This window comes from Myotis myotis, unplaced genomic scaffold (assembly GCF_014108235.1).
Source record: "Myotis myotis isolate mMyoMyo1 unplaced genomic scaffold, mMyoMyo1.p scaffold_m19_p_14, whole genome shotgun sequence".
Classification (NCBI taxonomy): Eukaryota; Metazoa; Chordata; class Mammalia; order Chiroptera; family Vespertilionidae; genus Myotis; species Myotis myotis.
Window position 1 is genome coordinate 36234389 of NW_023416318.1, and position 72089 is coordinate 36306477.

Below are 72089 nucleotides of genomic sequence, written 5' to 3' on the forward strand. Positions count from 1 at the left end.
TTTTCCTCAGTGGTAAAATGGAATATGAAGAGTTTCACTTGCCAGGGTGGCTGAAAAGATTACATATATGCGATAATGTCTGCCAAGTGTTTAACAAAATGCTTGGCGTATGGTATGTTCTCAACTCATTAGATGCTATTTTTATTACTGATTTCCTTTCCAGTCAGGCTGCCACTCTGCTGAGTTTAAGACACTTTGTGACGCCACCAAGAATTAGACAATGGCCCTGTAACGTGACTTGCCACGTAGATTCAGACCCTCTCCTGATTTCATCATCCTCTAAAGCAGCGATCCATACCCCCTAAGTCAGTGGTTCTCAACCTTCCTAATGCCGCGACCCTTTAATACAGTTCCTCGTGTTGTGGTGACCCGCAATTTCATTGTTACAAATTGAACATAATTAAAGCATAGTGATTAATCACAAAAACAATATGTAATTATATATGTGTTTTCCGATGGCCTTAGGCGACCCCCGTGAAAGGGTCGTTCAACCCCCAAAGGGGTCACAACCCACAGTTTGAGAACCACTGCCCTAAGTGCTTTCCTGAAAGTCTCAGGTCACAGGAGGGGCTGGCGTGGGGGCTGGGTACAGTGGAGGGGGATGTTGGGGAAAGGAAGTGTCTCTCCAGAGAGACCACAGGGCCTGCAGCAGAGCTGATGCTGGCTGGCCCCTTACCCTTTGTAGGAGCTGGGAGTCTGAGAAGGTTATGAGGGAAGTAAGTTGTTAACAGGACTGGCTGATGGCTGCCAGAGGCTCAGCAGCATTTTCCTGGTTTTAGTAGAGCCCACTTGCCATTTGAAGACTCTGGGTTTAGACTAGGAATTGTCAAATGCAGTTCATCGGGTCATGATCGTTGGAAACATAGACTGTGCTGCTGGTGACACCTGTTTCCCTAACAAAGCTTCTATCTAGCTAACTAGCAGTTGGTGTGCCCACGTGGGACTGTTGTCACCAGCATCAAAGGATATAAAATGGGTCTTGAGAAAAACAGTTCTATAAGCACATCATTCCCCCCCCAACACACACACACAGCTTTATTGACATAGAATTGATATATAACATTGTGTAAATTTAGGGTGTGCAAGGTGGTGATTTGAAACATGTATATATTGGATTGAAAAACGATTATCACAATAAGGTTAGTCAGCACCTTCATTATCAACACATAATTACCTTTTTTTTTTTTAAATTTGTGGTGAGAACATTTAAGGTCTCTCTTAGCAATGTCAAAGGATTGTATTTGTTAGGTATAGTCACTATGCTGTACATTAGGTCCCCAGAACTCGTTCATCTTATAACTGGAAGTTTGTACCCTTTGACCAGTATCTCCCCATTTACCCCTTCTCCCAGCCCCTGGCAATTGCCATTCTACTCTCTGAGTTAGCCTTCTTTAGATGACATAATTTCTTAGACAAATACTGTATAAGTGAAGTCATACAGTATTTGCCTTTCTCTGTCTGATTTATTTCACTTAGCATAATGCCTTCAAGATCCATCCATATTCTCACAAATGGTAGCACTTACTTTTTATGGCTGAATAATATTCTACTGTGTACCTATCACATATGCTTTATCCATTTATCATCCACGTGTACTTCGGTTGTTTCCATATTGAGGCTGTTGTAAATAATGTTGTAATGAGCATAGGGATACATATATCTTTTAAAATTAGTGTCTTCGAGTTCTTTGGATAAATATCCAGAAGTGAGACAGCTGGGTCATATGGTAGTTCTATTTTTAACGTTTTTGAGTAACCCCTGACTGTTTTTTATAGTGGCTGTGCCAATTTGCAATCCTGCTATCAGTGTGTACAAGGATTTCTTCTGCAACACAAGTGGGAGGTAGAATAGAGAAGCTAGGAGAAAAGAGGAAGTCAGGAGATCCATTCATTCACTTAACTATTTATTTAGCCCTACTATATTCCAGATGCTGTTCTTGGAACTGTTGATAGAAACAAATCAAAGATCCCTGTGTTTGGAGCTTGAGTTCTCAAAGGATAGAGTTGAATAAGTTTTCATCACAGCATGTACTGGATATGAGTATGGGAGTTGTGAACACAAGGACAAGTTCTCATTTAAATCTATAGTATGCTTCCTGTCGCCACATTTGAAACTTGTCCTAGATGTTACTTACATTCACCTATGAGGATTCTGATAGCGATTGTGGAAGAGCTGTTCTTGATGCTATTGGTGAGCCACCATTCACCATATGTGTAAGGTGGGCAGAAATCTAACTCAAGTTAGAAGGAAGAAATAAGGCTGGGAAATGTTATATACATTTATTGTTTTAGCCTCAAGTATCCGTGGCACTGTGGATTTTTCCTAAACTTTGTTACAAGAAAGATAATTAAATGATGTCATCTGTAGAAAGGCTAAACTCTTCTCGTCTGGAAGAAAGACTCCATGATCTCCAGGAACATTTTTCAGGTCTTCCTTCAGACATGCTGCTACTCAAAAATCATTTATAACCTTGTAAGATGTTAGATAACAAGCACATTTCAGAAGAGCACTTTTCGATGTGAAGACTGCTAGTTATCTATTCAGTGAACATTCCCTCTTTTTTTTGTTGTTGATTTTGTTAAGGTAACAATGGCTCATTCCAGCATAGACATGAATTTTCCAGGTGCTGGTGGTGCATGTGACGTGGCTCTGGCCATTAAGATGATATTGCAGAAACAGTTATAGCTGGCACCATCCTTGAGTCCTTCCGTCCCTTTCCTGCCTTGAACAGGATGTGATGACAAAGTGCAACAGGCATCTTGGGCCATCAGGGTTACAGTGAGAAAACCACAGAAGCACCATCTCTGACTTAATTGAGAAGTCGAACCAATGCCTGCAGCTGCTACCTCCATCTTCTTCTTGTGAGAGAAAAGCAGACCACTGTAATCATGCATCATTTTGGTCAATGACAAATCACATACATTTATACTGGAGCTGAAAAATTCCTATTGCCTGGTGACGTGGTAGCCATTGCAATGCCATAGCACAATGCATACTCGTATGTTTGTGGTGATGCTGGTGTAAACAAACCTACTGCACTACCAGGTATATAAAAGTACAGCACATACATAATGGCTGGCTATGCCATCAAGGTTTGTGAAAGCCACGTCACATGCACCACCAGCACCTGGAAAATTCATGTCTATGCTGGAATGAGCCATTGTTACCTTAACAAAATCAACAACAAAAAAAAGAGGGAATGTTCACTGAATAGATAACTAGCAGTCTTCACATCGAAAAGTGCTCTTCTGAAATGTGCTTGTTATCTAACATCTTACAAGGTTTGATGTTCACACAACAACAAAATTGCCTACCGCTGCATTTCTCAGGGTCTATCATGTGATGAAGAGGCACATGGCTGTATTTTTTTAAGCCCCTGTGGTTCAGTTTTCTGTTACTTGCAACTGAATGTAATCCTAGCTGGTGTGAGACACTGAGGGCTCTGCTGATCAAACATCCTTGCAAGCATTCGACTTTACTCTTTCCAGGGTCAAGAACTTCTGGTTTCCAACACCTGAATTTCATTTTTTTTTTCCTGTTTATTTTGGGATATACCTTTCGTGTGCAGGTTTTCCTCAAATGTCTGAATTCATTGGTTGGCCATTAATTTTTAAGACTGCCTCATGAAAAAGTTCTTTGGAAGCTCTGGGTGTAAGGACAGGGATTGTTGCCTGCAAGGCTTTGCTGTAGGATGACTGGGTAGTGAACCAGCCTGATTACTACTGAGGGACCCTCTGATGTCAGTGTGTGGAGGTCTTTCCTCTGGGTCTGTCCAGTTTCTCCAGAGGAGAAATCTCTGATTGGGCGGAGGAATATGCTGGTTGCTCTCTGTGAGCAGGACAGTATATAGCTTACATAATATACCAGCTTCTTACATAATATACCAGCTTTCAACACTATGACTTGTCCTCCAGAGCCTCTTGGGTTAATTTCTCCAGAGTATGATCCTCTATTCTCCTGTGGGGTGGTGAGTAGAGAGGAGAATATTTGTTTGGCTACTTAAGCGTTGGGAAGGGGACCTGGGACTAGAGGTCCAACTATTTTCCACACATATGGCCTACCAATCCCACTAATTTTAGAGTCACACCTTCACTTCCACCTTTTGTGAGCCTTACTGCCTCCAAACACTGAGACTCTCCGTTTCTAGTTCATTAGTCATTGAAATTCCCCTCTGTTCAATTTCCTGATTCTTCTGTTCTATTACGTTATTGGTGACTTCTTCATTCACCATCTATCTTTCATGAGTTTGATGAATATTCTTTGTTTCTATTTCTCTCCATTTTGTTGTTGGAGGAGAACCCCAAAAGTCTCATTCAGGATCAATTCCAAAGAACCGGCATGTAGCCCGTTCAAATTCATAAAGAGCTTTAATAGGAGAAACTTTAAAAAAAAGTTTATTGATTGATTTTGAGAGAGAGAGAGATTGATTTGTTGTTCTTCTTATTTATGCATTCATTGGTTAATTCTTGTATGTGCCCAGACTTGGTGTATCAGGATGATGCTCTAACCAACTGAGCTACCTGGCCAGGGCCTAATAGGAGAAACTTACATACATGGACAAGGCAGCTGCTCCCAGTGGTGGCGGGCGGGGGGTGAGGGGAATCCACACCTCTCCCAGGACAGAGTCTCTTTTTCATAGGGGTTAATAGTAAAACCATATGGTGGGTAGTCACATAGTCAACCAGAAAGAACAGTGCATTCCTAGGTGAACAGATAACATCAGGCAGTTATCACACTCTATACATTCATTAACCTCCTTCCTGGGGCCTGACATTTATCTTTGGGTGGCATTCCGGTTTTCTAAGTCAGCCAAGCCTGAGGCTACAGAGACCTAAGAGTCCAGCATTTCCCAGACACCTTTGCTGCTAGAGTCATATTGCATCTCAGTGAGTTCTCCTACAGGGGCTAATACCTTTTCACTGTATTTCTTTACTGTAATTTTACTGGTGTTTTGGAGCGAGCACTGGTGTGTGGTCACTCTACCTGTTTTCCTTCCTTTCTCTAGTTAACCTGACTTTGAACCCCAGGACTTATGGTGGTGAGCATCTCAATAATTGGTTGAAGGAATGAAAACCCCTGAAAATGGTTTAATAGTTCAGCAGACTGTGGCAGGAAATTGAATCTTTTTTTTTTTTTTTTCTGTGAAAGAAACCCTGCCCAAACAGGTTAAAACAAAAGAAGAATTTGTTGTCTTAGCAAAGTTGGTAGGTTCCGAGGATTGATTGGACAATTTTGGTCTATAAGAGAAATTCAGAGAGATAATCTGTTGTGTAGGAAGAAGAAAAACTACTTACATTGGTCAGTAGAAGTAAAATAAGTTAAATTAGCAAATTCAGAGCAAAGCAAACATGTGAGTCAGTAGTTTTGGAAGGAGAAACATAACAAGGAGAGACATGGGCAGGGACTGCAGGATGTCTGTTTTTATGAACGCAAAAGCAAGGGGAACCAAGAACACAGCAGGAAGTGAACCTGCTGTGGGTCAAGCTGCACTCAAGTTGTGATGTGCTCTTTCGCCATCCTGGTTCTGGCAAGGGAACGCCCTCCCTGTGATAATGACAAAGACCACATGCGAATGAAGGATGTAACAATTAGGGGCAAAGCCACAGGTAGTCTAGCTAACCTAACCCGGGGGATTCTCTGGAGAAGAGTTTTGCACATGATTTTCAGAGAAGCTTTAGAAAGGATTTGGCCACAGAGTAGAATAATGTCATGAGGAAAATCGTGTCTGTTTGTAACAAGGATGATCTAAAATCTGTGGGGTTGAGAGAGCTAGGTACTTCCAACCTGTTGTCTCTCTCCCTGATTGGTTAACGTTAATGAAGATAATGAATCACAGGCTCATATATTCTCAGTGTCTCACTAGTTGTTTCCTTGGCATCACTGTCTGGAAGGAAACTCTAGGAACTCAGGTCTTGGACATGGTGGGTTTTTTTACTCCTGCTGAGCTGAGTAAATTATAGTGGGATTGGAGTAACTCAGCCTACTGAGTGGAAGAGAGGAGAAGAGAGGAGAGTTAGCATAGAGCCAGCTTCAGACATAACTGGATCCAGGGACTCAAATGATGTCATTAGCACTATGTTCCTGACTCTCACAGTTTCATTCCAGGCTACTTCAATTCCAGACACCTATGCTCCCAGTTTAGCAAATCCAGCAAAAAGAACAGTCTTTCCCAATAGCTCTGACAAAACACTCCTGGAGGCGATTCTGCTATGTTCTGCTATGTCACATACACACCTCTGAAACAAGCAATGACACTAAGGAAATGCGAACTCTGAGTGGCCTGGCCTGGTCACTTGCACAACCTTGTGATGATGGCTGTGTGACAGAGTGAGAGTTGAACCCCAACTAAGGCACATAGATTTGGTTTCTCACAGAAAAGAAGGGTTCCATTATAAGGGGGAGGAGCTAGACTGTTAAAAATGAGAGATGTCCATTATAGGTTCATTTACCATGGTGGACTAGAATCTTATCCTTGTGTGCCAACCTGTTCTGTAAAACATTACAAGCTTTTAGAATAAACATGTGTTGTAATGTACCCCGCGAATCACACAAGGACGCCTCAAGAAGTTGAATTAAAGAGTCACATTTATTGCAAATCCGGGACTCTGAGGGGGCATTTTGCTCTCCCAGATCTCTTAGTGCCCGCCCCAGCCCCCACACCAGATTTATATCGGCGAAGATCACAAAGGTATTGATTACATCCCAAGGTTTGGAATGAGGAACCTGGTTTGCAAAAAAGCAGTTTACAGAAGCAGAAGCAGTTTACTTAAGCATGTTATCTAAATTACAGTGTTTGGGTGGAACACTGAGTCAACAGGGACATGTTAATTGGAGCCCTCTGACCTTGGGATAATTGCGCTGTCCTTCCCAGGTAAAGGAAAATGTGACCAGTATGACCACAACCAATGGGATATTCACATTACAATCAATAGGGTATTTAATCGAATGAGGTGATTTATATAATTCAGAAAATTAAGATAACTTTTCTATTATTTTAGCAAGCAAATAAGTACAGAAACCAAACAGCAGGGTTAGAGTTAAACTACAGTTTCTACCTGAGATGATTGCTACCATACTTCACATGGGCCTGGCCAGCGTGGTTCAGTGGTTTGATTCCCGGTTGTGGGGCATGCAGAAGGTAGCCGATCAATGATTCTCTCATCATTGATGTTTCTCTCTCTCTCTCCCTTCCTGAAATAAATAAAAATATTGAAGAAAAAAAAGAATAAACATGGAACTGATTTGTTCTATATAATTTTAAGTAAACTTTAATTTGGTGACATGATCATAGAACCTGTAGAAATGATGCTATTACAGCCTGACCCTAGGCTCTATAAATCCCAGCTTAAAAGTCTGACAGCTGTGAGCATGAAAATATGGCAGTGGCTAACAGTGGAGAAATCATTTTAGAGTAGGGGATGTGCCCCCATTGGCTTATCCGACCTAGCCTGCATCTCAATGTCTTTCATTATCAGAAGTTTTTAATCCAACGTATTAGAATATTTTCCCCACTGGAAAAGAATTTAATGGTCACTGTGTATGTAAATTATACCTTAAAAATGGCTACTTATAAGAACATAGGACTCGCTTTACATTTTATTTATAGTCAACTTTTCTGAAATATTTATTTTGTAAAGTGAGGAATACATATGGATTATAAAACTGGGCACTGGTGGAGCATTTTTGCAATTTAGGTGCAGTCTGAATGTCCGTATGCCTAGTCAGTCCATGGAAAGAAAAAAGGCAGATTGATAACACATGGCTGCCTGAAAGACCTCAGTCACTTCCTCTCACAACACCTTCACCGGTTAATTTGGAAGTTGTGAGTAGAGTTCATGCTCAGCTCCCTGTGGTGGCCCAGTCTCCTGGTGGGGTTTCCTGTTCAAAGTTTGTTTGAAGGAGGCACCGACCCTGTTGCTGGGACCCGCCATGTAAATGCTACTTTTCTACTGCTCCACCCTACACAGCACTTGTATACGTGCCTTGCTCCATCCATTCAGAAGGAAATGAAGACAATGTCCCCAGCCCCTTCTGTCTTTTATGACCTGGGTCTCAAAACAGTGCTGCATGTACCCAGTCTGGCTAAGTATCCTGAGAAAATTTCTTTAACTTCTGCTTCTAACACTTATTTATTTATTTATTTTTCACAAGGATCTAAGGAGTCCACAGAACCAAGTGGGTTGGGTGGAGTTTCCAAATTCTCCCAAGCATCCAGGCATAACTAAGTCAAGCATCAAACACCCCTGTGTTTGTTTACACCTTCAAATATATGCCCCAGATCAGGAAAGGCTGTGTGTCAGCCACACAAATGCCCTTCTCCGCCAAGTCCTAGGGTCACCGGATCACCTGCTTCTCAGTCAGATGGCTTTTCAGAATAATGTCATTGAGACTTTCAAAAACAGTTTTTAATCATCTGTTCTAATGGAGCAAGGAACAGAATGGCTCTATAAATGTCGACAATGGCCTTATTCTTTCCCAATCCTCCAGTGTTCATGTAGCCTACACTTTCTTTGTTCTACATTTTATACATTTTATACTTCCCGAATTACTCAGCACATATTCACAACTGAGGCTCTATTTCCTGTATAATCATTGATCAAAAGTGAGAATGAAACACTGTATTCTGCAAATGTTGGATGCTACAATGCTTAATTCACATTTTTAAAATAAAATTGGACATTGTCAAAATATTTTCAGTTACTTTCCCATTGAAGCCAATCACATTAAGTTTGACCCAAATCCAGTGATGGGATCAGTGACAAAATAATTCAGATTTTTTTTTTAATTTGTACAAAGTTTCCTTTGAAATCGGTAGCAATTCTGAATGTGGGCTAGCTCCAAGAAGCATTCTGCAGAATAAGAATCACATCCTCTATTTAATGAATCATTCTGTCCTTCTTCCCCATTTGAGTTGCATATCAATTTGACTTTTGGGGTTTTAAAAAAATGATTTTTGCAACCATCTAAATAAAGTTTCTTTTGATGTTATGATTATAGATAGTGGTGAGATTAAATTTATCTCTAATAATGAAATGTATAGTAACCTGAAGATTAAAATTCCTTAGAAGAGTTTGTAAATCATAATAGTACTCAATTTTATTTTAACCCTCTTAATATTTTTATCATATAAATATTAAAGAGAATGTTTAAAAGTTTTAATGACTTTATCATCATATTAAAAGTACCTTTAAAATTTTTTCAAATTCTTTCCCAGCTCTGTCTACATGCGTGTGTATATATATAGGGCTACCTAGGATCTGAGGTTTAATTCTATATCTTTCCTGCTATTATGGAGTGTTCTCCCTCTCTCTCTTTCTCTCTCTCTCTCTCTCTCTCTCTCACACACACACACACACACACACACACACACTCACATACATACCTATATACACATCTAACTATTTAGTATTCTATAAATGTGTGGTACAGAACGTGTGGTCTATTTAAGCCAAACATTCAATTTTTTTAGGTGAGTGTGGAGGAGAAGGAGGATTGTACCTAATAGGCATTTCATCCCTGCTTCAAGATCCAAGTATGCTTCCTGTATTGCAGAAACCTGTAAGCCAGTCACATCTTCCTGACTCTCTTGCAGCTATGATGGAAGTGCTTAGGTTTCAACAACCAGATACTTCCATGGAAGATGTGGAGAGCTATTTCTCTGATAGGCCTGGTTGTGGAGGCATTTTATTTTTCTTGAATAGGGACCCCACTGTTCAGTCATTAGCTCTGTGAACATCATGGGATAGTGAGTGCATTCATTTTGCTGCTTCAGGTAACAGATGGTATGGTATGTTCCGGAGCTGGCTGTAGAGGTGGCAGCTTCTTGATCCTGGTGGCTTCCAGACATTGGTTGGCATGATGTAGTTGTGAACTACAGCTGACTTCTTGGGGTGAGGTGGGCCATTTCCAAGATATTTTTTATTTTGCTCAAATTAAAAAAAGACAGAAAGGATTGAGAGCTCAAACTTAGCAACAGTTATTAAGAGTTACTGATGGCTCCCAATTATTTCACATTCTATCTTAATACCTTTTTAAGTGCGAGCAACTATTTGTTTAATTTTGTTTGATCTTTATTGCCACATGCAAGATGAATTCACTTTGATAAATTCTATTTAGTCTCAACTGGGGATAGGATGCCGTGATGTGACTTTTTAAAGTAAAAATTATTTTTAAAGATTAGTTCTAAAGCGCTATCAATTCACCTGAGTCAGAGAGAAAGGTAAATTAAGTATTGTTTCTAAGACTAAGGATAAGTGGCTAAAACTGATAACAAGAATCTGAATTTTACCTGTCAGTATGTCGTATATGAGCTAGTTTTTCTACGGTCATTCTATTTAATTTTGCAGATTTATCACAAATCACTATGTTTTTTAAAGAGGCTAAACACGGTGGCAGCTCTGACCCCAAAGCAGGTGTGCATGACCATAGCACTTGAAAGAGGATACTGCTGTGGTTACACTTGGCTACTCAGTGAGCTAATAGTGTTTGAGGCACTTCCCGTGGGGTGCTTCTTGTTTGAACGGTGGCTTCTTTTCACCATAACTAACCAAATGTGCGTGGAAGTGAAGCGGCTAATTTGGGTATGAAGACCACAGTGCCACTTTCTTGGTGATCTCTGTCAAACAAGGGAAATGACATCATCACAACTAAGGTACTCCAAATGGACAAAGTTTCATAGCAACTAACTGATTAGTCTCTGAAAGGACTTTGTTCTAAGCTGGATTTATGTTAAATGTGTCTTAATTAAGACATACCTCTCTGGTTCCAGTCCTTTGGAAACGTGACTCCACGATAAGGTGTGCTTGAAGGTTTTGTTTGATTTTTTCAGGAGCTGAGGCAGGAAACAAAAGTTTTGTATTTTCAATGAAATAGCAGCAATATTGGAAATTGAGTTTTGGTATGAAGAGCTCATAGTTTGCATCTTTAGTTGCGCAAATGATGCATCCAGTAGAAAATGGTGACACGTTCCTCATAATTTCTGAGGCTTTTTTAAAAATAGAAATTACATTTTAAAAAACAAACACTAACACAGTGCATTATATTTGTAATTTCCCATGGAAGATAATTGAATTTCCTTAAACCAATAAAAATGGTGACTATGATCATTTATTTACCCCTTCCCATAATTAAAGTTGTATATGCCCTGGTAAAAATTAGTGAATGAACTAGTATCATGACAAGTGACTATAAACTAGATCTCTATGTTCATGGTAGTAAACACAATAATTAAATCATCCATCCTCTTAATGAAGAGTATTGGCTCTGGAATTAGATTGCTTGGGTTCCGATCCTGGCTCTCTAGTTTACTGTGTCTTCTAGAGCATGTCTCTCAACCTTTTCCTACATTGTTTCTTTACTTGTAAAATGGACCAGTAGTAACGCCTCTGTTGGGGGGCTTCTGTCAGCATTTATGGACATGATTCTTGTAGCAGTTAGCACAGCGCCTGACACAATGTAAAGGGCTGTTATTGTTATTGCTGCCTGTATATCCTATGTGCCTTGTAGCCTATCTTTGGGCTACAACTTGATTGCAAGCTTTCCTCAATGTGATTGCAAGCACTGAGAAGGCAGGGACCAGCTCATAATAGTTTCTAGTCCCTGCATCACTTAGTACAATGTCTTATAAATTACATAATCAGCAATGAGATTTTAAACTAAAGGGCAATTTGGGGCTAGATTACAAAGGACCTTGACTATCAGTTTCCCCAGGCCTGTTCTGGACCTGTCTCCCGCTCTAGTATAACCCCTGACTCCTCCTTGAATTATGGCATAGGGAGTTCAAGGCTGCTTCCTACCCCAATCAACAGCAGACCAACGAATTAAGCACTCAGACCGTTGGTTCTCTGGCTGAGCCTGAATGTAGTAGTACAAAAGATGCCAGATGGACATGTCATTTAGGAGCTGTTTCTGAGTCTTTTAGGCATGTCTGACTACAGGCAGTGTATAATTTCTTTATCTCATCTAAGTTAAGTTAGGCAGAATACAATTTGTGCCCTCATTCTTTTCCTTTTCTCATGGGATAAGCTAGCTAGCATTTTTCTTATCAAAGAACCTACTGTCACAGCCTGAACTACTCATCTACTGCAGGCTCAAAGGTCACCCAAGGTCAATGTGCTGACCTTTGTCTTTTAAACACGTTAAGTTTTGCTTCTTCAGTGTTTTTTTTTAACCTAACAATTTGATTTAAGCTAGTCCAAAAAAGAATTAAGTTTAATACTTGTACATATTGACTTCTACTTACAGTTCGTGAAGTAAACACCAAGTATAGCCGCAAGATTCAGCAAGCCTGGGTTTCCTTACTGCTTGGTGTGAGAGTTGCATTTTAACCTGGTAGAATCCATAGGTTGGATGAAGGCTTTGAGAATTTAAAATATTTTCATCATCACACAAACTATTTGGAACGTTTATATAAGGACTTCAGGCTCCTCTCATTCTTCCCAGTGCTCTGCCGATGACATTTCCTGGTCTGCAGCAGCTCTGCAGCTCCCTCGTTCATATTTCTTCTGTCCACTTTCACTCTATCTTAATTTACAAAATAAATTCCCAATTTTTTAGTTCCTATTTGTTAGTGATTACTTGTAGCCACACACAGATTTGATTGTAGCATTATGGTGTGAAAAAGCTTGCGATTGGATTCCAAAATGACAGGCAGTATAAATTATAAAGTACAAAACACTGTGTTAAAGTACTGTCAGCAACAAATAAAAATGGTAAAAAAGTGTTTTGGAAAGGAGAGAGAACGAGGCTGGGAGAGGAGACAATTCACACCTAGCAAAGGAAGAGCCACATTTAGGAAAGAGTGTGAGGGACAAGGACAATGGAAAAACTTAATTGACTTTATTTTTAATAACTATGGTTAACATAACAAAAATAAAATCTGATTAACATACAATATATTAGTTTCATATATGCAATATAGTCATTCAACATTTGTATATTTAACAAAGGGATCACGATGATAAATCTAGCAAGCATCTGACACCGTGCAGTTATCACATTATTGAAAACTATATTCCCTATCCTGTACATCACCATGACCGATTTATAACTGGAAATCTGTACTTCTTATTCCCCTTCATATTTTTTGCCCTTTCCCCCACCTCCTTCCCCTCTGGGAAACATCAGTTTGTTTTGTGTATCTATAAATCTGTTTCTGTTGTATCTTTAGATTCCACATATAAATAAAATCATATGGTATTTGTTCTATCAGATTTATTTCACCTAGCAAATATCCTCTAGGTCAGTGGTTCTCAACCTTCCTAATGCCGCGACCCTTTAATACAGTTCCTCATGTTGTGGTGACCCCCAATTTCATTGTTACAAATTGAACATAATTAAAGCATAGTGATTAATCACAAAAACAATATGTAATTATATATGTGTTTTCCGATGGTCTTAGGCGACCCCTGTGAAGGGGTCGTTCGCCCCCCAAGGGGGTCGCGACCCACAGGTTGAGAACCGCTGCTCTAGGTCCATCCATGTTGTCACAAATGACAAGACTTCACTTCTTTTCATGGCTCAGTAATATTCCATTGAATCTATGTACCACAACTTCTTTATCCATTCATCTATCAGTGGGCACTTAGATTGCTTTCATAGCTTGGCTATTGCAAATCATGCTGCAATGAACATAAGGGTGCATGTACTTTCAAGGCAGTGTTTTCTTTGGATAGATACCCAGAAGTGAAATTGCTGGGTATGGACCCTCAGCAGCCCTCCAAGGATTAAGTCACAAAGGGCATTAGGTTGCATTCGATTTGCCAGTGACTCTCTTGGAAGATACAATGGATCTTTCTTTCCCCAGGGCCACTCATTCGGTATCGTTGAGCCCTAACTTGTGCAGGGGACTGTCCTGGAACTAGGTTTGCAAAGATGAAAAGAGCAGTTCCTGTCTTCAAGCGCTTTTAGTCTTTTAAACAGAACATCCTAAGAGGTAAGTACAAAGGGCCCAGTTGCAAAAAGAGAAAGTAGCAACTAGAAGCTTGGAAGAGTCCTCAAGGCTCCACAGGAAACGAGCTGTGATCCAAAGGGAATTGGAATAGGCTTTCTTATCTTTCAAAAATTAATAATGTGACGTAGATCAGCTCGTCCATAAAGAAAAGGGTTGGGATGATGAAATTTTATATGGAAGGTTTAAAACATTTAATTGGATCAAGAACTTACACAGATTAGTCCCCTACAACTGTCAGGAAAGAACAAAGGCCCAGAGGACAAATGAGTGCTAACTGATCAAACTGACATTCCCGAGCACTTGCTGCATTTAGTCAATGCCCACTAAATATCTCCAATATCCAGTTAGGGCAGGGAGCCCACCATTTCTATCAGATTTTGCACACAGCATAGGAAGAAGGCTACTTTCACAGTTCCAGGCCCTTTCCTCCCCTCTCCTCCTGTAGCTGTGGGCCGTGTGAGGCAGATCTGCAGGAAGTCTAGTGGTTATCCCTTCTTTTTCATGACAAATACAAGCATTTAAATGAGGGCGGTTAACACCCGCAGCCCGAACACCTTTGTTCGCCTCCCCGCCCGTGCAGCCTCAGGTTAAGCCTAACAGCGCCAACCGCCCGGTGGCTGCAACCGCTCCCAGCAGGCGCGCGGCGAGCGTTGCGCGGTCAGGACTCCCCGGCCGGCGTCGAGTTGGGAAGGAACCGGGAAGGCGAGGGCGGGCCGTGGGGGCTTTTGACGAACAGTCCGTGTAGCCAATGGGAAGCCTGGTCGGCTTTTCCACCTGCCAATAGGGAAGGAGACAAAGGTTGTGGGGGGCGCTTCCCGCGGGCTGCGGCTGGATTCCATCCTGCGCGGCGACAGCGCAGGCGGAGGCGGGGGCGGGGGCGGAGGCTGAGCCTGGGCGGCGGGCAGCGGATCCGGGGAGGAGGGAAGACCGGAAGCCACGGTCGCGTCCCATCCTTAGATTCGCTCCCTCGGGGTGGGACGGAGACGGCGGAGTGGGGTGAGGCCGAATGTTGGCTCCTTAACACAAGGGAGCGGCCGCTCGGGAGCCTCCTCCCCGGGCGCTCTCCGTAGCCACCGGCTCCTGGGCGCGCCGCCCCAGTGGACGGCCCGGCCGCGCACACCCGGCCGCAGACGCGCTGCCCGCGCGGGGACTGACCGGCGGCCCGAGGCCCGCACCACGCCGCCACCCCCGCCCGCCTGCCCGCCGGTCCCTCCGGCCGTCGCCATGTCCTCCTCCTCCTCCTCCCCCCGGGAGACGTACGAGGAGGATCGGGAGTACGAGAGCCAGGCCAAGCGCCTCAAGACCGAGGAGGGGGAGATCGACTACTCGGCCGAGGAAGGCGAGAACCGCCGGGAAGCGACGCCCCGGGGCGGGGGCGATGGCGGCGGCCGGAGCTTCTCGCAGCCGGTAACAAAGCGCGGCGCCCCGTCCGCCCGCCGTGCCTGGCGGCTCCCCGGGAAGCAGGGCCCGGTGGCGGGGACGGGCTCTGGGCCTCCTGCGCGCTGTTTCCCTTCGCCGCTGCGATGACCGAGGCGCCGACTCGCCCCTTCGGGGGCTTTTAGGACCGGCCTTCCCCGTTTTCCGCCTCCCGATTGCGGCCCCGGCCTGGCCGCAGGCCCGGGCGCGAGGCGGCTGCCGGCCCTGAACTTGGAGAGGGTCCGGGAGGGGCGGCGGGGAGGCGTTGCTTCCGCTCGGGGAGGGGGCCTCGGTGCGCGCGGAGCTCTTTGTTAGTTGAACTCTCCCGGCTGCGGGCCAGCGGCCGAACGACCCCCTCGGTCCTTGCAGCCCCTCCGCCCGCAGCATCCGCGCGCCGGTCACGGTCGCGGGGTCGCGTGGCGTCTGCGCGCCCGGGGCCGGAGGAGAGCCGGTCCAAATGGCGAGTTAGGCTCTGGCGCTCGTACCCTCGTTCCCCTGAAGGTTTCAATCAAACATGTTGGCTCTTGGCAGGTATGGCGTGCAGGCTCGGCTCTGCCCAGTGTTATGATTATTGCCGAGTACAGTTTTTAGCTCTTCGGTTAAAAAAAAAAATGCATCGGTGGGTGTTAGGACATCCCTTTACTTTCAAGTAAAACAAATCTTAAAACCACCTCCCTCCTTCATTGACCGTTTGTACCTCAGTAGACACACGCTCCTGGATTCTTGTTTTCTCTCATCAAACATCGCTGGAGGCATAAGGAAGGTGAACACGGTTTTATCCGTAGCAAATGGTAACTCAGCTTCGGTTGGATGGAGACTTGAAGGAAACGAGCCAAGGAATGGTTTTTGCCCCCTTTTGGTGCATAAGCTATCTTAATGACCTAGATGTTCTGTAAACATTTAACACGTTTTAATGGTGATTTTATTTTTCATTGTTTCTTTTTAGTCTTTTTCCCCCTTGTTTTTGCCCTCCCCTCCCCCTTACTCTGTTCTGCTAGTGAGTAACAGGAAATTAAAGATAGTCCAAGTGGTTTGTTTGCTGATGAGATGAACATTTATTCCTCACTTTTTATTAAATAGATTTGCAAGATGGCAAAATGCCAAGATAAAAATGTAAATCCTAGGGTTTCCAAAGAAAGGAATATATATTATGTAGAGAATCTAGTTTGAATTTAAGATACATTAATACACTTTAATGATCTAAATTACAGTGATGATAGGCATATTATGGTGATTTACTGGGTGAATATGGGATGGGAGATGGATGAAGTCACTTCGTTAGCGTGGCTCCCACAGGAAAAGCTTAGAGACCGTGTCAGTGAGCATAGTAACTACACTGTGTGGAATAAAACATTCAAAGATGTGTGCTCTGGAGCAGTGAAATCTTCAGATAAACTGCTACAGTAAATGACTTTCAGGCCTAGTTTTGGGAAAGAAATGAAAAGCAGTAGGTATTACTATCTTTTGGCTTTATTTCTTCGTGGTAGTACCAAGTGAAAAGAGCTGTTAATAGAAGCGGCAGCCCAAGCAAGGCATGTGCCTTGGCTGTGGAACTCAGGTTGCTACCGATCGCACGGGATGGTTGGATTATGATCACTGTGATCTCTTAACTCATTAAGAAATGCTTGAGCCCCTACCATGTATGTGGCAGGTGCAGTTCTCAGTGACACAACACTGGCAAGTCAGTGAAATTACATCATCAGTGCTTTCCTTTTTCCTCTGTGGAATTGAATGTAACTTTCAAAGCTCGCAGTTACAGACACAGCAACTGGGATGAACTTAAGCAAAACAAAAAGAGGTCAGGGGTAGGGAATTTATTGGCCCTTGTAACTGGGAAAGCCAACTTGTGGCGCTACTTTCAGGCATGGCTGGACTCAGGGATTTAGATGATGTCATAGAGACTCGATTCTGTCTCTTTCCCTGTTTCAGCTCTATCTTATAACTAGCAAATACAGAGAACATTCTCTTTTCCCCAATGCCCATGTTTGTCTCCTGATCAACTTTTTTTTTTTAGTCTCTTACTTCATTCCCACAACTAATCATTGTGCTATTTCTGAAGTTGGGGAGGCATGACTGATTGAGAATATCAATATAATAATGTGAATTGGAAGAAGTTTTTTTCTTTTTTGTGTGTTTTACCAGAAGGGGGTGGTGGTGGGGAGTCGGGGTAGGCAAAACCAAAGGATTTGTAGTACATGAGGAAAAAAAAAAAAAGGTTATTTTAAAAAGCAATTCGAATCACATGGCTTTTCTTTTTAATTTTTAGGTGATCAAATATACCTAAAAACTTTGGATAGGAAAATTAAAGCAGTTCTCATATTTTGGGTCTGCTGTATTGTTTCTTTTTATAAAAGAAAAAGACCAAGTAAAGAGATGTGATTGTTTAAGAAAAAATATAAACTCTAAGCATAGTATGAGTTAAAAAATATTTGCAGCTGCACCTTAAAACTAGTTTGTTCTTGGTCTATATAAAGTCTTTAAAAGTCAAAGAAGGGATAATCTTGAATATCTGGAAATGCTGTACTCCTTTCTTGATACTACATTGATAAATTCCTAAGTATCCAGAGAAAGATTGCCAGAATGGAGAGGGCACTTAAAAATCACATCTTAAGCCCGGCCAGCGGGCTCAGTGGTTAGCGTCAACCTATGAACCAGGAGGTCACTGTCCGATTCCCAGTGAGGGCACATGCCCGGGTTGTGGGCTCCATCCCAGCAGGAGGCAGCTGATCAAGGATTCTCATTGATGTTTGTATCTCTCCCTCTCCTCTCCTCTCAGAAATAAAATAAAAATATATTTAAAAAAAATCACATCATAAGAGGAATGATAGGAGAAACTGGAGGGACATTTATCCTGAAGGGTAAACTTAGCGGTGTGATTTAACCATTAAAAGTAATTGAAGGCTCTCATGTAGAAGAGGGAAATGTAGATAAGGGTAAGAGTGCCAACATCTTACATGGTGAGGATACTGTTCTTTTTTTGTTTTTTTTTTAAGTCAAACTGAGAAAAATTAAGTAACTAGGCTAAGGTCACTGAGCCAGTAAGTGTCCAAAGATTCAAAAGCTGATCTGACTCCAGAAGCCATTTTGGATAGGACACTACAGGGAGACAGAAATGGATGCAATCTTATGAAGACTTTTCTGAAGTATAAGGGGTTGTCTCTCCAGGTAGTGTGTTTCCTGTCATTTAAGGAGAGGCTAGACTAGATAATCACTTGGCAGTGGGTCTGTGTGTCTGGTTGGGGGATGAATTACTGAATTTGAGGTTGGTCTTTCTTAATCCTATCATAGGCCGGAAGAGACGGTTGAGTGGCTCCTGACCAAATGTGCATGGGGATGTTGGGAAAACAAAAAGCGTAAGGACGTTGTGCCTGGCCTTTGTGAATTTACAGTTAAATTGCTGCTCTTCTGTATGAAGAGATGTTAATGCGTCCTGTTTATTCCTCTTACATGGAAGCTTCCCATCTCTATTATTTAATAGAACTTGGTCTTCAACCTCCAGTTGTCAAAATTAGCACTTAAGATTGGTGTTACTCAAGTTTGTCCTTGATAGCATAGAAAAGACTAAACTAAGCAATTCAAAAGCAATTTCAAGGATTGAATTAATATTTGCAAAGGACTGAAATTGTTTGTTGGCTGTACCAATCATATAGCATTGTCCCATGGTTACTTTACATATTTAAATCAGTTTTTTTTTTTTAACTCTGACATAATATTTGATTGGCAGGGCATAAGTCTATTTTTCTAGTCTTTATAATGAAAAAAATTGGCAAGTCTTTGAAAATAGCCATAAAGGGATTTAATTTTCTTTAAATGATTCTTAAGTTTTATAGTGCTTTTAGATTAGTCTGTTTGGAGGACAAAGAAACCTTTCATTTAATAGATGTTTGGGCTATCTCTGTACTATATATCCATATATACCTGTATATATATATGAGTGAATTGTATATGGAAATAATTTCTGAAGTGATGCAAGAGAGGTGCCCAGCGGCTACCTGTAAATATAAATCTTTGTCTTAATAAAACTTGAGTAAGTAAATGAGAACTATTTTAATTTTAAAAATAACTCTCTTACATAGTCCCTTTTAAAATAAGTTTTAAGACCATATACTTAACATTTTAAAACTTCCTGCTGGGCATACTAAAAGATGCAGAGTATTCCATAGAAGCCCCGAAGGCTGGTGATTCTGAGAACTCCTTGTTCAACAAAGATGGTACTTTGTATAAACTTAAGTTGTCACGTGTACTGCTGAGTAACTTCAAGTTGTAGTGGGATTAGGTAACCAATTAAAAATAAGGACAAAAGATTATATAAATCTATATTACAGAAAAAATAAAGTATATAATCTTTATATTAAAGAAAAGTTTTAAATTGGGACTTTTTGTTCATTTGGACTTCTTGAGAATTTGATTTTATGGGGGTAAAATTATGAAATTATGAATATAAAATATTTTCAATCTTAGTATTCTCTGTGTTATCTGCTGAAGTTTTTTTCTGAGCGTTTCTTGAAGTTGAAGTAAGTTATTAAATAACTTAATTTTTACTTCTTATTGAGAAAGAATGTTCCCTTTTAAGAAATAAAAATATTCATGCCAGACATTTCATTGGTGATTTTACTTTTAGGTCCTTTTGCAAATGTGTGTGTGTGTTTTTTTTAAATTTGTCTTTATTGAAAGTATTACACAAGTCCCCCTTTTCAAACCCTCCCATTGACCCTCTCCATCATGCTTCCTCCCCTAGGGCTTCACCGCAACTTTAAAAAAAAAATGTTTGTTTTTTAAGACAAAGTTGAATGTACTAAGAGATATAATTTGGGTTTTTTAAGTTTTTAATTACAAATTATTTTCTCTTGCTAGGAGGCAGGTGGAAGTCATCATAAAGTTTCTGTTTCACCCGTTGTCCATGTTCGAGGACTCTGTGAATCTGTGGTGGAAGCGGACCTCGTGGAGGCTCTGGAAAAATTTGGGACAATATGGTAAGGACAATAGGGACTTCATGCAGATTGAAAACAGTATGGGAGAACCAGCAGCTGGGTTGCTACTGCCTTGATGTTATCACTTAATTTCTTTGGAATCTTGTTTTTAACCTTTACGGGATGTTGCATGGATGTATTTTTGTGGCCTTGATCAGATCACCTCTTATTTCCCAACTAGGTTGTATATGTAAATTGATTATTGCTTCTTTCATCTGATTTTCAGATGAGTCCATGATTCCTTCCTTCTTAAACACTGCTTTAAACCAATGAGTTGATTACATAAATACTGATTTTTTTAAAAAAATCCTCACCCAAGGATATTTTTTCCACCAATCTTTGTCTTTTTTTATCTTTTTTTTTCCTTTCTTTTCCCCCCACCAATCTTTTTAGAGAGAGTGGAAGGGAGGGTGGGAGGGGGAGGAGGAGAGAGAAAGCAACATTGATGTGAAAGAGACACATCAATTGCTTGCCTCCCACACGCACCCTGACAAGAGCTACACCCGAACAAGAGCCAGGAATGAAACCTGCAACCCAGGTTTGTGCCCTTGACCAGGAATCGAGCCCAAGACCCTTTGGTGCGAGCGTTGATGCTCTGACCACTTAGCATCATTGGCCAGGGCTTAAATACTGATTAAAATATTATTTTGGAATATTTAGGAACTGGCAACTAAAAGTGTGTAGATGAAAGGTAGGCATTATTTGCTTAGTTACATGCTGTGGTGAGTTCTTTTGCAGGTCATGAGCAGTCAGTGTTTTATCCTAGCTTGTCTTCCATGTTCACACAGCTGGTGTGTGCTTATGAATATTGACTTAAGTGAAAACATAATTAGAAAAGTGAAACTGCTACCAAAAGTAGACACTTAAAAATTCTTCCTAAATTATTTTTGGAGTATGTTTGGTTATTGCTCTCTTCTTAGCATGGATAATCTAGAGTTGATTTTTATTATTTTTTTCCTTGATGAATATGTTTGGAGTTTTGTTGTAGGCCTCAGTGACACAGACTAAGTCAAAATAGATAAACAGGAGAGACATTTCAATATATTTGCTGAGATGGCTTGGTTGCTTCAATTTTATAAATATTTATATGGAGTTTTTGAGTATTGAAAGGATAATACATAAATAGATGGTGAGGGAGTGATTAGAGATATCCAACAGAAAGGAATAATTGCTTCAAAGGAGTAGTAGTTTTAGGTGATAACTTCTATCATGACATCTTTTTAATTAATTTCTTTGGTGACTTCATTGAGAGGTAGATAACTTGGCAAACCTATTATCCTCAACTTACATACCTCAGAAATCACTAACACACATAATGTTTATCCTTGGAGGTACAAATTGGGAATTCACATGGGCATAAGAAAGCCCATTTATTGAATTATTACTAAGATTACCATATCACTTCTTAGTCATATAGAGTAGATCTTGGAAGATAGTCTGTCTGAAGAGTTATGTATTGAAGCAGACTCCTTTGACCTTTTTTAGGCTTGGGTGTTGGCACCAGACTAACTCCATTCACTATAAGGACCTTCTAAGTAGTGCATTGTCCCATGGAGTTATAAAGAGATGGTTATTTCTGGTTTATTTTTCTTCTGTTCTTATATATTTAGGGCTTTTAAAGTTATTTTCTTATAGCCAAGAAATATTAAAGCTATGTGGGAAAAACATGTTGATGGGAAAATACAGATGGAAACTTTTATGTTATTTATGACCATGACCTGAATGCTGGGATTAAAGAAGTAGACCTATGTGTTTAAGTTGGTCAGTAATTTGAGTTACTTTTGGGTAGCCTGTTCTTTTTTATTTATTTATTTATTTTTAAATATATTTTATTGATTTTTTTACAGAGTGGAAGGAAAGGGATAGAGAATTAGAAACATCAAAGAGAGAGAAACTTCAATCAGCTGCCTCCTGCACACCTCCACCTACTGGGGATGTGCCCACAACCAAGGTATATGCCTTGACCGGAATCGAACCTGGGACCCTTCAGTCTACAGGCCGATGCTCTATCCACTGAGCCAAACCAGTTAGGGCGCCTGTTCTTTTTTTAGACTCTGTACTGTTTGATACTTTGTCCAGGGTAAAGTGTTCCATGTATGGATGTTATTCAGTTAATGTGCATAGTACATTGTTCTGCCCTCAAGATTGGTAGTTATGTGGATAGAAAAGTTGTGAAATAATTGGAACAAATTAGTGTATAGTTAAGAGCTTAATTGACATAAATATGAATAATAGGAGTTTCAATTGTATGAAATGATATTGAATAAGTAACTGCTATTGAAGCTGAAGGAACCTCGAATAGTCTCCAGTGAAAAGCAGGTGTTTTGCTTCAAAATGTATTTATAGAACCTTTTCCTATTTGTTTGTTTATTTTGTGATGTATAATTATAAAGATTATACAGAAACTGCTCATACTAAAAGGGTGAATCATCAAGTTCAATATTTGCTAAGTTTATACCTAAAAGTTAAATGCATAGGAAGGAAGTTCAAGAGAAACTATAGCAAGATGTTGAGAATGATTATGTCAGGATAATAAAATTGCTATATTTTTTATTTGTCTTTATTTTATAATGTATTTGTGTATTATAATCAAAAGAATATTTAAAAATATATGCTGAGTCTCTCTTTCTCCCTTCCCCACTCCCAGTAAAGGAGAGGATGCTAGATAGTGATCAATTTAAAATTTTGTAACAGAACTTTTGAGATCTAATTTGTATAGTAAATCTTCTGCCTCTCCCTGTTTTCATTTAAAATTTAGTAAACATGTCTTGAGCTGTAAGTTGAAAGAACCCACTATGTCCCTTAGCCATTTTGGTTATTTTTTTCTCTCTTTGGTCTTTCGATCTTCCTCATATTAATGCTTTTTAAAGATTTAAAAAAAATTATGTGCCAGAGAGTTAAGTGTATTCTTAAAATATGTGTGATATTCTAATAAATATCTTTTCACATTCTTTAATATTTAAAAATACTTTGGGTGAGATTTAGGGAAGAAATTTGGTCAGTTTGCCATTGTTTTTTATCTGTTCTCTGTTTTTAGTAAGATAAGTGAAAGTATAGTCAATTATAAGTGTGTGCAGTTATTTGGAAAAATCAGTAGATAATAATTTATTAAAGTCTGCTTTTACTTGATTGAAAATAAATAATGTTAATTGAACTTACTGTATTTGGGTATTCCCTCCCAATCTCTTTCCAGCTATGTGATGATGATGCCATTTAAACGGCAGGCTCTCGTGGAATTTGAGAACATAGATAGTGCCAAAGAATGTGTGACATTTGCTGCGGATGAACCTGTGTACATTGCTGGTCAACAGGCTTTTTTCAACTATTCTACAAGCAAAAGGATCACTCGGCCAGGAAATACTGATGATCCATCAGGAGGCAACAAAGTTCTTCTATTATCAATTCAGAATCCTCTTTATCCAATTACAGTGGTATGGATTTTTAATATGCCAAACTAAATCAAAAGTGATTTGGACTTTTCCGTTAGAACGACTAACATAGTTTTCTTTACTGCCATCTAAATATTTAAAAATAGTGGTTGTCTTTAGAATTATTAAATTAATTTTGACTATTAAGCTTAATGAACAAAGAAATGGTGAGCACTGGTGCTAAAAAGGTCAGAAGCACAGTTGTCATTATTAGGTAAGAACATTAAAGCATCAGTGTTAACTGTTTCTAATAAGAAATTCTACAGACTTAGAAATGATCTGAGAATTCTCTCTCTCACTCATGCCAGCACATGTTTCACAAGCATCTACTAGGTAATGACAGACTCCCATAGTATATTGTAAGATGCATATGCCATTATTATAAGGTTTTTTGATAAAAAACCTGTTAAAAAATGGCCTTATTTCTTTAATTTGTACCATTTCTAGTAAGGGTATATGATATTGGGACATAAATTTAAATCGTATTTTATGCTTTAACTTTAATTAGACATTTATCTTTATAATATTTATAGGCTTAATAGACAGTGCTAATATATTTGCAGTATTTGGTGTTTTGGAAAAAAGAATATAACGTAATCTAGTACAAGTACTCTGATTTGTTTATTGTTGTATCCCTAGAACCTAATGGTAATTCTTGAAAGTTGAAGAATTATTCCTAAGAAGGTGTTTAAATTCTCTCTTAGATGATTCAGGCATCCTGTTCAATGCCATCTAACACTGTATAAATAATCTTCCCTGTGTCTTTTCTGAATAGCCATTGTTCCTTGAAAAATGGATACTGAGCTATTCTATTACCACTTAATAAGTATTTATTACTGTAATTCAGTATTGTAATATGAAACATTTCTTGGTGATATTTGGAAAAAATAAGTTAATTGATTACAGTTTTGGTATTAATTGTGTATAGCCAGCATTTTAGTCACCTATTTAGAAAATAAAAATTGAGGATTCATTTAGAGATCAAATAGGTCAAGTTCAAATGTGTTTCATTGGAACTTCTCTAATGTGCGGATATATTGTGTAGGTGAGGAAGTAACTTTAGATTTATTAAAATATAACAACTTTTAAAGTTTAATTAGTAATTAATAGAAGTGATATCTTGATAGTTTTAAAAAATTCTTTATTGTTGAAAGTATTACATATGCCCCCTTTTCCCCCCCCATTGTCGTCTCCCAGCCTGTCTCCACCCTTGTTAGTTTTTTAAGTAAAGGAAATCAGTGTATAGCTTTAATGTTTTTCCAAATACAAAATGTGAAGAAATCTTTTCCTTTCCTTCTTAGGATGTTTTATATACTGTATGCAACCCTGTTGGAAAAGTGCAACGTATTGTTATATTCAAGAGAAATGGGATACAAGCAATGGTTGAATATCCTTTATTTATAATTTTTTTATTGATATGTGTGAATGCTGTGTAACATAGACCTTATTTTTTCCTATGTAATCATTTCTGGGCAAATGGTGTTTATTCCCTCTCAATCTCTTTTTCTTAGATTTAAAAAATGAAACTTCCACACCCATAGGGAATTTTGCTTGCTACCATGAAACAATCCAGTGCTTTGCCTTTTTAGTGGGGGAAAAATAACTGATAATATATACACTTTTACCTTTTTAAAATTTATCTTGAATGAACTTTTCTGAAGCTCTTCTTAAAATAGGTCGTTTGGAAATACCAAAATTGTAGAATCAATAGAACCTTTCTTACCTTTCTTTATTGAATCTTAGATGGTCATAGTTTATGTAAGAACTATTTTTTTTTGTTAAATTTGTTATATGTTGAATAAAAAGAGCAAGTTGTAAAATAGTACATAAAGTACAATCCAATTTAAAAATATTAAAAAAAACCCAAAAACCCTAATGTATGCATAGAGAAAGGTTAGGGCTTTATAGCAAACTCTTTAATGGTGCTTCTGGAGAGGTTTTTTTTTCTTTTCTTAACATTTTTGTGATTTGATTTTATTTTTTGGAAAGAATTACAGATTTTAAAAAATTATAGACACGTAATTTTAAAAAACAATAAAATGAAGATAGTTACATGATTATAAAACCCTGCCTTTTCAGAAATATATAAAAATTAAATGTTTGTTTTGTATTATTTTGGTTCTTTGTAATGTTAAGAGTAAAATATTGCCTGTTTCGAGATAGCGAGTTCTCTTTTGCTAGGGAATGTGACCATGCCCCTTTCCCTTCTCTCCATTTTAAAAAGTACTTCTGATAACTTAGAAGGATTTATATGTAGATAGGTAGGTTGTATTATGTTACTTTTAATATCATTGATCCTTTTTTTTAAAATTTATTTTTAAAATTTATTTTTAAACTACAGTTGGCATACAATGTTATACTAGTTTCAGGTGTACAACATAGTTCTTAAACCCTTATGTACCCTGCAATGGTACCTTTGATATTAAAATTAAATTCTCCTACTAAAATTCATCTAGAAATTTTATTTGGTAAAACATTTCTAGAAGTGAAAGAGTTATTTCTAATTTTTTAAGTCCTTTTCTAGGGATTGGATAATGATTAAATATTGGACATCTTAAACCAGATTTCCTTAATAGAGCTTATGTTTGAATCAGTCCTTTGTGCCCAGAAAGCTAAAGCAGCACTCAATGGAGCAGATATATATGCTGGATGTTGCACACTAAAGATTGAATATGCAAGGGTAAATATTTTTTTCAACACTTCACCAAAGAAATATTTATGCTTTGGTATTATATATTAAATTTGAACTTTCTTTTTAATCTTAACAGCCAACTCGTCTAAATGTTATTAGGAATGACAATGACAGTTGGGACTACACTAAACCATATTTGGGAAGACGAGGTAAGTATTTTATGCATTTTAGAATGTAATTACATCTGCTGAAAAATTTTACATGAAGTTAGATTCCTTTTTCCTGAGATGAGCTAGTTCATTCAAATGAAAATGTTGGTGAATGCTTTTGTTGCAAAAGGCCATGTAATGCTGGAAAATAACCTTGAACATTAGTGCCCCCTACTGGTATGTACTGAGTTATTTATATTTAGTTCAACAAAGGAGCCCACACATACAAGCACGCCCGCAGTTCAAGGACTTGCATTTCTCCAAGCAGCTCTCTCTCTTTGGAGGAGAGGAAACTGATTCAGAATATTCCTTACAAACTTCAGACTTGCACACTGCTTCTCTATGGAAAGGACTTTCCCCCCAAGCTGGACGAGGCATTAAGAAGGATAGAGGACTCCAGCAGGCTGACTCTACACTTCATCATGCACAACATCGGCATCAGCAAAAAGCCCTCTGAAAAACTCAGACTTGCAATTCACCTTGACTGCATACTGCATGCACCATCACCCAAGTTTTTAAAGGAGGACACTTAACAGTACTTCAGACTTGCATGGGATGAACACCATGATAGACTGTGCCCATGTATTCAAGTTGTATGTATATATTGGTCTGATTTCCCTTAAGGTTTCAGTTGTAGAATTTAAGATTTTACACTAACGGATACTAGACGTTACCTACAATGTTGTAAATATTAATGCCCATTACTGTAACTGTTTGCAGCTTAGATTCAAATTGTTAATTGGCAAATACCAGGGCCAGTTTATCTACAGGTCTTGGGAATTGATAATGCTCAACCAATCCACACAGATATTAACGATAAAAGGATTAGAAAGGTGCACACTTGCTGCACTTAAGTTTTTTCCCCTCCAGTGTGGTCATTGAATAGAATCATATAATGAAAACGTGCATGATATGTAAACGACAATTTTCTGTGTGGTTTGATTTTTGTAAAGTGGCTGTTTATAAGTTGTTACTTTTTGTAACAATTTAAAGTTATCACTCATGTTAATTTGTGTAACTAGAAATTTTGACATTTCAAATGTAGGTGAAAGTAACATGTCTGTTCAAGGTAGAAAAATATATTTTAAACTTGATAAACCTGAATATAAGAGCAGTTCATTTGAGATACATTTTCACCTATAATCTACAAATGCTAGATTTCATGAGCATAGATTTTACTGGTAAACTTGTTCAACTAAGTGTGTGGCAATTTTGGAATTACAGACTAAAATGTGGATCTTGTAAAAACAAGGGGGCTGCAATATTGGCTACATCTCAACTACAATATCAGCATTTGAACCATATGTTGGGAAAACTCACCAAGATGAGTATGTCTGTAAATTTAATAAACAAGGAAAAATTTTTATGGCATCCGAAACATCTTGGGCAGTAGGGACTCTATGATAGAGTATGTACTCTTGCCCAAAGAAAAAATACAATGCAGTGGTCCTTGGACTCTAAATATTTAGGACTTTTGGATGATTGGCCCCTTTAATTCTCAATTTTCAGGAAATTATCTTGCCTTATGTAGGGGGTTACAAAAAGATTTGTTTTGTAATGCAGCTTTGGCTGGACCCCCACATTTTTCACTACTCACAGAAATCCGCTTGGTACAGGCTTGGTGCAGTTGAATACAGTATTGGAAAACAAAGTCTTAGTACTCAAACAGCAGAACAAGTGGTTGATGAGAAATCTCTCACTTCTGTCAAATTATAGTCAGTTCTTGAACACTTAGGGTTTGTTGTTTTACTTAGTTGAAATAGTGATTTTGGTTACATTTTTCTTAATGTCTCTTAAAACATTTATAGACATGCTTCTTATTTTGATAGTGTTAACATCTATTCTTTTAAAAGGTCAAAAGTTTATACAAAGCCAGCTTACATTAATTTTTCATGCAGGGAATTGCAGTCAGAAAAGTTTAGAAATGTGTAAGGTAGATATTTAAATAGTGAAGTATAATTAAAGGAAGTCAAACAGAATTTTAGTTGTTTATGCTTTCAAGGGAAAAGAATTTTTGTGGTCTGGCAAGACGATAGCAGTTTTTTTTGTAGTGACTAGCTTCTATTCAAGTTGATATTGAAGTGTAACTTTTCTACCAAAACAAAGCGCTTTTATAAATATAACCTCATTTTTAAAGTCCTTTTCAGCCTAAATTACATTTCAGTGTAAAGAATTCTTAGCCTGGACTCCAGAGAATCCCTTCTGAAATGTTAAGCAAAACTTGTCTATATATGTATCTTTTGGGGGAGAAGGCCCACAGCTTCCATCAGATTTCTGATGAAACCAAGAAAGGTTACAAACACTGTTTATAGACTGGTGTGTTCAGTGTATGACTCTTCTGCACACTTCTTCTATTTTTTGTGACCTTATATTAGGTAGTGAATGCTTCAAATAAAGAGAATGATTAATAATGAGGATGTTTGGCTGAAAGATAACTTGGAGATTATACCTATCCTAACTCCTTCATTTTATGAATGAAGATTGTTTCTGTGATTATACTGCAAGTTAGTGGTTAAGTGGGGATCTGATTCTCAATCCACTGCTCTTTCCTTTATAGCACACTATTAACTATCTCAATAAAACGGAGCCCTGAAAACAAGCTGATATTGGTTGAAAATTTCTAGATTAGATTTGTATTTAGTGTTGGTGGCATGCTTAAATAGAGGCACATTAGCACAATGTATTAGCAGATTGGATTGATTCAAGAGGAGTGAGACTTAAATGATGATGATTTAATGAAAAAAGGGAACTATGAATGTTTAGTCTGGAGAAGAAATGACTTTGGGGAAATGGAGTGGGAGGGGATCATAGCTTTGAAGCACTTGAAGGGTTTTTGGAGAAAGAATGAATAAGGCCCCAAATGGGATAGAATATGGATAGAGGACCAATTTCTATATAATACAAAAATTAATTTCCTGATGATTTAGGTTCCTGAAAATGTAAGGGAAAGTAGTGAGTATCTTGTTACTGGTTTGGGTAAGCAGAGGCTAGTCAGGGGTAGGGAACCTTTTCTCTGCCAAGGGCCATTTGGATATTTATAACATCATTTGTGGGCCATACAGAATTATCAACGTAAAAATTAGCCTGCTATATTTGGTCAAACATTTAATTAACTCACGCCTAATGCTTTGGCAGAGGCAGACCAAATGATTTTGAGGGCCGTATGTGGCCCGAGGGCCAGATGTTCTCCATCCCTGGGCTAGATGGTCCCAATTGATTGGGATGATGTAAAGAAAATTTACACACTGAATAAAAATGGAACTAAATGACCTTAGTTCTCTATCAATGCTTGTGATAACTTGGAATAGGTAATTAAAATGATATTTCTCTAGACTGAGGTGAAAATTAAAGTATTTCTCATCTCCCATAAATCTCATTTGTTTAGTTGACTATGATGATATAAAGAGCCTCTCTCTCTTTGAATTTTCAAAGATTAGAATGACCAGACTCTTAAGATACATTTAAACAAATCTTACCGGGCACTAGAATTTGATCAGCAAATTTTCTAAAAGTATTGTACAATGAATTTTAAAATTTACTAACCAACCATAGGAAGTGCTATTTTAGAAACTTACTTTTTATTGACACCTCAAATTAGATTTGGGAACATTGGCATGCCTTCCCTGAAGATGTAGCTAAAATAAAAATTATACTTCAGGAGTATTGTAGTATTCTCATCCAATAATGTAGCCCCCTTGGTTAGCTTTATCTTGGCATATTTAAACGTTGGGGGGTGCTCATAGTCCTGCCTGGTGTTAAGATCTATACACAATGACCAGTCCATGCTATAATCTGGGCCAGTGATGTGCAAATTTCCAGCTCTGAAGTCTGTAGGTGTTTGTAAATATGTGTATATACATACAAAATACTCTGTGTTTACTGATTGTGAAACCATGTAATACAGGTTGTTGTTGGCTTATGCTGAACTTCTTGAAAGAAGCCCACTTTGAAAATGTGTTGCTGTTGAAGCTAATAGTATGATTCAGGTACTGTCTTTCAAAAGTACTGCACTTAAAGCTTGTTTTAAAGACATGTATTGGTAAAAACTTCTGTACAGTGTCAAACTCTAGCATTGTGTACATTCACTTTCTGAAAAGTATCCATTCTTCTTAATTTTGAAAGTGTGATTGTATTTGGCATCTGCCAAAAAGATATTTTCAAGTTAAGTGGAGTTTGTTAGATAGAAGTACTTTAAACTTTTGGTGTTTGTATTTAAAATGGATATAATGGATGTTTAAAGTTAACCAGGAATGATATTTCTTTTATTATGAATTGTAATGGATGTTTTGAATGGGTTTTCCCATGTGAGAACTCTGTTAAGTACTTGGATCAAAATTGTTAAAACCATGTTTCTACTTTTGTGTCAGATAGAGGAAAGGGTCGCCAGAGACAAGCCATTTTGGGAGAACACCCTTCTTCGTTTAGACATGATGGCTATGGTAAGTTTGTCAAGGCAGAAGGAAGGTAGTATAGATGAACTGTTAGCATTTTTGCATTTCTGACGAATGGCACATTTCTTGTTTCTATATTTCCTGCTCATTTGACTTGGTTTATATGGGATTGGTCCCTTAGAATGTATTCCCAAGGAGTTGTCCAAAATCTTTTTTTTTTTTTTAGAATATTGATATGTTATATAATTCTTGAGATAATTGAGAGTTACTATTTGGGGATTCGAAAGTTTTTTTTTAATTTTTAATTTTTTACCATTATACCTTGTTTTGTTTTGTCTTGGTTTTGATTAGTAATGGGCTCTGGTTTTGTTAGAGGACCAAAAAGAAGTATTATTGCTCAGTAAACTGTATTTTTATTCTAGCAATTATGAACAAAGAGGAATTTTGAGTAAGAAAGGCAGGAAGAAGGGTATTTATTGAAAAGGAAACATGTTTCTGGTTAGATCTTTAATTATTTTAGTTCTACAGTTGGTATTTTGGCTTTAAATTAGTTTTATTTAACTTCTCTTTTAAAACTTCGTTAGTTTTTTTTAAAAAAGAAAATTCTTTGGTTTTAATGTTTGCTATGTTGGTAAGTTTAAGATTATGCAGCCTAGAATAATCTTCTTCCTCAGGAAAGAGAGCTCTCAGGCTATTGTTCTTGTGAGTAGATGTTGAGAATTGCTGTTGATAAGATTAACTGGTTATAAGTTCTGTGGTTTTAAATATTTTTTAGTTTTTATTGACTCCTATTTTGTGGTTTAAAGTTGAAGTCCAGTGCTATTTGGAATAGAAAGTGGAAATTACTTTATCATAGAAAAGTCCCTGGTATTGCCTATTGTCTGAAATATTTTCAAATTGCCTACATGCTTGATGACCATTCTTAGCTGTGAATTTTAGCTTATTCCCTGTGGTTGTTTTTTGAACTCCAGCAATTTATTACGTTTGTGTTTGTTGAAGTTTCTGTAGTAGTCTTTATGGCAGAAGACATTGAAACAATATGCTATATCAAAACAGTAAGTGTGGTGTATAGAATGAAAATCTTACTACGGACTGACAATTTAGTGAGTGTGTTGCTTGATAATTTGTCTTAGTTTCTTTGACAGTGTAAATGTTAACAGTGGTCGTTTGGATAATTCTGACCCTGCAGTAACGAAACACTTATTAGGAGCCCACTGTGCTTTGCATAATGGAGGGTTACAAAAGAATTGCTAACCACAAGTCTGTAGTGGAGTTGTGGAATAGATAACTGTGTCATGGGTGTCAGCTGAAGGTTAAAATTGATTAATGTTTGGCAAAGCAGGCTAGAAAAATCTGTGAAAGAATAAATGAAGGACAAAGAAGTCTACTGTAGTAGTGTTGACACATACTTTTCTCAGTGTGAGTTTTCAGGTTTTCCTTCCTTTATAAAATTTATCTTATTGTAAAATTGTATAAATAAAAATACGTTTTATGCCCTAGAAGAACTTTATATATTTTTAAAGCCTAGTATACAATACTCTGTCAGTTTCATGCCCTAATTTATTTAGAGTGTGTGTGTGTGTGTGTGTGTGTGTGTGTGTGTGTAAATTTTAAAGCACAAGTTTACTTAAAGAGATGAGGTACAAAATTCTTTGGAATGATGATGTTATTAAATAGGGATCTTTCAGTCTCTGGAGAATTCTGCTGAAGAGGAATGGTTGTGGTGGGGTTGTGTAGGGCATCCATTCTGAGCTATGTCCATTGAAATATTTAACTGAGAATAATTCTACTTTCCTACAGAAGTATGAAAAATAGGGTATAGGAGGGGAGAGGGACCGGGAGTAGGGTGGGAGGAGAGAGAAGGAGAGGGAGAGAGGGAAAGAAAAAGAGAGAGAAGTGAATAAAGAGGCAGAGAAGTAGGTGTGAAATTGGGGAAAGGTGATGATGGGAGTGGGTGCTAGTGATACTGAACGTTTTTAGAAATCCTGCAAATCACAGCTGTATCCCTTAGATTTAGCAGTTCTGAAAAACAGGCTTATTTGCATTTTTGTGCCATATCACATGTGGCTTTTCCTTTATGTTGGTATGTAAGAGCTTTAATTATTTAATTAGATTAAATTTGTTATTTAATTTTTATAACAGTTTAAATCTGTGCTTTCAGAATTCTTTAGCTCTTTTTAATTTGGGAAGCCCAGCCTATGAGGTGAACCGGTAAAAGCCCTTATACTTGAGAAGTGGCAAAAATAAACATACAGATTTATTTGGGGTGAGCCCAAGAAAAGCTTGTGGACCTTTGGATGTGGTTCCTGGACCAAAGATTTTAGAATATCAAAGATAGAAAATGCCTTCAAAATGTTAATAATGCCTATTTATTATGTAGCATTTTTTCACATAAGTGAATTTTTTAAATACCTGAAGCATTAGTTTTTCAGGCACCAAACTTTTTTGCATGAACTAGTTAGGATAGTTCTGTGTTTTTCTTATCTTCCTAAACAATGTAGGCAACAATTTAAGTTCTATAAGTAACATAATTTAATTCTGATGGCTAATTATAAACTTAAGTGATACTCTTGCACTGAATTTGATTTTTACATAGATAGTAGATGTCCAAGTTTTTTACATTGGCCAGCTTATGTAGAGTGGAAGGTGTCTGCTGCCCATCTACCAGACATCTTGCCCAGTTTCCATGGAAAAGAAAATTTAGTGATAATAGTAAAGTGTCATTATTGTACACTTTACTATTAAGCAAGTGGTGGGGTGCAATATAATATGTATGTGCACTTTTCTAAGAGGGATAATAATGATTGATACATGACCCCAGTGTATGTATAACAGTTTAAATTAGAGGCCAAAATATGTATAGTTACAAGTAACTCACCCTGACCTATATTGATTGTTTTGATAAACTACCAATTACCAGCAGAAGAGCAGTTGAAAACCATGACCAACTTAAGGCAACACCGATGACAATGCATTGATAAGTTTTCTCCTATAACAACGATTTTCAACCTTTTTCATCTCATGGCGCATATAAATTAATTACTAAAATTCTGCGGCACACCAAAATTATATTTTTTGCTGATCTGACAAAAAAAGATATAATTTTGATTGATTTACACCGGAAGGTTATTGTCATGTTGGCTATTGTCATTTTTTTATTTGACGATCTAAGGGAAAAGAGGTCAGTGTCCCTGAATAGAGCCAGGTATTGCATGTTTTAAAAATTCTTGTGGCACACCAGTTGAAAATCACTGCTTTATAAAATTGCAGGAATTCACACCATTTGCATGTGCCCAGTGGTGGTGTTGCTATGTTATGAATGGCAGCTATACTTAGAATACTGAATTGTAGTCCACATAAGCTCTAGTAGCATGCTGTTATACCAGAATATAGTAATTCTTAGTAACTCAGTAGATGACAAGTGTCCCTTAGTCTCATAAAAATGAAAGTCAGAAGCATTATATACTCTTCACTTTTGATAAATGAGCAAAGGACTTGGGATTTTGAATTGGTTTCTTGCCCATCAGGAGGACTTTTGCATGTTTCAAGAATGTGCTTTTATAATCACTAACTCAGGAGCTCCTTAGATGTATTTCTGAGCTATTTATCTTCAGCTTAGTTGCCCCATTCTGAGTTCTTATGCTGTAAGAACTTTCTCCAGACTCCCTGATTCCTGTCTATTTCACTCACTCGAGCTTTATTTTTCTTGTTACTTCCAATCTGTTGTGGATGGGAAAAACAGATGAAGTTGTTTAGAACTACTCTGAAGTTAGCAGGTGAATTCTTAAGGATTTGCAGTATAAGAGATGTAGATTTTTGTGTTTCTGTGGCAACAGGTTTAGGTACTCAGGCATTTTCTTCTGGTTCTTGATGTTGTTGCAAAAAGTGGGTCTGAATAGGTGTGATATTAAATAAATTAGTAGTAGAATAAAATACTAACCTGAAAGTACATTATAGTAAATTATATTTAAAGGAGAACCAAAGATGTTCTTTTTGTTATATCTGTATATAGTGTTCTAGATTTCACTGTATATGTTATTGTATTATCCTCTAAAAGACATTGGCAGAAGGGATTTTTTTAAAAACTTGAGGTATAATGTATATACAGTGGCCCAAAGATTTACTCTGATTTCCCCCTCCCTATCTGTGGCCTGAACTTATATACTTTTTTGGGGGGTTAAACTACTATTTTTTTTTAAAATACAGAAACACAAAACCTGTTGTATGCAGATACATGCAGGCCTATGTATATGGGATCTGGTACAAATGTAAATTTTATTAATTCACACAGGTTATATTTGAACATTCACACATCTGAGTTTTCTTTGGCCATACGTCAGTCTAGTTATAGTAAGAGCTTATTTTTTTGCGTGGTATATTGTATTTGCTAAAGTTGTCTTTCTTTCTTTCTTTCTTTCTTTCTTTCTTTCTTTCTTTCTTTCTTTCTTTCTTTCTTTCTTTCTTTCTTTCTTTCTTTCTTCCTTCCTTCCTTCCTTCCTTCCTTCCTTCCTTCCTTCCTTTCTTCCTTTCTTCCTTTCTTCCTTTCTTCCTTTCCTTCCCTTATCTCTCTCTCTCTCTCTCTCTCTCTCTCTCTCTCTCTCTCTCTCTCTCTCTCTCTCTCTCCCCTCTTCTTCCCTCCTTCCTTATTTCCTTCCTTTCTTTTTGGTCATTTTTATAGGGTCGCACGGTCCGTTGTTGCCTTTACCGAGTCGTTATAGAATGGGCTCTCGAGATACACCTGAGCTTGTTGCATATCCATTACCGCAGGCTTCTTCCTCTTACATGCATGGAGGAAATCCCTCTGGTTCGGTTGTGATGGTTAGTGGATTACATCCACTAAAAATGAATTGTTCAAGAGTCTTCAACCTATTCTGCTTATATGGAAATATTGAAAAGGTAAGTTTCTTTTTTACAATTTTTTTTCTAAGATAATATAGTAAGAAAATCTGAAAAGGCAGCAAATACAGGGTGTCCTAAAAAATGTATATACACTTTAACAGCTGATAGCTCAGTTTTGAAAATGAGATGTATTTTGATAAACACTGCCTTTGTAATTATTCAAAATGTGTGTATACATTTTGGGAGGATATCATATCCTATATGTTTTCTTTTTGAGTTAGGAACATTCAAGTTATTTTAGTAATGACCTACATGAGCTAAAAATCCATTAGGTAGGAACTCCAGAAATTATTTTTGTAGGTAAGTGATCAGTATAGGTTGTTGCTACTAAAACTATTTTTTTAAATAATATAAATAGAAGTCTAAAACAGTTTAATCAATAACTGGAGTATTATAGGCATAAGTCTTATTTTATAATTTCAAAGAGATTTAGCATTTAGCATGTTGAACTGTGGAATTTAGAAGAACCATACATAAATATGTCTCAGACTTAGCCACAAGTCTAGATTTATATACTTGCCTCCCAAGTGCTAGAGTTCTTATATCTTCTGAGGAACAGTACACTTTTAGACCCATTTTGATAGAATGTTTCCAGAACTTTCTGTTTGGAGGCTTATACTCCAAAAGGAGCAAAACATTTAAATTAAACATATTTTGAAGATCTTTAAAATTTTAAGTTTATTTTCACCAGGTAACTAACTCTGTGGTTCCCCCCAGGTCTGTGATGTTTTATTCATTGATAATCTTAGAAATACTTAGGATACTCCCTGTCACAAAGCAGATGTTAAACTGTTTTTGAAAGAATTGTGGGAAATTTAACTGGGAAAATGATTGGTAGTCTTAAGTTACTAATTGTTTGAATCACTTGCTAATTTGAATTTCAATATTGTGGTAATGATGCTTTCTCTGTTATTTTATGTGATTTTTTAATGTTCTTTTCACAACAAAAAAGTATAAGTACGTGAGTTTCTTGGTACTCTTAGTTCTTACTTTAATTCTAAAACTTCCCTGATTTGAGAAAGGAACTTGGAAAAATCTCTGAAATAATTTCCTCAACATAACTATTTGACAACATTAAAAAAAAATAAAATACACATTTGGTGTAGGGGGGATACATATAGAATATTTCTACTTATTATAACTAGCTAAGACTACATGGGACAGATTTAGCAACATTGGGAAAAATAGTTCAGATTTTTTTCATACAGACATTTATCTTAGACACCTGGGTGTTTAGTAAGGTCTAGGAGCCTCATGCTTGGTAACTAAATGGGCTAATGGGTATTTTAACCTTCTTTACATAGTGTTACTTTTCTGTTTGTGTTTTTCACATTGGTAGATAATGAGTCAGTTTAATCAACATCTTTAGTAGATCTTTGTCTTTTATGTTATAAACTGACTAGAGGCCTGGTGCACAAATTCGTGCACCAGTGGGGTCCGTCAGCCTGGCCTGTGGGATTGGGCCGAAACCTGCTCTCTGACATCCCCCGAGGGGTCCCAGATTGTGAGAGGGCATAGGCCAGGCCGAGGGACCCCCACTGGTGCATGATTGGGGGTGGGGAAGTACATGGGAGGTTGGCCAGCTGAAGAGGGACTGCAGGAGGGCTCCAGGGTATGTCCATCTTGTCTCACTCAGTCCCTGTCGGTCGGACCCCAGCAGCAAGCTAATCTACCAGTCAGAGCATCTGCCCCCTGGTGGTCAGTGCACATCATAGCAAGCAGTTGAGCGACTTTAGCATATCATTAGCATATTACGTTTTGATTGGTTGAATGGCTGACTGGTCAACCGGACACTTAGCATATTAGGCTTTTATTATATAGGACAGGATAGGATTATTGTATGATTTAAAACCCAAATCACTTTGTCTAATAAAACTTAAGTTTTCTGTATGTTATTTGAACAATTCTAGTCTCTCACTCTACATATCAATAATTATAAAACATTTTAAATGATACAGTATGATACATTAAACTCAAGCCATCATATTCTTAAAATATCTCTATATAGTTAATTTTACCTAACTTCTTTTAAAGATTTACCAGCATAAGAACTACATACTTCACATATGTATTTACTTACTACTAGATTTGTAGATGTTACTGGATTTAATCAATGGAGAAAAATTTTGCCCATAAGAAGACAAATGAAACTGAAATGTTTTGCTACAGCTGAATTTTGTTCAAGTATAGCTGTAGTATAAAAATGCTAGGATAGCCCATTGAAAGTTGTGATGGTGAATATAAATGCTATGTTGCATTTGATGTGTAAGTACATTGACAATATTCCTTTGAGGTTAACTGATAAGGAAGCATGTTCAAGATGTCATAGATGTTAGTGGCACTTAATAGCTATTTACAGACTTTCCAAGGGGTCGGAAAGTCACTATGTCGAGTGATTTTCATACTTTATCTCATCTAAGCCTTACGGCATTTATACTAAAATTGGAATGATGTAAGAGGATAATGTGGCCTCTGCCCAAGATATTATGAAAACTTGTGAAGTATTGCCTATTTTTTAAACTGTCTCTGCCTTGCACAAGCCTTTTACTGGAAATGTTGTCTCGAGGCCATCTTGTATTATTTCTTATATAGGATTTTGTATATCACTGCAATAGCACTCTGGATATTTGGTAATTATTACTTTTAAATTTCTGACTTACCTACTAGCATATAAACTTCAAGAAGATATGGTCTGTTATGTTCACTGGGGAGAGTCTAGCACAGTGCTTATCAAAGCATTTTGGGTATTTAATAAATATTTGTTAAATGAAAAAATGTTGAATCCTGTCAGGTATTATTATCTCCATGTTATAGGGAAGTTTAAAGCTCAGAGAAGTGAAGTAATTGCTGTAGGTTACACAATTGATAAATAACAGAGCCCAGGATAAGCCTGTGCTCTTCTTCCATGTATTATACAATATAATTATAGTCTTTTTAAAAAAATTTTATTGAATTTTGATATGAGTTAAAAGTGTCTAGTAATAATATATCAGAATAAAAGTTGAAGATTCCAGGTGATCTTCTGTATTTGTCATCAACCACTTAAACCATATTATCTTTTAGAAATTTCTATTACTATAAAAGGGAATTAAATGGTCACGTTTATGGGATTTTGTATTTACAGGTAAAATTCATGAAGACCATTCCTGGTACAGCACTGGTAGAAATGGGTGATGAATATGCTGTGGAAAGAGCTGTCACACACCTTAACAATGTCAAATTATTTGGGAAAAGACTTAATGTTTGGTAAATATCCTAAGTGGTAAATTTTAAAAATCTTTTTTATTAAAGACATAATTTCAATTTCAGAATATGTTAGTGTAACTGAGGGCACATCTGAAACTAGCACCTATAGTGTTTGTTATTTTAGACAAAGTTTTAGGATCATATAATTCAGATTTTGCTTACCTATGACTGGTTTTTAGTTTTATGATCATAAAACAGCATGTTTAAATGGGCACATTTTATATTAAAGTTTTCCAATATAAGAACATATTCAATAGATTTTTTTCTAGTTAATGTCTAACATATAAGAGTGATTTAACTAAAATTAAATATTTAAGTACATGTTCAAAATATTAAATATTTAAACTGTGTTTAAATAGCTATGTGTGCTTTTTTGTTAAGGTTGATGGAGGTCTATATGTTAACATTATGAGACTGCCTACTTGCTGCTTTTTTCTAACAAGATACATGTTCTGTACTGGTTTCTTTCCAATCTTCAGTGTGTCTAAACAACATTCAGTTGTTCCAAGTCAAATATTTGAGCTGGAGGATGGTACGAGTAGCTACAAGGATTTTGCAATGAGCAAGAACAATCGCTTTACAAGTGCTGGCCAAGCATCTAAGAATATAATCCAGCCGCCCTCGTGTGTGCTCCATTATTACAACGTTCCACTGTGTGTCACAGAAGAGACCTTCACGAAGGTGGGCACTGACATACAAATTGTATAAAATGTCCCTCTTTTCTTTTTTAAAATGTCATATGTTATCCTCATTTTAAAGTCTTGTTCTGCTCATCTACTTTTGATAGTATTCTGTTGTTGGTTTGTTACTTTATTTATATAGTTTATTCCTTGGCCATTAAACTTTTCTGGCCTCCATCATTGTTCTTGTTTTGGTTTGTGGCGCAATCTTTTTGAGAGTTGGAATTAGAATGATATACCCTTATTCCTGCATTTGGAAAGTTTTCTTATTATGTTCTTAATTCTTACACTTCAAGAAGACCACATCTGCCCTAACCAGTTTGGCTCGGTGGATAGAGCGTCGGCCTGTGGACTCAAGGGTCCCGGGTTCGATTCCAGTCAAGGGCATGTACCTTGGTTGCGGGCACATCCCCCCTGTGGGGAGTGTGCAGGAGGCGGCTGATCGGTGTTTCTCTCTCATCGATGTTTCATTTCTAACTCTCTATCCTTCTCCCTTCCTCTCTGTAAAAAATCAATAAAATAAATTAAAAAAAAAAAGAAGACCACATCTGTTATGTTCACTGTGGAATAACTAGCACAGTGCTTATCAAAACAAAACAAAATTTTACATGTCCCTGCCTTTTCCCCTAACTGTAGGAAATGCTTCAGAAGATAATTGATTTTCTGGAACTCCACTCCTATTGGTCAAACAGTAAATCCTGGTCTACTCTGAGAATATATATTTCAGTTACAAATCTGTGGTTTTATTGTACAGTACTAAATGTACCTAGTTTGTAGACTATCACTATTTTTGATTTTTCTCATAGAGCTTTTTAATCTAAAAACATATATGACTTCATTCATGACAGGATCAAAACTTAAATGCTACCATAAAGTTTACTTTCTTAGAAAAGGTAGAAATATTATTTTGGCTATATTTTTAATGGAGTTTTATATTTCTTTAACAGTTATGTAATGACCATGAAGTTCTTACATTCATCAAATATAAAGTGTTTGATGCAAAACGTAAGTACACACTCTCTCTTTTTAATTTTTCTGGTTAAGTTGATGACAAACAAATAACAACTGGATTTGTGACTCTTTGTTTTAGCTTCTGCCAAAACCCTTTCTGGGCTCTTAGAATGGGAATGCAAAACTGATGCAGTAGAAGCCCTTACAGCACTTAATCACTACCAGATAAGAGTTCCAAGTAAGTAATATTGTGCCATTTTTCAATGGGAGGTACCATCAGAAGCATTCACAACAATTTTAAAATAACGTTTATTAGCTTTAAAAAATACAGAGAAGTACAAAGAAAACAAGGCATATAAATCCCACAACCCACATAATACTTGGATTAGTTATCTATTGCTGTCTAACAGATTATCCCAAAACTTACCACTTTAAATCAGCAAACATTTATTATCTTACTATTTCTGAGGGTCAGTAATCTGTGTGCAGTTTAGCTGGGTAGTTCTGGCTCAGAGTCTCTTAGGAGGCTGCAGTCAAGCTGTTGTCTGGGTCTGTAGTCATTTCTAGTCTTAACTGGGGGCTAGAAAATCAACTTCCAGGTTCACTCGTGGTTGTTTGTGGGCCCAGTTAAGCTGCCTTGCCCCTTTCATGGTAACTGGCTTCCTTCAGAAGGAGTGATCCAACAGGGAGCAAAAGACCAAAACAGAAGCTACAATGTCTTTTATAACCTAATATTGGAAGTGGGGTACCATCACTTACGCTGTTTTCTTGTGATCACACAGACCAACCATGGTACATTGTGAATACCAGGGCTGTGAATACCTGGAGGTGTAGGGATCATTGGGGCCATATCGGAAGCTGGTTTCTACAATACCTGTTGATCTTCTAGAACAGCTGTTCTCAACCTGTGGGTCGCGACCCCTTTGGAGGGTCGAATGACCCTTTCACAAGGGTCGCCTAAGACCATCAAAAAACACATATATAATTACATATTGTTTTTGTGATTAATCACTATGCTTTAATTATGTTCAATTTGTAACAATGAAGATACATCCTGCATATCAGATATTTACATTACGATTCATAACAGTAGCAAAATTACAGTTATGAAGTAGCAACGAAAATAAATTTATGGTTGGGGGTCACCACAACATGAGGAACTGTATTGAAGGGTCGAGGCGTTAGAAAGGTTGAGAACCACTGTTCTAGAAGAAAGCAATGCATGTAGCCTGGAAGGTGTGGCTCAGTGGTTGAGCATTGACCTATGAACCAGGAGGTCAGGGTTCAATTCCCTGTCAGGCACATGCCCGGGTTGTGGGCTTGATCCCCAGTGTGGGGCATGCAGGAGGCAGCTGATCAATGATTCTCTTATCATTGATACTTCTTTCTCTCCCTCTCCCTTCCTCTCTGAAATCAATAAAAATATATTTTAAAAAGATTTCTTAAAAAAGATACCAGAATTGTTTCTTTGCATAATCAACTGATGAAGAGTTATCTCTGCTTGGTCTGAAAAGTTAAAGAAAAATGCAAAAAATGGAATTTTTTCTGTGGATTATACCCAATTTTTTTAAGAAGTGAATTTAGAATTTGCATACTCTGTTGATCAGAGATTTAATACTAGTCCTGAATTTATTTCAGCCTATTAATATCTTCCTGTGCACTCTAGTCTTGTCCCACTTCCCAAGTTATATTTGAATTGGTTTCTGTAGAGGACTTACCATTGGTAATATTTTCTGGAAAGTGAGCGTTAGCTCATGGACATAGGCCTAATCCCGATACTATTAATTCACTAAAAGAAAAAAAATCAGTGCCTTTTAGATGTCAGATAATGTTTAGAACAATAGGAATGTAGCAATAGACAAAGCCCCTGGCTTCATGGAGCCTGCTTACTAGTAGATATGAATAAAAGTAATCTTCCCTTTAACCTTACATAGACATTCTTCTTTATATTTCTGCTTCTAATACTATACAAAGGTAAAATAATTTACTGTTAATTCAGGGTAATCTTGAAAGTTGGAAGAAGTGAACTATTAACTTTGTTTTTTAATTTTTACAGATGGTTCCAATCCCTACACATTGAAGCTTTGCTTTTCTACATCATCCCATTTATAAGAGAAGAGCATGTTAGAATTTATGTTCATGGTTATTACAATTTTAAAGCTATACTTCATTTGAGAAATCGAAAATGGTTGATCTAATGTTGCCTTGCTTACTTTGACTTAAGATCCTGTTCTGTAATAAATATTTTGCCTTGAGTAAATTTGTTGTAAACTTACATATTGAATTGTTTTCATTTTAAAATAGAATGTCATAATGTAGACTATCTACAGCTTCCTTGTAGATTGCTCAAATATATCATTTCTAATCTTATTATTTTTCTTCCACAGTGAAAATATATTTGCATTCTTAATGCTAATTATCTGCAAGTATTTTTCCATTGTGTATGAGATTAATGCAGGTGAAAGTATTGCATTTTAATATTATAGAATTCCTATTAAATGTTTAGATGTTTAAGTATATTGCAGTTATTCATAATAAACATAACTTGTATTTATTAAGTATTTTAATCAAGTTTGAGAATAACATACACATATTAAATTTTAAGTACTACAGATTTAGCTGATTTTATATTTCTGAAAGGCTAACAGACATATGGGTACACTTGTACAGTATGCACTCAAACTTATTTAATTTTTTTTTAAGTCATTGTCCATTTGTATTGACACACCTCTGTTTCTAGTTCCAGTTTGGGAATTTTGTAAAGGTACAACACTGAGTTAATGTGTTCATCTTCATTGGTTGCATGTGACTTGATCTTGAAAACATGTCTAGTATTTGACATTGAGATTTTAATAGAAGTTATGATTAACGGTGTCTCTTCTAGATAATCTGAGATCCATGGACGGGCTTTAGGGAGTCTGTGAACCCCCTAAAATTGTATGTAGAACTTTGGGTACTTGCATTTTTATTTTTTACTCTTGAATCCATCAGTAATATATGTATTTTTCTATATGGTGTAAGGTATACGGATCTAGTTTTATTTTTATTCCAAACAGATAGCTATTTGTTTCGACACCATTTATTAAACATTCTTTCTCCCAGTGGATCTGTTTTTGTTTTTTTCCTTTATTTGTGAAATAATATATCTCATACAGAGGGCAAATAAGATGCAAGGACGAAACATGGGATTAAGAGACTATTGAACACTTGTTATCAAGGTCATAGCTTTTTTGTTATAGAAAACTGATACAGTGATTTTTATTTTCATCTTAAAAGAAGGGAGAATATGTTTCATCTACCCAGAATAACTGTGAAGTTCAAGTTGGCAATAGTAGTTTTGTGATCTTGAGACTTTGAAACAAATTTGCATATAGAAATTCCATTTAGATCTTTTCTAAAAGCTTTATTTTGAATTTTAACATAGAGAAGACAGTTTGCCTTAATCTTTTTAGAAATGAGCTATAACAAATTTAAGAGCTATCTAATAGAAAGTTTAGATAGAAACTAAACACATTAACCTTTATTTCCCCTTAAATTTTGTCAACAGTGGACCAATATCTCTTTAGCCCTGTAAAGATTTAGAAAAATATAAATTCAGCCTAGAACAGCGATTTTCAATCTTTTTCATCTCATGGCACACATAAACTAATTACTAAAATTTTGCAGCATACCAAAAGATATATCTTTTTGCCAATCTGACAAAAAAAATAGGTATAATTTTGATTCATTCACATTGGGTGGCTATTGTTGTGGTGGCTGTTACCATTTTTTAATTTGACAATCTAAGGGAAAAGAGATTAATGCCCCTGACTAACTAGTCAGATATTGCATGTTTTAAATATTCATGCAGCACACCAATTGAAAATTGCTGATCTCTAGAGCATTTTAGGCCCTTATCATGGAATCCAATAAGTTATGCCAAGAGTAACTTGCATATGAACTGTTAAGTGTATGATACTGGGCTGTGTATATTCCTCATTCATTGCCAATTTAATACCTAAGTTTATCTAACTTGACAATAAATAAAGCTTTTTTTTCCTCCCCTGTAAATACTTTTCTTATAATACTATAAATATAGTTGCTGTTAAATTGAAATCTTAATTTTAAAAAATTACTTGTGACTTTTGTAAAGTTGTCTCTTTTCCTTCCCCTCTGAAAACTAATATGAATGTCAGTGTTATAGATTATTGTTTTTTTAATTCTTTATTGTTTAAAGCAGCGGTTGACAACCTTTTGGACCTCACGGACCACCAGTGGTCTGCAGACCACCCGTTGGCAACCGCTGCTCCAAAGGTTTCCTTAAACCAGCGGTCACCAACCTTTGGGACCTCACGAGCCAGCAGTGGTCAGTGGACCACCGGTTGGCGACTGCTGGTTTAAAGTATTACATATAGTATTAACCTTTTCCCCCCATTGACCTTTCCCCAGCCCACCCATCCCTCAGCACATGCCCTCACCCACCCCTAGCTTCTATGTCCATTGGTTATGCTTATATGCATGCGTAAAAGTCCTTCGGTTCATCTCTTACCCCCCGCCCCCCAACCCTTCCCAGCCTTCTGGCTGCAGTTTGACAGTCTGTTCGAGGCTGCTCTGCCTCTGTATCTGTTTTTGTTGATCAGTTTATGTTGTTCATTATATTCCACAAATGATTGAGATCCTGTGATATTTTTCTTTCTCTTGACTGGCTTATTTCGCTTAGTATAATGCTCTCCATGTCCATTCATGCTGTTGTGAATGGTAAGAGTTCTTTCTCTTTTATAGCAGTGTAGTATTCCATTGTGTGGATGTACCACAGTTTTTTAATCCACTCATCTGCTGATGGGCACTTAGGCTGTTTCCAAATACTAGCTATTTTAAATTGTGCTGCTATGAAGATAGGGGTGCATATATCCTTTGTGATTGGTGTTTCTGGTTTCTTGGGATATATTCCTAGAAGTGGGATCACTGGATCAAATGGGAGTTCCATTTTTAATTTTTTGAGGAATCTTCATACTGTTTTCGGCAGTGGCTGCACCAGTCTGCATTCCCACCAGCAGTGCACGAGGGTTCCTTTTTCTCCACATCCTCGCCAGCACTTGTTGTTTGTTGTTCATAGCCATTCTGACAGGTGTGAGATGGTGCCTCATTGTCGTTTTGATTTGCATCTCTCAGATGATTAGTGACTTTGAGCATGTTTTCATATGTCTCTTGGCCTTCTGTATGCCCACTTGCAAAAAGTGTCTACTAGGTATTTAAGTCCTTTGCCCATTTTTTGATTGGGTTGTTTATCTTTTGTTAAGATGTATGAGTTCCCTGTAATTTTTTTGAGATTAGGCCTTACCAGGTCAAACATTGGCAAATATGTTCTCTTATGCAGTGGTCTTTCTTGTAGTTTTGTTGATGGCTTCTTTTGCTGTGCAGAAGTGTTATAGATTACTAGTATTTTGTGCCTAAGATTTTAGTAAACCTGTGAATGGTGACAAGGCCTACGTAATTTAGATTTGCTTTAAGTGGTACTGACTTTTAGATATGAACTCTGTCTTAATGTCCTATCCTCCCCACCAAATGACAAAGTCTTCAGGTGCAGACTGGTTGGTAAGCTGGTTCTTGCTAATCTCTGCACTGGTGTGTCAGTCCCGTACTGTTGCCGTCAGTGATTTCTTTGACAGTTTACTTGGGCATCTCCACTGTTAATGGAGTTTGCTTTGGAAACACTCCCTCTTAGCCTTAACGACAATGTTCTTCCCTGGGCTATCTTTCTGCTTTTAGGAGAACGTGAAAAAGTAGATTTTATAGATATAAAGAAATAATATGGCGTTGAGTGTATTTTTTAAATATTGAAATTCCATTCCATATCCAATTACATATTTGATAATAAATTTGGTAAAGAATTATAAATTTATTAGTAGCTCATCGCATGATACCGCGCGTAGGCTGCCGGCTGCTTCCTCTGGAGCCGGTGGGAACCACAGCGTGCCGCCAGGACCAGGAGGGACCCGCGCCGATTCCATGGAAGGCGTGAGGGAGCCACATTGCTTGCGCAGGAGGTGGGCTCGCCGTCTCTCCAGGCCTGCTCTCAGCCGTAGAGGCTGCTGGCCGACCCCCCTGTCCCTGTCCCTGTCCGTGTCTGCTGCTCCGAGGGGCCGGCCTGAGGGGGGGTGGGGGGGGACGACGACGGGGCGGGACATGGCGGCTCCCTGGCCTCCCCGGTCTCTGTCTCCGTCTCCGCTCCGGGCCTCACCTGCGTGGGCAACCTCACCCTGTCCTCCGCTGGTGACCCGTTATGGCATCCTGGCCTAATTTGCATATTTACTCTTTATATATATATAGATATATATAGATTAGATCATCTTGAAACCAGATGGACTGAGCCCCCAAATGGTGCCAGCCTGTAAGCTGCTTTTTCAAGGTCATTGCTTTTTCCTGGAGCCTAGCATTTCCACCAAACGGATTCAAGTGTTCATTGAAACCTGATCACCCTCCTAGCCATCTCAATTGTAACATGCTTTGAATTTGAACAAATATAGTGGACTTTGCTTGACTAATAAAAGCATCTTCAATATGAAGGCCTTTATTTGAGGGAGCACTTGAAATTCTCTTAGTTTTACCTTTGAATGAGGAAGTTAGAAGTGGTGGATATTGTTGCCTCTCCACCCTCCATACCTGGACTTAGTCTTGTACTGCCCCTCTCGGGGAATTTTGACAGTTTATTAGGGTTACTTTTCCCCCCAGTTTGGAGGATACTACAAATATTTGATGGGCAGGGACCAGAAAGAATTGTGCTGTGTCCTACATGACTTTCCAGTATCCCATCAGATGTTATCATATCCTAGAATGGTAACTCTGTTTTGTGTATATAAAGACAAAGTATTTTTGTGTATTATACCCTGAATTTTCTAGGAATGCAGCTACCTTGTGAATCAAGTAAAGATGATTGTTTTGTTTAGAGTATTTCTAAGAGTTCTTCACCATTTTGGAAAACGACATCATCAAAGTGGTATTTGAGTTAATATTACTACATGTCAGGGATGTGAGTTAATATTACAACACATCAGGGTCAGTTTTCATTTTTAGCAGTTACATTCATTTCTTTATGTCTAATATTATATCTATTCCTGAGCATTTATGTATCACAATGTGGATTTTATTGTAAGTTTTATTTCTCCTTTATGTCAAGTTACGGTTTTATTTTTTTTTAAGTTTTTGTTTCCAATGTGTGTGTGTGTGTGTGTGTGTGTGTGTGTGTGTGTAAGTAGGCTGATATACCTATCTAGGAATATTATTTCAGCATAATAAAAGGGTGTCAGGTTTTCTGGCTTGGGAACCATTGCTTTAAACAAGGTAATTTGGTTCTGGGTTGATCGGGTAAAACTAGGTTGATTCAAAGACAGTGAAGCAGGATTTGTTGAAGAATGGTGAGTAGATGCTTTCCCCGAGGGGTGTGGTCTGCCTGTGTGAGGTAGGCCTGTGACTGCTATGGCCATTCTGCTATGTGAGAGAACTTAGTTGGGAGAGAAAAATGATACAGAAAAGGGTAGAACTAAAGGCACCTTAATTTTGACAGCACACCAAAACCACCAGGAAGGAGCATAGGCTAGTTTGACCACTTCATGCTCAATGGACCTGTCTTCAGAGTTCCCTTTTCAGTGACAAGTCATAACTATATATTTTAAGAATCTATAATAGCCTACATTTCACCTTTGACTCATGTGCTAATATACAATCAATCACATGAAAGCATTGAGAATTGTTTGACAGAGGGCCTCCCTATCTTTAAACCTGTAATGTTTTTTTGTCAGTCTTAGGCCTGTGACCCATCCTATTCTTTCATCAATGCCATCATGAAGTTTAACCAGGTGAAATATTTCTGGACCCTTTTCTATAACTGAAAACATTCTCTGTATATTTGTTAATGACTCCTTTATTTTCAAGAGCAGAAAGTGTATGTATACTCAGTTCTATTATGTAACTTAAATTCTTTTATGTAAATCATAGAACTGATAACTGAATTAATAGAAGCATTGGATGAGTGGCAGTTCCTGACCTGTAAACGTACATAACTCCTTTGTGTGGCAGTAATCACTTAGGCTAAAGCTTTTAGACAACCTTGAAATGTTTGAGTTGATTTGGTAATTTGGTTATAATTTCTGGTTTTGTTTTGTTTTTTCTTCCAGAAATAAATACTAAGAGAAGTCAAGAGCAATATTATACCTGGTCGGGGTGTTTTTTTAGTTTATTCTAATGAAGTAGCTGTTTTGTCATTAAAGGCCCAAGGTTTTGGCTGCTTCCTGAACACCCCCCCCCCCCCGCCTCCCCCCCCCGCCCCCCCCCCACACACACACACCTTCAGCCTCATTGGATGGGATGAAACATCAAGGCTACCACTTAGGTTTATCAGTTGGTAATTCATGTGCCCTTGACTGGAATTGAACCCAGGACTCTTCAGTCCGCGTGGGCTGATGCTCTATCCACTGAGCCAAACCATCTAGGGCAAAGCCTTTGTATTTTTTTCCCCCCGTTCAACACTTCACCCATAGAGTTAGGGTCTCCCACATGAAATTGTTTTCACAGACGAGGGTTGCATTCATTGGTACCAAGGCTGCAGCTTGACCTTGTCTTTGTGACTAAGATGAACCAGCATGCTTATCAAGGGGAAGATAACGCAGATCTAAAAGGAAGTTATAATACTGAAGGCCACAGAATCAAGATTAAAAACTATCTTGGTAGGCTTTGGACAATCAGATGAAATTTAACTGAGAGAAGAAAAGTTTCCTCATTTAATATTTAACATTAATAGCTAACATGTATTGAGCATTTATGTATGGTAGGCATCCTGCTAAATATACATATGATGTAATTCTCTGAAAGATGAGGTATATACCATCATTATAAAGATGGGAAATTTAACCTGCCCAAGATTGGTCAGCCATTAAGAGGTAGAAGCAGGATTCCAACCCTGAGGGTTCCAAAGCTCGCGCTCGCACGCGCGCACACGCACACACACACACACACACACACACTGCTATGGCTCCCAGCCCCCAAGAAAGCCACTAATGCCTGGAACCTGTGAATATGTAACCTTCATGCTGGAAGAAATTTTGCAGATGTCAGTAAATGTTCTGACCTTTAGGTGGGGAGGTTTGCCTAGTCAGTGGTTCTCAACCTTCTGGCCCTTTAAATACAGTTCCTCATGTTGTGACCCAACCATAAAATTATTTTTGTTACTACTTCATAACTAATGTTGCTACTGTTACGAATCGTAATGTAAATATCTGATATGCAGGATGGTCTTAGGCGACCGCCAAAGGGGTCTCGACCCACAGGTTGAGAACCGCTGGTCTAGATGATCCCAGTGGGTCCAGTTTAATCACATGAGTCTTCAAAAGTGAACAACTTTCCTGTCTGCAGTGAAGGAAGATGAGACAGGAGGAGAGATTCAAAGCACACAACCTAAACACACATCACTAAATACTCTGTTTTTCTTTTTTTTCTAATTTTAAAATATACTTTTATTGATTTCAGAGAAGGGAGAGGGAGAGATAGAAACATCAATGATGACAATCATTGATTGGCTACCTCCTGCATGCCCCCCACTGGGGATTGAGCCTGCAACCCCGGCATGTGGCCTGACCTGGAATCGAATTGTGATCTCCTGGTTTATAGGCCAATGCTCAGCCACTGAGTCACACGCCAGCCAACAATAGTTTATTTTTCCAAAAATGGAATAACGCAGCCTCATTGGATGGGATGAAACATTATAAGGCTACCACTTAGGGTTACCAGTTGGTAATTCAGAATTGTTTGGCTTCTTGATAATTGTTGTGGACTTTGAACTAGGCTCTCTGGGCCAACTGGATGATTCTTTGGAGAGCCTGTCTAGCCTAAGGCAAAGATACTAGATTCTGACACTGCGGGTTTCTTGTGAAATGGGCAGTTACCCTGCAGAGAGGGCTACTAGTGGGCCCACCTCGCCCATGCATGCAGAGCTTCTGGTTGGCTTTTTAGTGTCTCCCTCTTGAATATGAATGGACTGCCATGAGAGGTAAAGACCGCCCCCCAAATTAAAAACCTGGAGAAAACAGACTATTCAGGGAGCAGAAGAAAAAAAAGTTTACATTTCTTAGCACGAGAAAAACAAGTATGGGGTACTTTTAAACAAAAAACAGAACCATAAAGAACTCTTAAGAAGTTAAGAAATAAAAATAAAAATTAAAGTCACTGAGTACTAACAAATAATCAGAAACTGAAAATATTTAAGGTACCACTTACAATAGCATAAAAATATGAACTATTTAGGGAACAAACCTAACAAAAAGTTGAGAGGTATCTTATTCACGGGTCAGAAGAATCAATACAGTTAAAATACCAATTCTCCCCAAATTGATCTGTAGATTTAATGCAATCCCTATCAAAGTCCCAACAGGTGGTGTTTTAAAATTGAAATTTATGACCTGATTCTAAAAATTCATATGGAATAGGAAGGACCTGGAATAGCCGAAACAATTTTGAAAAAGAATGAAGTTGGAGGGCTAAAACTACCTGGTTTCAAAAATTATTATACAGCTCTAGAAATCAAGACAGTGGTTGGTGGTATAAGATAGAAATAGATCAGTGAAACAATAGTGAGTGTAAAAATAGACACATTAATTACTGATTTTTTTTTTAAAAAGAAAAATTCAGTGGCGAAAGGATAGTCTTCAACAAATGCTGCTGAAATAATTGGATATGCATATGCAAAAGAAAATTTCAATCCATATCCTGTACCATATGCAAAAATTAATTCAAGATGAGTCATAGACCTAAATGTAAGAATTAAACTATAAATCTTGTAGACAAAAACCTAGGAGAAATAGATTTGTGACCTTGACTTAGGTAAAGATTTTTCAGTTATGATACCAGTTCTATAAAAGAACAAACACATAAACTGAACTTTATTAAAATTAAAAATTCTTAGAGAATGAACAGACAAGCCATGATTTAGGAGAAAATACTTACAATGTGTATACCCAATAAAGAAATTGTATCTAGAAGGTATAAAGGACTCTCAAAACTTAATAAGAAAGCAACCCTGTTAAAACTTGGTAAAAAGAATAAAACAGACATTTCACCAGAGAAGTTATATGAATAATCAATAAGCACATGCAAAGATGCTTAACATCATTAGTCATTAGGGCAATGGAAATTACCACTCCATACCTATTAGAATGGCTAAAATTAAGAAGACCGACCATACTAAGTGTTGGTGAGGTGTGGGAGATCTAGAACTCTCACATACTTCTGATGGGAATGTAAAATGGGACACTTAGCAAAAACAATTGGACAGTTTCCTAAATGTCAAACCACACACACCTGCCACATGATTTAACCATTTACTGGAGAAAAGAAAGTGTATGTCCGTACGATGACTTGTACACCAGTGTTCATAGCAGCTGTATTTGTAATATCCCCAAATTGGAAAAAACCAAATATTCATCAACAAGTGACTGAATAAACAAATGGTGGCATCTCCATACTTAGTGTCACTCTGCCATGCCAGAAGCCTCCCAGATTCCAGACCCCACTTCTCACTGGCAGGAGTGTCAAAGTCACAGTGTAAGGGGAGCATGTGGGAGGAGAGAGATTGTTGAACGTGCCGCAGTGTACCATGTATGTTCCCTGGGGAATACCCTTTTTACAGCCCTACACCTCGTGTCGAAGTCAGAACACAGAATCATTGTCCCACAGCTTGACACAGTGCCCCTGTTGAGGACCTGTCAACAGCTCTGCCTCTGCTTACGAGAGCTCTTTCCTGAGAGGCAACAGAGTGCGTTCCATCATGACTCTTCAAGAACCGCCTGAGCTCAGACAAATGCATACAGGATTGTGGCTCAGGGTCAGATGCGAACGCTGAAGTCAGCTCAGGTCAACACTTAACATGGCTACTGTGTTCGGGGGAATATTTCTGGTTGCCAATCATGTCTGTGCCGTGTGGCCACACTTCACTGCATTGTTTAGTTCTACAACCACCAGACTGTTTCAGAAGGTGTTCACTCTCCTAATGGAGATACTGGAAAAGGACTCCAGGAATTGGACTCAAGTGGCTATTGAACTAGCAGCTCCTTAATTTGAAAATGGTAAAGGAAAATAAACATTTAACTTGCCTTTCTAATAGGAACTGTTTGTTTTTTTTAATGTTGAAAAAATAGCTCCAGGAGAGCAACTAAGATGGCGGCATAGGTAAACACCGGGAAATTATTGCCTCACACAACAATTGAAAATTACCGCAAAGGACCGAGCAAACATCATCCAGAACAACAGAAAGGCTGGCTGAGTGTAAATTCTACAACTAGAAGGAAAGAAAAGCACGCTGAGAGCCAGAGGCGCTGCGGAGGTGAAGTGCAGATGTACGGCGGCGCGCGCGCGAGGAAAGGGGGTGGCGCCTGAGGACGCGGCTGTCTTTTTGAATCACAAACTCCCGACAGCTCTGAACTCCGGTTCCGGGAAGTCTCTGGGGACCCAGGTCTCATACGGGGAGAAGCTGGTCTGTCCGGCAGCGGGCGAACTTGAAGGCGGCTTTCCCTCAGAGGTGCTTGCAGCCGTTACCGGAACACTGAGACGCGCGACTCCGGGCGGAGAATCGGCCATGGCCGCTTTCTCCGCCCTCTGACTCCCTGAGACCCCGCCCCACCCAGGCTGCGGCAGAGGCTTTTGCATGTGAATGTACCTAACTGCAGCCGAACCAGGCAGACCTGGAACTTCCAAGAGAAGGCCTAAGGCCCCGCAGCGGCTTGCATTGCTTCACAGCTGAGCCTCTTCGTGGCTCCTGCTGTGTGGCCTCAGGCAGAGGCTGAATTAGCACCTCCTTAGATCCAGGAGCCACTGTACCCAGTGGTCAGAGGGGGTTCATCCAGACTGCAACTCCTCAGATCCATAAGGGACGCACTCAGGGAGCAGACTCAGTGAGCACCAAAGCCCCACTGAAGCAAGTCTTGCCCCAGAAGGGTGTCTTCAGCACAGAAGTTCTCCCACTTTAGACACAGCTGATTCTCACAGCCAATTGGCCTGGAGGTCAATTCCTCCCAGTGATTCTACAACAACCAAGGCACCAAGAGTGCACCAAGAGTGTCCACCCCAGGTAACTGGGGAGGCTGAGCTACTGGGCCCTACAGGACACCTGGCGCACAGGGCCACTCTATCAACACAGGGAAGCTGCCAAAATGCGGAGACAAAGAAACAGGTCACAAATGGCAGAAATGGAGGAAAGCAAACGATTGGATATAGAGTTTAAGGCCACGGTTATAAGGTTTTTCAAGAATTTTATGGAAACCGCCGATAAATTTAATGAATCCCTCAATAAGTATAGGGAGACCATGGAGGACATGAAAAAGGACCAACTAGAAATTAAGCATACACTGACTGAAATAAAGAATAATTTACAGAGATCCAGCAGCAGAAAAGAGGATCCCAAGAATCAAGTCAAAGATTTGAAATACAAAGAAACAAAAAATACCCAACCGAAAAAGAAAAAAGAAAAGAGATTCCAAAAATATGAAGATAGTGTAAGGAACCTCTGGGACAACTTCAAGCGTACCAACATCAGAATTATAGGGGTACCAGAAGGAGAGAGAGGGCAAGATATTGAAAACCTTTTTGAAGAAATAATGACAGAAAACTTCCCCTACCTGGTGAAAGAAATGGACTTACAAGTCCAGGAAGCGCAGAGAACCCCAAACAAAAGGAATCCAAGGAGGACCACACCAAGACACATCATAATTAAAATGCCAAGAGCAAAAGATAAAGAGAGAATCTTAAAAGCAGCAAGAGAAAGACAGTCAGTTACCTACAAGGGAGTACCCATACGACTGTCAGCTGATTTCTCAACAGAAACCATGCAGGCCAGAAGAGACTGGCAAGAAATATTCAAAGTGATGAATAGCAAGAACCTGCAACCAAGATTACTTTATCCAGCAAAGCTATCATTCAGAATAGAAGGTCAGATAAAGAGCTTCACGGATAAGAAAAAGCTAAAGGAGTTCATCACCACCAAACCAGCATTATATGAAATGCTGAAAGGTATTCTTTAAGAAGAGGAAGAAGAAAAAGGAACTCTTACCATTTGCCACAGCATGGATGGAACTTGAGAGCGGATAAATACCACAGGATCTCACTCATTTGTGGAATATAATGAACAACATAAGCTGATGAACAAGGACTGATCCAGAGACGGAGAGGCATTGATTGGACTGTCGGGACTTGGAGGGAAGGTAGGGGAGGGTGGGGGTAAGGGGGAAAGATCAACCAAAGGACCTATATGCAAGCATATAGGCCTAATCAATGGACATGGACAACGGGGGGGTGAGGGCATGAGCGGGGGTGGGGGGGGTGGGGGGTAGAGGGTAACGTGGGGACAAGGACACATATGTAATATCTTAATCAATAAAAAATATAAAAAAAAAAAAGAAAAAAAAAAAAGAAAAAATAGCTCCAGATGATTAGGAAAATTTTCTTTTACCAAACAATATCTTCAAATAATGTAGTAAGACTAAAGCATTAGGTGTATGGTTGATGGGAAAATTCATACAGAACCAAAGTGATACATATAGATTCCTTCCTAGTTGCAAGGGAAAACATGTAACTGTCATATCACTGGACCAGAAAGTCATCACCTCATCAAGTGGTTGATCTTAGCTTCACTAATGGTAGGTCCATCAGAGGTTACGTTGATTCCTGATGTGATACAGAGATGAGGTCAAACAGCGTTACTTACGGTGTATAGCCAAACTTGACTCTATCAAACTGTAATGGCCAATTGATAAGTAATACAGAAAACAAGGGAACAAACTAACACCATAAAGAAGTCTGCAGAAAAACCCAAAAGATGCCACAGCCATAGCACATCTGGCCTGGTCTATTCAACAAGTCAGTGTTACAAAGAAAGAGAGGAACTGTTAGTAGTTTAGAAGAGAAGACTATTACAATGTCATGGGTGGATGATTAAACCAGACGTATAGGAAATCTAAATATGGAACCGTATTAAAAAAGAACACTCTATTTACATGGAAAAGTAGAAGTCATTAAAATCTAGGTAAAATAGCATGTACAGCATGGTCTGATTTTGCTATAAAAATGAAGAAATATATACATGCACATTACCTAAAATGGAACACTTATGAGAACAAAGGGGGGCACTCCTATTTATGCCAGGACAACAGGTATGAACTGGGTCTTCCAGGTGACTCAGAGGCATGGTCATCCCACAAGCAGCTGTTCTCAAACGTGAGTGTGCAGCAGAATTGCCTGGGGGTGGGGTGGGAGTGTAAAATGAGGATTCCTGGGCCTCATCCCCAAAGATTCTGACTCAGTAGGTCTGGGATGGGCCCAAAGATGAGCCATTTTTGTAAGTGACCGGGTGATTCGGATGCTGGGACTGGTGAAGGAATGGCACTGACCCGGAGCCGTTTCTGTTGACATCAACACTAAGCAGAGGCTGGCTAATCTTTGTGGAAAGTTTCAACAGAATTTTGCTTTTTAAATTTTTTTTTTTTAATTCTTGAGTTAATTGCTCAGCAATCCCTCTGTTGCCCACTGAAAGAGAAAGGAAAGCATGGTGGTGAAGCGAATGGCCGATGCAGTCTGACAGAGCTGGTTTGAGTGCCTGCTTGGGCACTTATTAGCTGTATGGCATTGGGTATGCTTCTTAACATTTCTAAGTCTGTTTTCTTGTAGGTCAATTAGGAACGTTGACAGAGTTGTCATGGGGATTCAGTGAGAAAACACGTAAAGCATATATAAGTCTCAACAAGGAGTAGTTCTGACTGTTATGATCACTGTTTCCGTCACTGAGCAGGCCGCGAATGCACTTACTACCCCTGGAACCTCGGTTGTGCCACCAGCCTTGCAGATATAGGGCGTCTCCTGGAAAGCAAAATGAGCCCCTCTTCCCCACTCCTCAGCATGACTCATGAACGCCTGCTGAGCAGCATTCCCTGCACCTCTGATCCTGACAGCCTCGCAGAGGTTGGTGGGGTAGTTGCCCAGCCTTTGGCATGGGAGGCCTCCACACATAGCCACTTCCATCTTTTGCTCTGAAGTCTCCGGTCTGGTTACCATGCAATGGAAACCTGGGGCGGGGGACTAGAAGGAGATTCTCTAGTCTCTTTTTATTTATACTTACTTACTTACTTACTTATTTTTAAATCTTTATTGTCTGATTCTCCAGTCTTTTGAACTCAACTTGACCTTTCCGGCTACATTTTATTTCGTATCCAGCGTAAGTCTTAGGAAGCAAGATTTTCTTGGCAACATAATTATTGTTGCCCAATAAGGGAAGATGAGTTCTTCAAGATTCCTGCTGTTTTCTTAGCTGGTGGACACTTCTGGGCTCCGTAGAGGCTGGGCGCTATTATTGTCCTTCTTGGGCTCTGTCTTTCCTCTGAGACAGGAAACAAAATATCATAGGAAACAGTTGCCGGTGCTGCCCCTGTTTGTACTCATTTGGGGCGAGGGTTTGTTTGGTTTTCATTGTCTTGTTTGCTTTGTTTTCTTTGTCATTCTGTACTTTCACCTATATTTTATGAGGAGTTGGGATATATCACATGGTCTGATGAAATAGTTAGAACTGCCCTAAAAACCCTGGTGACTGTGTGTACTACCTCCCAGAGGGGTGCGAGCAGCTCTGTCCAAGTACATGTGAGGGGTGAGGAAGAGTGCCCCACGTATGTCCTACTTTACTCCATATAAGGCCGAGGGGAAATTTTACCCTGAAACTTAAGGAAATTAAGCTTCCGTACCCCTCACTTGCCAGGGCCTGGTCTTTCCTGAGGCACTGGGAGGGGACCTAGTGATGTGTTCATATGTTTTTTGTTTTTGTTCATGTATCCTTTTTTTCCCTTTAATTTTTTATTGTTTAAAGTATTACATATGTCTCTCCGCCCCCCATTGACCTCTCCTCAGCACTCTTATCCTGTTCATATGTTTTTATATAAATAGCAAAAATAAGATATTCTTGTATTTTTTCCCCATTAAAGATGATCTCAAAAATTTTATAAGGTTTCGGCCCCTTACATCTGCTTTGCGCCTGACAGGGTTTCCTCTCTGTCCACGGCTGGTGGACATCACCTGCACATAACCAGACGGTAAGCAGACCCCATGCCAGGCTGGGCACTCTGGAATGCCAAGGGTCGGGTGGGAGGCAAGGAAAGGGAGCACCCACCACCTGTTAGCTGCTGGGTGCAGAGAAGACAGCAAGCTGGGGCCAGAGCAGACCCCTTGGGAGAGACAAGCCTAGACGGGGTCTGGTGGAAAGCGTTCCTTTGTCAGAGGGGTGGGCAGTAAGCGGCACTATCCGAGCAGTGGCCGTGTGACTTTGGCCAAGTTATTACCCCGCAACCAGAACCGTCACAGCGGTGCCCCTACAGGTGACTTTCGACTCTGCTGCTGTAATGATATGTTTCTAAACTATTCTTCACTATTTGGATAACTCCTTCTGTATTAAAAACAAAAGAGGCCCTAGCTGGTTCGGCTCAGTGGATAGAGCATCAGCCTGCAGACTGAAAGGTCCCAGGTTCAGTTCCAGTCAGGGGCACATGCCTGGGTTGCTAGCTCGATCCCCAGTAGGGGTCGTGCAGGAGACAGCCAATCAATGATTCTCATCATTGATGTTTCTATGTGAATAATTTTATGGTGTGGAGGTAGATGAAACAGTTAGTACACAAAGCTGGTAAGATATAACCATAACCCACGACTAACAATGGGCAGATTTGGTAAATTATGGCCTATTCATTCTATGGGATACTGTGCAGTCATCAAATAGAACAAAACACATTTATATGTATCAAGTTGGATGGTGTAGCAGACATTTTGTTAAGTGCAAATAAGCAGGTGGTAGAGTGATATGAAGAGCATGACCATGTTTTTGTAAAAAGGAAAAATGAGACTGTAAATAGATAATTCGATGTTTGTAATACCAGTTACTTTAAGTGGGTGGAGTTGGACATAGAAGAGAGGCTTTTAAAAATCTTTCCGTAATTCAATTTGTATGAATTGTTACAATGAATGTGTATTATAATTTTAAGTGCTTTTTAAAAACAAACAAAAACGAAATTTTGTTTCCTTAGGCCTCACCAGTGTGTGGATGTACATTGGATCCCATATTGCGCTTCACAGAACCCAAGCGCCCCACTAAAACTTACCAGAGATTTCGCAGCCAGCCCTGTCCTGTTTTGGGTTGGGCCTGAGCACCACCGAGGTAGATGCCCTCCCCTAGGGGGCGCTGTCTGTGCTCAGTGCTCCTCCAGGTCAACTAGAATCCGTCAGATTCCCCAGGCGCTACAGCCTTAGCTCTGCGCCTTACAGAGTCTGTGGCTTGAGCCGGGGTCTTGACCGCTGTGAGCTGCAGAGCCCGCATAGCGGATGAAGAGAATCACTTACCTCCCAGACCTGAGCTGAGCATGTCAGTCACCGGCATCCCTGGTACGTGCTCACCAAATGTGCCGGCTCTTTCCTTCCCAGTAGGCAATGCACAGCCACTGCAGATTCCTGGACGAGAAGCTTCCTCAGGGGAGTGGGCATTTTAGGAAGCGAGACCTGATGGGGGTGTGCAAGACGACCGAAGTGGGAGGCGGAGGCAGGCCCGGGAGAGGCTGGGACATCCGGCCCCTCTGGCACTCACTGGCCACTGCAGAGATGGTCTCACGAGCTCCACAATTGTCCCGCTGGACCCGGGCAAAGAACGAATGATGGAGGTGTGCTACGCAGTGTGTCCTGTACAGCAAGCCTCAGAGGGACAGGGTGGAAGGAAGAAATACTAACGATAGGGACACTTCTAGAAAAGCAGCCCCGCTCTGGGCGGGTGGGGATAGTAAGAAACATCCCCCCCCCGCACCCCCCCCCCCCCAATGGAAGAGGCTAAAAGAACCTTTGCCCAACTCCCTGCCCATGCCCATGTCCTAGCTTCCTCCTCTACTAGGGTGGGTTACGGGAGCCTCGCGCTTCCCCTCCTGCTGTCCCTGGTCAAACCATCTCTCTAAAAAGATGCGTGGTCCACAAGCAGACAGTTAGCTAAAAGGACCTCCTGGGTGACAGGCCTGGAAACCCAGCAACAGTTGAAGTAAAGACATTTGGTTTATTTTCATTATTATTTTATTTAATTACATCTGTTGGGGTGCCATTGGTTAATAGGCTCCTATAGGGTTCAGGTGTGGAGTTCTATGGTACAAAATCTGTATGTTGCACTGTGTGCCCACCAGCCAAAGTCCTATCTTCTTCCATCACCACATAGTAGGCCCCCCTCACACCCTCCACCCCTTTCCTTCTGGCTGATGTTGGTTTAGAACAGTGATTTTCCACCTTTTTCATCTCATGGAACACAAGCGAATTACTAAAATTCTGTGGCACACCAAAAAAATATATTTTTTGCCAATCTGATAAAAAAAAAATAGGTATAATTTTGATTCATTCACACCTGACAGCTATTGCTATGTTGGCTGCTGTCATTTATTTATTTGACGATCTAAGGCAGGGGTCCTCAAACTACGGCCCGCGGGCCACATGCAAATACAAATATTGTATTTGTTCCCGTGTTTTTTTTTTTACTTCAAAATAAGATATGTGCAGTGTGCATAGGAATTTGTTCATAGTTTTTTTTTTAAACTATAGTCCGGCCCTCCAACGGTCTGAGGGACAGTGAACTGGCCCCCTGTTTAAAAAGTTTGAGGACCCCTGATCTAAGGGAAAAGAGGTCAGTGCCCCCGACTAAATAGTCAGGTGTTGCATGTTTTAAAAATTCTTGCAGCACGCTGGTTGAAAATCTCTGGTTTGGAATAAAGAAGATGTGCAAGGACCCACCTCTCTTGAAATACGTAGAATGTTTGTGGAAGAGACAACATTATTCTGTGTAGGATCAGAGGTCAAAACTGGGACCAAGGAATAAGTTACTAGGAAGCAGATTTTTGCCTCAGTATTAAAACGAGTCCTCCTTGCTCTCCAGGAGACATTCAATGGGGTGCTGCTGACCACATGGGGTGCATGGGAAGGAACTTCCTGGCTGGAAGGCCACCCCTTCGTGCAATCCCTTGTGGCGGGCTTTCTGGGACAGCCCTATTTGCAATAGTCTGCTGTGATGGTGGCCATAAACAGTCATAGGTCCCAGAAACGCCATTACACCCACATTCACTCCACACCCCCTGGAAGACCTCCTGCTTTTAGAAACAGAATAGGGATGTTTGGTCTCACATACTCTGACCTGTGGTTTGTAAAATGTGGTCAAGGTGCTAGGGATTCAGCCAGCTCTGCAGGGTTTTAAAAAACCATTTACCAGATGAGATTTATGTAATCACTTGAGATTACCCAGTGACATAATGGCAGAAGGGGATCTAAAACCAAGGCTCTGGCTTATGTATTTGAGCTCTTTGAGACGTTTACAAATTCTGGCTCAAAAGGGGCTGGCTTTCTGATGAGAATCGTCTTGGTTTGGAACAAGCTTCCCCTTCCTGTAACATCTCCATGGTGATGGCTTTTATCTGTTAGCTGGGATGCCCGAGGAGACGACACAGAGCTCACGTGTGGGTCGGGCTGGTGTCATTCTGGAGATGAGCTCTCATCTGTGCGTGTCCACCTTTGGCAGGAACAGCCCTGGTGTCATCTCATGTCCCCGTGCTGTGTGTTTGGAGAGTCTGCCTTAGAGTCTGCAAGTCCTTGAGGGCAAGGAACAGGAATCGTTACTCTGAATCTCCAGACAGCTGATAAGATGTTACACCCTGTGGCCATTTGCTAGATATGTGCTTTTTGCTTCTCTTCTTTCTCAATATTCCATCACCCAGGGAGCCTGGTCCACCTTGTCCTCCTCCTTCCGGCTCAGCTTCCGCAGATAAGGCTTCAGAAGGGGAGCGTGTCTTCCCATACATGGCTCTGTGTTCAGCTGACTGTGTTTATTTGAGTACCTGGACACCATGGTGACAGGGACCGTGGAAATAGAAAGAAAGAGCAGAGAAGTGGAACAGAGAAAGGGAGGACCCCAAACGCCCGGGGGCTGGGAGCAGTCTTTCTATAACATCAATATTTACTCTGAGCTGGCAGTATTATTGCTACGTGCCTCCTGCAACCTTTCTCCCGGGACATAAATGCTGTCTGCTTCCCGTGCATTTACAGCCTCGGGTCTCGAGAGGTGGAGAGAGGCTGACTTCAGCGCATAAGGATATCCATCAGTGCCACTGCTTCTTACTTCTGTGTGTCGCTTGACACTTTCCGGTGCACACTGACGCACATTACTCCCCTCACTTAGTCTTACACCAGGAATAGCAAGCACTGTTTTCCTGAGGAATTTGAGGTTCAGAGATGAACTTGTGCAAAGTCGCGCTGCAAGTGAGTGGTCAGAGCTCAGTTGCCGCTCTGCTGCCTTGCGTAGGCCTCCAGGTGTGGAGATGGGCTGTGCAGTGATGGGAATTCGGGGCAGGCCGCAGACACCCAGGTTAGAATGGGCTGTGCGCAATGACCGAGTTACGTAGAAGCAGCCGGTGCTTGTGCATGAAGCCATAGAAAAATGGGATCGGCTGCAGAAGACCTTTTGCTCATTTTATATCTTGAGACAAAGGAAAGCGTAAGCCGTAAGTGTATCCTGTTCTAGTGCTGACAGCCATCCACACAGCTCCCAGCCGGCTCGAGTGTGCTTCAGTGGCCTTAGCATCTTGGGCCTGTGCTAACCCACACACCGGTCCCGAGGCCCGTCACACAGCTGCCTCCATCTCTGCTCACAGTAGACGGAGCCGCTTGGCACATGAAATAGAATCCTGGGCGTGGTTGGGCATATCCCCCCCTCACTTCTATGACCGCCTTCCTGCGTGTCTGATGAACTACAGGGTGTACCGACAACCCTGCAGAGTCTTGTCTCTGCACCTTCCCTTCTGCTGGGTCCGCCCTCTAGAATGCCCTCTGCTTCCTCCCCACCCCCCTTCACCGGCGCATTAGTCTCTTCTTGGTGATTTGTGTATCTCCTTTGGAGAAATGTCTGTTTAAGTCCTTTGCCTATTTTTAAATTGGGTTACTGAGGGGGGCGGGATGTTGATGTTGTTGATTTGTAGAAGTTCCATATTCTGGATATTAAACCCTTATCAGGTATAGGATTTGCAAATATTTTCTCCCATTCTGTCAGCTGCCTTTTCGCTCTATTGACTGAAAAGATGAGGCTTACCTCTTTTATCAGTCTGAAGTTTTTCGGGGGCAGAATTGTATTTTGGGGGGGGGGGGTGGTCTCTAGTAAAGGATTGTGGAGAGAAGCAAGGGACATACCCTGAGGGTGATCTGGCAAACATATTTTCACTGAGGCAGGATTTAAGTTTTCATGGGCTGGGAGGACCCCAAGTAGAAATGCTGTTTGCCTGTGTACCCTTTCCCCCTCCCACCCCTTTCTCCCATCTGCCCCTCTCTGCTCAGGCACTAGGTCCTCTCCCCACTGGGTGACCCAGTTCAGTTCAATTTAACATGTGGTCATAAGACACTTCCTGGGTGTCAGACTCTGTGTCAGGGGTTACAAAGCCGAGCAAGGCAAAACTCTACCCTCCTGTGCCAACAAGCTGGGACTTTCAGCATAACGTGATGACTGCACTCTCACGTGGCGGTTGTCCACCACAGGGAATAATGGCAAAGGGCATCCAACCTGGACCAAGGGGTAGGAGGTGGTCCTCAGGGCTGCCTTGAGCTCCTCCACTCCTCAGACCGGAGCACCACCGGGAGTCAGCCAGAAGAGGGCGCACCATTGCAGGAAGGGGTAGGGGAGGATGTCCTGACCTATGGTTATAGTTACAGTTCCCCACTGACACATTCACTATTTAAATTCGAGACAGTAATTGAAGAATCTCAATAAACTTTATTTCCTTTGGAAAACTAAAAGGGGCAATATACATGGCTGGTAAATTTATTCCAAAAATTAAATGCTTAAAAAAGGATTTATTGTATTTAATAACACAATGCGCTTCATATGTGCTAGCACTGTTCTAAGCACTTTTCATGTATGTAGCTATGTAACTTAATTCCTCCTCACAACAACCCTATGAGGTTGGCATTATCACCCCCACCCACTTTTGTAGACAGGGAAACAGAGGCACAGGGAGCTACTAGTAAGCTGCTGGCCCCAGGCCATAGAGCAGGGAGTGGCAGCCTTGGACTTTGAACCTGCAGCCTGTGCTCATGGCCTTGAACGGTTTGGTTTTTATTTGCCAAGAAAGTTTTCCCACTTCAATCAACTTGCACTAACAGAATATTTAAATACAATAAATGCTTTTTTAAGCATTCTCTTTAGGACTCCAGTTTCTCACTTGCAGCTTCTGAAGACTTCCCTGTTGACTTGGGCGTTTGATGGAGGACTGAGTGTCACAGAGCCCCAGGAATGTTTCCCTGGGGGGTTCAAAGTCACCACTTCGCTCTGTTGTCCAAATGCCTGGGAACCTCACTTAAAGCCACACTTCAAAAAATAACTTTAAAAAAATCTGTAGACATAAGGGAAAGATCTCTGAGAGAGGTTTTAAACCATACTCACCATACCATTAAAAAACAATTAATAACAATTCCTTAATGCTATCTAATACTCGGGTTCAATTTTCTCTGATTATTTCAAAACTGTCTTGTCACAGTTGCCTTTGGCTGTAGGTCCCTTAAGTCTTCTCTAATCCATAAAAGAATGCCTTCCTTTTAGTTGGTGTACATTTTAAAAATATATTTTTATTGATTTCAGAAAGGAAGGAAGAGGGAGAGATAGAAACATCCATGATGAGAGAGAATCATGGATCGGCTGCTTCCTGCAAGTCCCCCACTGGGGATCGAGCCTGCACCCAGGCATGTGCCCTTGACTGGAATAGATCCCGGGACTTTCAGTTCACAGACCGACTCTATCCACTGAGCCAAACCAGCTCGGGCTAGTTGGTGTACATTTTACTCGTTGACAAGACTGGGTCATTTATCCTGTGGAATAACTAGGCAGACTGGGAAAGAGGGTTTAAGATGTCTATGTCGCTTTTTGGGTCTCTAGGCTCTATCCCTTTGGGCTGTTCAGTCAGGATATAATGAAATCATTCTCCTCCATGTGATTATGAAATCCACTTGATACACTGTCAGTTTTATTTATCTCGGTTTGCTTTTGATTGATGGGGGTGGCCTTTTCTAAATATAATTTTGTTTTTCTAATCCCGCATAATGTCTATGTGGCTGAAAGTTGAAATTATAAAAAAGATATGAGCAGAGATGTATAGCTTTCTGTCTTCCCCCTTCTTCGACCGCCATTCTCTTCCTGGCCTTAGAGATAACAGTCTTTCATTAGTTTTGCTTTCTTCTCCCGGCGTTATTTGTATGTTGTATGCTTGTATTCCTCTTCCCTTTCTAACAAAGACAGGTAGCGTACACGCTTCCCCGGGTGACCTTGTCTTTCTGGAGACCATCCTTCTTCCTCTTCACAGCTGCTTAGCGCTAAGTCCCCTAGTGACGGACATTTGAGCTGTTTCCAGCCTTTGCTGTTACAGATAGTGCTGCAATGGATAACCTTGAGCACATGGCATTTCACAATTTTGGTAGTTATTTTTGGGGTAGACTCCTAGAACTGTGATTGCCGGGTTAAAGGGAAAAGGCACAGCAACTTTGCTAGACCTTACAAAACTCTCTCCGTGGAGATTAGACCATTTTGAATTCCCATCTGCGGTGCATGGGAGTGTGGCCGTTTCCCCAGAGCCTCACCCACGAGTATATTGTCAAACTTTGGCATTTTTGCCCATCTGAAACTTAAGTAATGTTTTCTCAGTATAGTTTAAATTCGCAATCTTCTTGTTATGAGCAATGGAGACAAATTTTCATTTGCTTTTCTTTTTCTGTGAAATGCCTGTTCCTATATTGTGCCCATTTTTCTATCTGGTTATTGGGCTTTTTCTTCTTTGAAGTTCTTTAATTGTTAAGGACATTAGCCCTTTGTCTATAACATAATTTGAAACGATTTCTCCTAGCTTTTTGTTTGCCTTTTGGTTTTACTTAAGATGTTTCTATATTGCCATCGAGACAAAGTTATTAATCTTTTCTCTTATTACTTCTGAATTTTGCCTCTCCTAGGTTATAAAATATTTCACCCATTTTTCCTATTGTTTGTATGGTTTCGTTTTTACATTTAGGTCTTTGACCCATTTGGCAATTTTCTGGTCTTTAGTGTGAAAAATGGATCCAGCCCTAACTGGTTTGGCTCAATGGATAGAGCGTCGGCCTGTGGACTGAAGGGTCCCAGGTTCAATTCCGGTCAAGGGCATGTACCTTGGCTGTGGGCACATCCCCTGTAGGGGGTGTGCAGGAGGTAGCTGATCAATGTTTCTAATTCTCTATCCCTCTCCCTTCCTCTCTGTAAAAAATCAATAAAATATATTAAAAAAATCACCTATCTTTAAAAAAAAAAGTTCTCTGCTCCCCTTAAAAAAAAAAAAAGAAAAGAAAAATGGATCCAATGTTATCTTTTTCCATATGGCTGTCCAATTGTATGGTATATGAATTATGTCTCAGTAAAGCTGTTATAAAAATCTATCATCTGTCTAAAATTGGAAGTGTATATCCCGACACTTAACACACTGGTTGACTCTACGTGGTGGGATAACGAATGTTTTCTGTTTTGCATCTTTCCCCCATTCGACCAGATATACCCTGTTTCGTTCTCTACTCAGCAGACCCCCTTTCTCTGTTATACACCTCAGAGCTGGGACAGTTATTTCTGAGAGGACATAATGCAAGCCCAGTAAGGATATTTTTAAAGAAGTTTCCCCATAATTCACATATAGGCAGTCAAACAATGAATATTTGAGTATCTATTGTGCACACTGGACTGTGCTATGTGCTGGGGGAATAATGAAAAACACAATCCTTTGGGCACACGTGTCTAAAAAGTCAAGTCCACTAACCATGAAGGGAGCAGGGGCCACTCAAAAAGCCAAATGAGTGTGCAGACAGAGGATGAAGAATTCATGGGAGGGAGAGCTCTCCAGGGGCCGGAGGGACCTGGGGGCTTTGGCGAGCAAGTGTCTCCCACTTAGTCCTTGAACAATGAATAGGATTTGGACTGACAGGGAGAAAACAGAGGTACATCCACACCAGGACAGAACTGTGAGTAGAGGGAATGAGAGCCCCTTGGGCCACTTGGAGGACCAGGTAGACAAGGCTGGTCAAAGAGAACATGCCTTGAGCATCCAACACGGTTCCCGGTGACTGGGGAACAAAGCTCTCTGCTCCCAGGAGGCCAGGCTGCCTTCAGTCCACGGGGAGCCTCTCAGGGGATCCAGTTACACAGAGAACCCCTCCCCAAGGAGCTCATTTTTGGAGGTGAACTCCTTGCAGATTCTGAAGCCCACAGGCAAAGAGACATCAAGGTTTGGATGTGACGTTGCTTAGTCACCCCCTTCTTGGCTGGCACCATGGTGTGAGGACCTTGAGTCTGCACCAGGACACAGCCACCTTCATGCTGGGAACACAGCAGCTGCCTGGCAGAGCCGGTGGAGGGCAAACACCATGCTTGGATGGGCTTCTGCTCAGGACTCTGGGCACAGTCTCCCTCCTCCTCCTTCAAGTATCAGGATAAACAACGGCATTTATGTTGGGGCGCAGGAGGAGCAGGCAAGTCTAAGGGTCCCCCTCACTGTGCATTTTTTCATTTCAGGGCAGAGCAATACTGCCCCATCACTTCCCAAAGGATTTCTTTATAGTAACTTCCCTGAACAATCCATTTCCGATTGAAACGGCTCCTACTTATGTCTCACATAATGCTCTCATGCTGCAGAAATGGAAAGTACTGGAGCACCACTTTCCCCCTTCATTACAGACGCTATAGCCCTTCCCCCAGAGGGCCACGGGGAGGGCAGGCAGCATGGGTCTTGTCACGTCAGAGGAGCCCTGGCGCTGTCATTACCTGCTGGGTGACCTCGGGCAAGTGACTTAGCTCTGAGCCTGTTCCTACACCTTCGCCTGGTTGTAGAGGACTAAATTACACAGGCAAAGTGTCAGGCTAAAGCAAAACGCTACAAAATAAAGTTTGGAGGCAAGAGTGATAGGGACTATATAAAATGGACTCAATTTAACCAAGCTGCGAAAATTATTAACATTATGAAGGTGGTGGCACGAGGAAAGACTGCCTCCTTGCTCTAACTAGCCTGGGAACGTAAACTTTTTTGAACTCTCCAGTCCTGCATCAATGCCTGGCTACATGCTTCCGGACCTCCAGGTAACCCTGTAATCCCCCTGAAGGACTCACGTATTACCCCCTGAAGGAGTCACGCATACATCCACAGGACATCCATTTTCCAGACCACCAGGGCAGGGCCAGACCCCCTGGCACCCATCTTCCGGACCACCTGGCGCCCATCATCCTGACTGTCTGTCCTATGACTGGGAACTGTCTGGATCGATCCTAGTGCTCAGAAGGCAGGACTGATAATTCTCAAGAATGTGCCTTTTGCTATAAAAACTTTTCACTTTTCTTTCTTCTTTGGAACCCTTGTGGGTTTTTGCCTCGCTGTGCTTCCGGTTTGCAAACTCTAAGACCCTTGAATAAATCTCTCATTTATTTCTAGCAAAGCCTTTAGTTTGCTAGAGTTTGTTCGGCAGTTCCTTGATATGGTCAAAAGCCTTGGTTGGTGTAGCCCCCATGCTAATGTGTTTGAGTCCCCCAGCCTTATCCATCCTGCCGACGGAGCTCACCCAGAGCCTGTACAATGGTAACATTCCTTTCCAGACAAGGTTTCTCACCAAGAACTGGCTTCTAGGCCTCAGGCGTCAGCCCCAGGAGAGGATGTCCCCTGGACGCTGCTTGCAGAACTGGAGCAGACAGAGGCTCCTGTTTACAATCTTGACCTCAGTTGCCTGACACCAGTCTCCATGGGAATTCACAAAAGGCAGCTCCAGTTTCAGGGTCCGTACTTCTGTCTGAGGCTGCGCTATCTTCTCCCTCCATGGACCTGTACCACATCCTCCCAGAAATAAGCAACCCAGTCTCCTTGTGGAATGACCTATGCAGACAGCATGCCTGCTGTGGGAGGAGAACTGGGACAATACAAGAGGGAGCGATGAGGCTCTCGTGAATTAAACAGGACACGCACAGCCGTCCAGGAGCCAAGTCGTTAATGTCTCTGCTGATTTCCCTTTGGAGCAGTCAGGAACTGCTCTTGTCTCACCTTTGCATCTTGCGTCCCCTTTGATAATCAAGATGGTGGTACACAGCAGCAGGTGCCCCAATACCTTCCCGTAAACTTAGTCTGGGATCTCCTTTCCTCCTCTGCTCCTGGGCAGCCATCTTCACACCCAATCTTCGTGCTAACCCTGTCCCCATCTAATGTTCTCCTGGGGCTGGTGTTAGCTATGGTCTTACCCATAAGAACTTCTTTGCATCTCACTATCTCAGCACCAAAATGGTAACAAACTAATTTAATTAATATTTCCAAGTCAAATGCTGGAGACTAGAGGAACTCCGGTTTCCTTTAGAGTCCCTATATAGGTCCAGGCGCAGCATCCCTGACTCTGTGATTCTGAGGTTGGAGATCCCTCATAAAGTGGGTGCTGCTTTTGGGCCCGTGGGTCATTCAAGTACCCTTATAGTATACCGGATACCAAAGTTTCCCATAAATTAAAAACAAAAATGTGAGACAGCCATCATGTTCCTAAGCAGTAAACTAAATTGTGCGCTGATGAAGGGGGCCAGTGCTCTGGGTAAGTATGCCACAATGGAGACGACCCGCCACCTACGCAGTGACATTAGTTCATGCTTCCTTCCAGCCCCACATGAGCCACCGAGGAAGAGCATCCTCCACTTGGACTTTTCTGTGATAATGTGGAGCTCTGATTAGTCATGGTTTCTTTCTCCAAAATGTAGAGCATTCGTTTCCAACGTACGGTCCCGGAGCCAGCAGCATCAGCATCAGCATCACCCTGGAGCTTGTTAGGAAGACAAATTTTCAGGCGCCATCCCAGACCTACGGAATCAGAAACTGTGGGGTGGGACTTGGCAGTCTCTGCTAGAACACACCTGCCAGGAGATGGGGATGCACACTCCAGTGTGAGAACCACTGGTGGAGAGTAAGCTACTAGCCCGCCAGGAAGTAGTATTTCTAACCGATTAATAGTCTATATTGCCTGCTCTAGGTGGCATTCGGCCTGCCCCTTTGCAGGAGGTCTCCCAGAGAAAATAAAATTCTTGTCAACCTTGTCTTTTAGTTCATCAACTTACCTTGTTTTGCCTGGAGATGTGTGTTAGGTGGGGAGGAGGGAACAGCAAGCGTTGCAGATTGAACTCTTGGAAAGAACTTGTTTAGCACAGCCGAGGGCTGCGAACAGAAGGTGCACCTGGGATGAAGTCCAGCTGAGTTTAAACTGAGCCCAAGGGGAGGCCCCGAGGGCTGCTGGGCCCCACCATTCCAGGTGTAAGTTCCCTGTCTGCTCTGCTCTTCTCATTCTGAGGTTGTGTTTAACATCTCTTATTGGTGTATAGACTGTTTTTAAAGTCAGGAACAGGACTTGTCATCCTATGGGTGATCTACAAGGATATGGCCTTTCTCTTGACTGAGAGATAAATTAGATTGGAAATGATTTCTGCCAAAAGGAGGTATTTAGAACCATAATGGTTCCCACTGGCTGCATGCTTCTTGTGATCATGTGGCCACACCAGCTGATGAAGCCCGGTGAAATGCCAGCTCCCTCTGCATTTGCTACTCATGACCCTTCAAGAGAGCCACTCTTATTAGCCTATTTATAGACGGGGAAACTGAGGCTCAAAAAGGTTGAGTCAACTGCCTGTTAGAAAGGGACTGAACTGGTGCTTAAATTAAGCAGCTTCAAAAGCCCACATGTTTAATCACCAAGCTGGGCTCCCTTCCATGAGTCGAATGGGCCAGAATCGTCCATTATTAGTTTTTCGTGAAATCTCGGCTTCTCTGCTTTCCCCACACCTGATCTTCTTGCCCCCCACTCTCTTCTTCTTTAGTTTGTTGACAGTCTTTTCTCCATCCCAACTGAAGGCTTTGTTTCCAGGGATCTCTATGGGTTGCTCTTTGCCTGATTCATCCATAATTAATCCTAAAAAATAATCAAAGGCAGAAATTTGTATTTTAAAAATATTTGTACTCTCTCCTCACACAATAGGGTTTCAATAATATGTATTTGCTGAATGAAGGACCAGCAAGTGGGTCCCTCTTAGAAGTTGAGGGTGTTGGGCTGAAGTGGATCTTATAAGTAAACCAGGGACTGCTGGAGCCCCCAGAGCAGTCATTCTCAAGGGAGTCTGGATGAGTGGGCTAGAATATGATAATAAAGTCAAGAAGAAGAAGAACAATTACTTTTTTTTGTTTAATGATTTGCTGATTCCTATACTAGTAGCCTCTCTTTTCTTCCCAGTCACCTCCCCTTTCTCTTTATCTGCCTGCTCTTGGCAGCCCATGGAGACATTACACAGAATAGCAGTTCCTGTGAAATCAAGAACAAGAAGAACAATAGCTTTTCAGTCAATTCTTGTTATCAGGAAAACACCAGCGACTGAAAGGGTCATGGAGGCAGTGCACTGTTGCTCCTGGCAATTGAAATAATTGTCATCTGAAAAAGAGAGGTCAGGGCTGCCCTGGAGCACAGTTTCCAGTAAAAACTGTGGGGTTACCTGAGGTCTGGGCCTAGGGTGTCAGGATAAGAGGAGGGAAATGACGGGACGGGCCTAGGTCAGCAAAGGCTCCCAGGAGGGATGCAGCTCCTTACTTCTGCTCTTCTATATCCTGCACCGGCCTTCTCTGGACCTCTGTTTATTCACCGCATGGCCATAATGTCGTAAGGATTACATGAGTTAACTGCCTACATAAAACTCACTCCACGCACACAGCTCTGTATGCAGTGGCTGTCACTTCAACGGGCCTCATGACTCTTGGTTCACTGGAAAAGAGGTGAGATTGGCCAGCACTGACACCTCATCACACTAGAGAAGGGATTCAGTGATTTCCCCACAAACCTCCCAAGCAGCTTGACCAGGCATCCACGCTGGGTGCCGGCCAGGACTTCATTTAATCCTCTCAACAACCCCAGGGGGAAGGCATTTTCTTCTTAGACAGAGGGAGAAGCCAGAGCTCAGAAGAGCTGACGACACCATGCCTGAGATCTCACGGGAGTTCGAACTCAGATCCGTCTGGCTCAACACACATGCATTTTTCACTGTACCCCACTGGCTCCGGGCTCTGATGGAGACGGAAATCAAACCTAGGCCTACGCACTAAGTCACCAGGACACCCGAGTAAGCCAGTGACAAATGAGAGGAGAGATAATGGAATCTCGGCAGAGGTCACCTCGCCTCAGGACTCTTTTGTGGAGACAGCTGAGGGCCGATG

At 40.2% G+C, this 72089-nt stretch overlaps 1 protein-coding gene across 4 annotated transcripts; it reads left to right on the top strand.

Annotated features, from left to right (window-relative positions):
* Positions 1 to 14851: 14851 nt before the first annotated feature.
* On the top strand, positions 14852 to 44812 carry HNRNPLL (heterogeneous nuclear ribonucleoprotein L like). Of its 4 annotated transcripts, none has more exons than XM_036334805.1 (13): positions 14853 to 15358; positions 20222 to 20340; positions 23531 to 23768; positions 25067 to 25152; positions 26349 to 26445; positions 26534 to 26606; positions 30974 to 31045; positions 35676 to 35893; positions 39021 to 39142; positions 39622 to 39823; positions 40770 to 40827; positions 40913 to 41011; positions 42830 to 44812. In XM_036334805.1, the coding sequence occupies exons 1-13, from the start codon at positions 15176 to 15178 to the stop codon at positions 42883 to 42885; spliced, it is 1623 nt and encodes a 540-aa protein (XP_036190698.1). In that variant the 5' UTR covers positions 14853 to 15175; the 3' UTR covers positions 42886 to 44812. The 4 variants fall into 4 exon arrangements, with proteins under 4 accessions (XP_036190699.1, XP_036190698.1, XP_036190700.1 ...); XM_036334807.1 differs by lacking the exon at positions 14853 to 15358 and adding an exon at positions 15795 to 16283; XM_036334809.1 differs by lacking the exon at positions 14853 to 15358 and adding an exon at positions 18188 to 18720.
* Positions 44813 to 72089: the final 27277 nt, after the last annotated feature.

Bases quoted from the DNA above. Each gene is read 5' to 3' on its own strand.
- HNRNPLL (XM_036334805.1), top strand. From the start codon at position 15,176: ATGTCCTCCTCCTCCTCCTCCCCCCGGGAGACGTACGAGGAGGATCGG. The intron at 15,359-20,221 runs GTAACAAAGCGC...TTCTCTTGCTAG, and splicing joins GCCGGAGCTTCTCGCAGCCG to GAGGCAGGTGGAAGTCATCA. The intron at 39,824-40,769 runs GTGGGCACTGAC...TTTCTTTAACAG, and splicing joins CAGAAGAGACCTTCACGAAG to TTATGTAATGACCATGAAGT.